This window comes from Desmodus rotundus, chromosome 5, assembly GCF_022682495.2.
Source record: "Desmodus rotundus isolate HL8 chromosome 5, HLdesRot8A.1, whole genome shotgun sequence".
Classification (NCBI taxonomy): Eukaryota; Metazoa; Chordata; class Mammalia; order Chiroptera; family Phyllostomidae; genus Desmodus; species Desmodus rotundus.
In genome coordinates this window covers 42,456,699-42,528,787 of record NC_071391.1, presented here as the reverse complement: position 1 = coordinate 42,528,787, position 72,089 = coordinate 42,456,699, and the positions used below count along the sequence as shown (strand labels likewise).

Here is a 72,089-nt window from a genome sequence, read left to right as displayed (position 1 = left end):
AGGCAGCATATGTGTGGGTCATGTTTTCTTATCCATTCAGCTATTCTATGTCTTTTGTTTGGAGCATTTAATCCATTTACGTTTAAGGTTATTATCGATAGGTAGTTATTCATTGCCATTATTTCCTACCTGTGTTCCTCTGTCTTTCTCTTTTCCTTCCTTTCCTTAAAGCAGTCCCTTTAGCATCTCTTGCAGAGCTGGTTTGGTGGAGCTGTATTCTTTTAGACTTCTTTTGTCTGGGAAACTCTTTATTTGGTCTTCTATCTTGATTGAGAGCCTTGCTGGGTAAAGTAGTCTTGGTTGCAGGCCTCTGGTTCTCATTATTTGGAATATTTTTTGCCATTCTCTTCTGGCTTGGAGCGTTTCCATTGAGAAGTCAGTTGCTAACCTTATTGGGGCTCCCTTGTATGTTACTTCCTTTTTCTCCCTTGCTGCCTTTAAGATCCTCTCTTTGTCTTGGAAATTTGCCATTTTAATTATGATGTGTCTTGCAGTGGGTCTCTTTGGGTTCCTCTTGTTTGGGACTCTCTGTGATTCCTGGATTTGGGTGACTTTTTCTCTCCTCAAATTAGGGAAATTTTCCATCATTACTTTTTCAAACAGGTTTTCTATCCCTTGCTCTTCTTCTTCTCCTTCTGGTATTCCTATTATACGGATATTGTTACGTTTCATGTTGTCCTGCATTTCCCTTATTGCCTCTTCATTCTTTCTGAGCCTCTTTTCCTTTTCTTGCTCCTTCTGGGTGTTTTTTTCTACTTTATCCTCCAGCTCGCTGATCCGATCCTCTGCTTCATCAAGTCTGCTTTTAATTCCTTCTACTGTGTTCTTCAATTCAGAAATTGTATTCTTCATTTCCTCTTGGCTCTTGTTGATATTTTCTATTTCCTTTTTCATGTTTATATAGTTTGCAGTGAGTTCATTGTAGTTTCCTTGTAGTTTCTGGTAGTTCTCTTTGAGCTCAGAGAGCTCAGTGAGCTTCCTGATGACCATTGCTTTGAACTCATTATCTGATAGTTGACTTGCCTCTTTTTCGGTTAGTATTCTTTCTGAGACTTCCTCCTTTCCTTTCATTTGGGAATTGTTTCTTTGTCTTCCCATTGTTTGTGAGGCTCTTCTTGTTGGCCTCTGCTTCTTAAATTGCTTTGTTCTGACTCCCTGGGTTTATGATATGAACTTCTATGGTAGAATGCCAATGGGATTCGGTGGTGCTGTCTCCTTACTCTCCTGTGCTCACTGGTCTTGAGCTGACGTTTATGTGTTTAACACGGTCTAACTCTAGTCTTTTCAGCACTCCAGGTTTTGTTGTCTCACCGTCAGATCTTTCAATGTCCTCTATCTTTGGTCTCTGATCTTCGTATATGCTGGAATACTGTTGGCTGTTCGCTCTGCTCCTCAGATCAGCTGGGTATTTCCCTGGCGTTGAGGGGAAGTGGATTCCGCTCCCACCTATGTTGCCGCCATCTTCCCAGAAATAATCTTAATTATCTAATCTATAAGGCCACACCATAATATATAAGTTAAACCCAATCTATAAATCTAAACCAAGTTCATTATGAAAGCTGAGAAAATTCAGAAATTTAGAAAGAAGTAAAAATTGCCTATAAAGTTTTTCTTTCATTTTTTTGGTTATCCGTATTTGTATTTTACTAAATAGTTATATACATGTTGCTTAAAGTCTTGCTTTTCTGACATTTAAAATTTTTTGAACTTTCTTCCTTGGTTAGAGGGGACATTATTGTTTTGGGGTAGAGAGTGAGTGGCCGGGAGGTAGTGTGAATCTCTGCTCCCCCTTTATCATCTGTGTGTCTTTGGACACTAAATTGAACTGTTTGTTTTTCAGTTTGCTCATCTAAAAAGTCGTGATAATAGTAGGACTCTTGATGATGTCATGATGTTTTTAGAATGAGTGAGTAAGATAACTGAATGTCAAGTGCATAGACCAGAGCCTGGAGAATAGTGCTTAGAACAGGCTGGCTATTATGTGAATAAATAGTAAACAGTCTTTAAAAACTTTAAATTTTTTTAAATTATATTTTAGTGATTATGTTATTACAGTTGTTCTGATTTTTCACCCTTTGCCCCCCTCCACCCAGCACCCCCTACTCCCTTAGACAATCCCTCCACTGTTGTTCATGTCCATACATCATGAATATAATAAGTTCTTTGGCTACTCCATCTCCTATACTGTACTTTACATCCCCATGGCTATTCTGTAACTACCTATTTGTATTTTTTGATCCCCTCACCTCTTCACCCATGCTCACCTCCTGCCCCCCAATCTGGAGACCTCTGGTAACTAACTTCTTTTCCCTTGCTGCTTTTAAGAATCTCTCTTTAACCTTTGTCCTTTTAATAATGTGTCTTGGAGTGGGCCTCTTTGCATCCATCATAATTGGGACTCTCTGTGCTTCCTGGACTTGCATGTCTGTTTCCTTCACCAAATTGGGGAAGTTTTCTTTCACTGTTTTTTCAGGTAGATTTCCAATTTCTTGTTCTTTCTCTTCTCCTTCTGGCACCCCTGTGATGTGAATGCTGGACCTCTTAAAGTTGTCCAAGAGGCTGTTTATACTATCCTCATTTCTTTGGATTCTTTTTTCTTCTTGTTCTGATTGGTTGTTTTTTGGTTCCTTATGTTCCAAATCATTGATTTGATTCTCAGTTTCATCCACTCTACTGTTGTTGCCCTGTAAAATTATTCTTTATTTCAATTAGTGTATCCTTCGTTTCTAACTGGGTCTTTCTTATGTTGCTGAGGTCCTCAGTGAGTTGCTTGAGCATCCTTATAAACAGTGTTTCACTTTTTTTTTTTACTTATTTCGCTTTTTCACTTATTTTTGAAAAATTTATTTCACTTTCTATTTAGCTATCTGATAGGATTTGTTGGCTAGGGAAATGTTACCATATTTATGGAGTTACATATATCCATCTTTCCTGGCCTGGTAACTCACTTGGTTAGAGTGTTGTTCTTATACACTAAAGTTGTGGATTTGATCTCTGGTCAGGGCACAAAGAAACATCAACCAATGAATGCATAAATAAGTGGAACAAGAAAGAGTTTCTCTCTCTCTCTTAAAGTTAAAAAAAAGAGTGCTTTAACATATATCCATCTTTTCCTTTGTATTTTTCAAGTGATTTTACTCTTTTAATTCCCATTCTTAGTTAAAAAAAATCTACATGTATTTATTTTAGATTTGTTTAATAATTTAGCAATAAGTGATATTTAACTTTTAAATAAGTTAACTTTTTAATCTCCCTGCAAATTATTATGGTATAAAGTGTATGTTGAGGCATTGTGTTTCCAAATAGTTGATTTTTCTATTAGCATCCTTAATAATCATTCCATATTATTTGTTATTATTATTTTTGCAATTGTTTGACTATATACTATATTCTTATAAATATAACAGTAGGGAGTATTTCTGGACTAGTTCTCTAGTTCCAGTAGTCTATTAAGGCTCTTCTCTCCCATTTTCCTCACCATTTTTTTCTTAAGTTTTATCATCTACTTATTCTTCCTATTGAACTCTTGAACCATCTGCCAAATACCAAAACAAAACTTATTGTTATATTTATCATGATTGTATTTAACTTACAAACTAATTTGGAAATTTTCACGTTTTTCAGTACTCAGTTGTACCTTATAGGAATATAGTATCCTGTTGCACTACACTAGTACTTCTCTATTACTCTCGAGAAATACTGTTTCACATCTTCACTCTCAGTTTATTTTCCTGCATGATACGTCCTTGAGAAAAGAGAAAGAGTCATATAGGGCTTCCTTTATTCCACTCTGAAATTTACCAGCATGTTTGCACATAGATTTTAATCTTTTAAAAGATCTCATCAGCCCTGGCTGGTGTGGCTCAGTGGGTTGAACGCCAGCCTGTGAACTGGAAGGTTGCCGGTTCAATTCCAGGTCGGGGCACATGCCTGGGTTGGACCAGATCCCCAGTTGGGAGTGTGTGAGAGGCAACCAATGGATGTATCTCTTGTACTTCAATGTTTCTCTCCATCTCTTTCTCCTTTCCTTCACATCTCTCTAAAAATAAATAAATAAAATCTTTTAAAAAATAAAATTAAAGGTCTCATCAGAGGCAAAATCCTCCACTAGTGCTCTTAGTATCTAGTTCTCTTACTGCTCAAAGACATTGGTCTTGGAATTACCTGCTTCTCCCATCTACTGGAACATTTGCTATAGGTTAATACATACTCTAGTATCTCCCATCTTAAAGACCTATTCTCCGAACCACATTTCCTCCTCAGGTATGCCCCATTATTCAGTGCAAATCATCTTGAAAGACATGTCTATACCCATAGTTCCACATCATTTTCTACCATTCATGACACATGCCAATATCATCAGGCTCCCCCCTCCCTCCACCCTCACCTGCATTGCAATTGTGCTTGTCTAAGTCAACAATAATGTCCACATTGCAAATTCAGTATCACTTCTCTACTCAAACTTTCAGTCATGTTTGACACAATAGGCCACTCTCTCCTTGAACCACCTTCTTTTTCTGACTTCCAGGCCACCACAAACACTAGATCTTCACTTAGTCCACTGTTCTTCGACATGACATCTGAATATTGAAGTGCCTCATGGCTTCAGTGCAAGCCTCCTTGTCTTCTGACTCAACACTCTCTGCCTTGGTAAATTCATCATTTCATGGGTTTAAATTGCATCTGTATTCGGCCCCAGCGACATGACTGCTTCTAAAGCCCCAACACATATAGTTAGCTGCTGATACAACCTTTTTGTCTGGATGCCTTAAACATTTCCCATTTAATCCAAAACTGAATGTTTGATCCAGCCCCCTAAATTTGTTCTTCTCACAATTTTTCTTATTATAAAAATACCACATTATCATTTTCACACTTGATCAAATTAAAAATCAATATACACTCCTTGTTTTCTCTTTTTGTCTTAACACTCCCAAACAAAAAGATCCTATAAACTTTGCCTTCACAACCTAGTCCAAATCTTTTTACTTCTCCCTGTCTTAATCAGTACTACTGAGCAAAATTGCTAAGTCTCCCTACCAGATTGAACTTTTGGTGCAAACTTCTGTGCTAGGATTGAAACAAACCCTGGCATATATTCATGGCTTTGGAACCAGACTGCCTGGATTTTATTCCCAGTTCTACCACTTAATGATTGACATGTTGATAAGTTACTTCAACTCTCTCTTACTCAAATTTTCATCTGTAAAATGGGGTTAAAAGTAGTACCTAACTTATTGTTGTGAGGACTAAAGTGCTTAGAAAATTGCCTGGGACATGATGTATTTTGCTGTGTTTAATGCACACTTTTTTGCTCAGATTTTTGAGGGAAAAATAAGGGTACACATTTTATATGCATAGTGCTAATTCTGTATGTATATAAGTGTTTTTAAATCTCTTATTTATGCTTATGCATTTAAAAGTATAACTCCTTTAAAATTCTTTTATTATACAAAAAATTATAAAATTCCTTTTCAATACAAAAACCAAGTATTTAAATATAAATAAATAAATAATTGAATTAAAAAATTAAAACAAAAAAGATTTTTTTCCTGAAAGTTTGGGCCAAAAACCTGGGTGTGTATTATACACAGGAGTGCATTATACATGGCAAAATATGGTAGTAAGTTCTCTAGGTGTTTTCTATCATAATCACCAGTTTTACTGGAACTTTTGAGTGGCACAATCCAGGCCAGTCACTGGGACTTTAAATGTTATATTGAAATATAGTTTGTCACAAGTTGATTCTCCAGAAGCACTGAGGTGGGGTTTGAGGTGTGCATGAGATATTTTATTAGGGATTAATATCTGCCAAAGAAGGGGAAGGAAACAGGATTGGGCATACAGAAAATTAGACATTGCAGTGCAGGCGCCACAAAGCTTGGCCAACTTGGTGGAATCCTCCAGTGGGAGAGTTGCCAGTCAGGGCTGTCCTGCACCAGGCTGAATTTTATACAGTATCATCACCTAGTGTGGTCATGGAATAATGGTGGACCCAGACAGATAAAACCTCAGGGGAGATGCTTTCTACACCTAAGACAGTCCCCATAAGTTGGAAGCTGTCTGTCGATTACTTTCCCAACAATTGGGCATCAAGGAGGCTCTTCTAAAGGAGGAGGAGCTGGGCAAGGCATCATTTTGTCTTCCTCAGTATTTGGCAGGCTCACCCAGGGTTTTGTAATTTTCTAGGAGAATGTACCATTATTTGGCCTTGCTACACACTATTCATTAAAGGTGCAGACTTTTGAAATTACATGTTAGTTTGTAGTCCTGTGTCTTATAGACCAGCAAATGATTTTTCAATAGTAAAAAATATAAACCATTAATCACAAGGGCCGCAATTAATTATGCTCTAGGACCTCAACTGATTTTGTATAGAAACTGATTATCTTATTTTTAACATTCAAAAGTGAGTTTTCTGATGAAATATATAAATCTGTTTCTCAAATGCTTTTTGAATCACCTTTACCATCTTATAAAGTTAATATATCTTTGTATATTTCTACAAATCATATTTACAGCTTTTGAAATTTATACTTTGACATAAGAAATTGAAGAAGAAATAAGATAAAGGTTTATGACTCATCTATCTAAAATGATTTATATATTTTATAAAATAGTAAATGTAAATTTTAATATCATTGCCTATGATGACCAAAGAGCATAAAGTGCTTAGAAATGAAAATATATATTCTAGGTACATTCTAGACCTGACTGGGTGGCTCAGTTGGTTGGAGAGTCATCTCCTGCACCAAAAGGTTGTGGGTTCGATCCCTCGTCTGGGTGCATCAGACGAGGCATCAATGGGTAGGCATCACATCAATGTTTCTCTCTCTCCTCTCTCTCTCCCCCTTCCTCTTTCTCTAAAAATCAATGAAAATATATCCTTGGGTTAGGATTAAAAAATAATAATAAAATAAAAGGTATATTCCATAAGAGATACAACCAATCTTTATAATCCACATATCTCAAAAAAATTTTTAAGCAATTTTGAAGAATACTTTCAACATTGCTAACTAGACAGGATTTAGTTGTCACTAATGTTTTTCATGTCCAACACTGTGTGTAAATTCACTAATGTTTTTCATGTCCAACACTGTGTGTAAATGTGAGACCCTACATGACATTCTGTCTTGAAATGCACCTCCTTTGTTACTTGCATTGATAATCTCCGTCATTTACCAAAACTACTTTTTAAAATTTAAATGCTAATTGGGAGGACTTGAAATTTAAGGCTTCAGGCAACACTTCATTTATTTTGAACCATAATTTAAAGAACTTATTCCTTATATCTTAATAAAATGCAAAATGAGAATAAAATTGGGAATGCAAAATGGTTCAATGACTATGGAAAAGTTTGGCAGTTTCTTATCATCTTAAACATACACTTACCATACAACTGAGCTTGTTCATTTTGAGGAATTTACCCAAGGGAATGGACGATTTATGTTCATTCAAAAACCTATACATGAATGTTTATGATAGCTGTTTTCATAATCAACAAAAACTGGAAACAACACAAATGCCCTTCAACTGGTGAGTGGATAAATAAACTAGGATACATGCATACAATTAGATACTACTCAGCAACAAATGGGAACAGACTACTCAATAGACACCAGAATATGGAAGAAGCTAGACTCAAAATGTATGATACCACTTATATGATATTCTGGAAAAGATCAAAATAAGACTGACATATACAGATCAGACAGTTGGCTAGGGCTTGGGTGAGAACAGGAGGTGATTACAGAAGGGCACCAGAGAATTATCCGGTTTGATGAAATTTCTTTATCTTGACTTTGGTGGTGGTTACATGGCTAGATACATTGTCAAAATTTGCAGAACTGCAATGTAAAATAGGTGAGTTGTACTGTATGTGTATTATACTTATTAAAAATAATAATATAGGACATGATAATTTAAAATAAATGAACATGAGGCTTTTAATATTCTGCTCCTGCAGCCCTCTTTAAGTACCCAGATAAAAATCCCATTCCCCCCTTGTTGTTTTTGTCAAGAATTTTAGTTTTACTCTTCTTTCGCTTTAACTTTATAAATGTTGCTACTATGTTATTCGTTGTCTATCTAGTTGTAGCTCTTTACTTGTTCTCATTAAATATTTATTGTATTACTTTAAATGACAGTTTATTGCCTCCTTTTTTTATATTTTTTTTGTTAAATTTATTGGGGTGATAATTGGTTAATAAGATCATATAGGTTTCAAGTATGCATTTCAATGATACATGATCTGTATATTGCATTGTGTGCCCACCACCCAAAGTCAAATCATCCTTCATTTGCCATATATTTAACTCCCTTTTCCCTACCCCTCCAATGCTCTTTCTCTCTAGTAACCATCATTATAGCCCACATATGAGTGAAATCATATGGTTCTTAGCTGTTTCTGACTTATTTTCCTTAGCGTAATGTTCTCAAGGTCCATGCTGTCACAAATGGCAGTATTTCATCTTTTCTTATGGCTGAGTAGTATTCCATAGTATATGTGCCACATCTTCTATATCTGATCCTCTATTGAAGGACACTTCAGTTGTCTCCATATCTTAGCCACTGTCAATAATGTTGCAGTGAACACAGTGTACATATATCTATGCAAATAAATATTTTTAAATTTTTTAGGTAAATACCCAGAAGAGGGATTGCTAGGTCACATGGTAATTCTATTCTTAGTTTTTTGAGAAATCACCATGCTGTTTCCATAGTGGCCACACCAGTTTAAATTCCCACCAGCAGTGAATGAGAGAACTTCCTTTTTCTCTACAGCATCTCCAAGTAGTTTTACTCTTTTACAATATATTTATTCTTTTTCAATCAAACTTATGAATTTATTCAATGAACCAATTTCTCGATCATTAGTCCCTGTATTATATATCCTCTATAGGCATCACTTTTCTCCTTGCTGAATTTTTTTACTGAGGGTCTTTAGCAATAAATTATTTTAGTTTTTCTTTTTCATTTGTCCCCACTCTCTAATGATGATTACCTGTGCATAGAATTCTAAGTGTGCAGTTATATGCCCTTAGCACTTTTGAAGATTTTCTCTCTTATCTTATTACTACCACTGAAAAGTCCACTATCATCTAATTGTCTTTTTTAGTGGATAATCCATCTTTTATCTCTTGGAGGATTGAAAAGATTTTCTTTTAAAAATATATGTTTTATTGATTATGCTATTACACTTGTTCCATTTTCCCCCCTTTATTCTCCTCTGCCCTGTACCCCCCTCTCACCAGCATTCCCTCCTTGCTTAGTTCATAACCATGGATCACACATATAAGTTCTTTGGCTTCTACATTTCCTATACTATTCTTACCCTCCCTCTATTTTGTACTGACCATTTACGCTTCTTATTCCCTGTACCTTTTCCCTCATTCTTCCCCTTCCCTCTCCCCACAGATAACCTTCCATGTGATTGCCATTTCTGTGATTCTGTTCTTGTTCTAGTTGTTTGCTTAGTTTGTTTTTATTTTGTTTTTGTTTAGGTTCAGTTGTTGATAGTTGTGAGTTTGTTGTCATTTTACTGTTCATATCTTTAATCATCTTCTTTTTCTTAGATAAGTCCTTTTAACATTTCATACAATAAGGGCTGGGTGATGATGAACTTCTTTAACTTGACCTTATCTGGGAAGCACTTTATATGCCCTTCCATTCTAAATAATAGCTTTGCTGGGTAGAGTAATCTTGGAGGTAGGTCCTTGCCTTTCATGACTTTGAAATCTTCTTTCCAGACCCCTCTTGCCTGCAAGGTTTCTTTGAGAAATCAGCTGATAGTCTTATGGGAACTCCTCTGTAGGTAACTGTCTCCTTTTCTCTTGTTGTTTTTAAGATTCTCTCCTTATCTTTAATCTTGGCTAATGTAATTATGATGTGTCTTGGTGTGTGCTTCCTTGGGTCCAATATTTTTGAGACTCTGAGCTTCCTGGACATCCTGGAAGTCTATCTCCTTTGTCAGATTGGGGAAGTTCTCCTTTGTTATTTTTTAAAATAAGTTTTCCATTTCTTGCTCTTTTCTTCTCCTCTATCTGGCACTCCTATGATTTGGATGTTGGAATGTTTAAAATTGTCCTGGAGGTTCCTAAGCCTCTCTTCATTTTTTTGAATTCTTGTTTCTTCATTCTATTCTGGTTGAATGTTTACTTCTTCCTTCTGCTCCAAACCATTGATTTGAGTCCTGGTTTCCTTCCCTTCACTGTTGGTTCTGTGTATATATATTTTTATTTCACTTTGCATAGGCTTCACTTCTTCCTCTATTTTGCAAACATACTCAACAATTTCTGTGAGCATCCTGATCACCAGTGTTTTGAACTGTGCATCTGATAGGTTGGCTATCTCTTCATTGCTTAGTTCCATTTGTAGAGCTTTGATCTGTTTTTTCATTTGGGCCATATATTTTTTTTGTCTCATGTGCCAGGTACATAGTAATGAGTGGAGCCTTAGGTATTCACCAGGGCAAGGCAACTCACTTGGTTGCGTTGTGGTGCTGTATGTAGGGGAGGGGTCCAAGAAGGAATAATGCCACTTGTTCTGTTCTCAGAGGCTTTCAGTCACTTCTGCTGCTACCCATAAGCAAATTGGGTCTTTCCAGTGCTGATTCTCTGGGTGGGTGGTTTTGTGTACATTCTAGGACCCTGTAGGTCTCTCCAAGGAACTCTTCTATGAGGCTGGGAGTTTCTCCTGCCACCATAATTCCTACAGGTTTTTGCAACCAGAGGATTTGAGGCTTTATTTTCCCATCCTGGAACCATGGGTTGTGCCATCTGTCTTGCTCCCCAGTTGTTCCTCCCAGTTTATCTGCATGCAAACATGGGACTGCCCAGTCTGCCAGCTGCTGCCTCACCCACCCAGTCCTATAGCTGCCACCTTGATGCACATCCTCTCCACCCTGGCTGCCCATCCCCACCCCTCCTACCAGTCTGGATGAATGTTTCTTCTTTAACTCCTTGGTTGTCAGACTTCCATACAGTTCAATTTTCCAGCAATTGTGGTTGTTTTTTGTTTTTAAATTTGTCATTGTCTTTCTTTTGGTTGTGTGAGAAGGCAAAGTGTATCTACCTATGCCTCCATCTTGGCCAGATGAAAAGATTTTCTTTAATGTTGAAGAAAATCTTTTCTACAGCTTAGGTACTGTGTGTATTTCTTTTTAGTTAACTTTTTCCTGCTCAATACTTAGAAAATTGTCTACTCTCTCTTCAGGTATCATTGGTGGCAGACAACACATAAGACCATGATACCCATACTCACACACAGGCCACACGAGATTGTCGAAGGTCAATAAAAGGAAGATCTTGTAGTTGCAGATTCCACAGAGCACGGTCACATTGAACTGGAAACAGTTCAGGCTAAGAGGATCATAAAGAAGCCAGTGGAAGGGAGGGTGGAGGAAAGAGTGTTCACAGATGCCATAGAATCCACCTTAAAAGCTAGGGCAGAGGGCAGATCATGAAAGGGGCCTGTTCTTCCTGGTTTGTTGTCAGCAATTTAGAAACTTGCCATCAGTGCCTCCCTTAAGGTGGGATAGAAACCTAGGGCCTCCAAGCTACCTTAATGAGTGGACATTATCTGACTTCATAACTACAGCATTGACAATGCCATTGTTTCTACATGAGTGTCTTCGTCTTAATCCTCTGTCTTTCCATTGTCCTGAATTTTATGTTGATTATTCCTTTGCTTTAAAAGAAATAGTATGAACTCATATGCACATATCCCAAAATACTACATTATTATTTTTTGTTTTTAAGATTTATAAAAATGGTATAGTGTTGAAAAAGTCTTTCATGTCTTGATAGTATCAGTAAAGATGTTTTTCAAGATTCATCCCCTGTGGGCTGTAGTTGTTGTTTATTCATTTTTATTATGGTTTAATGTTCTGTTGCATCTATATATCACAAATGGTTTATGTATTATATTAGTCTGCTAGGGTTGCCATAACAAAATACAACAGACCAGGGTGTTTAAACAACAGAAGTTTATTTTCTCACAGTTCTAAAGGCTGGAAATCCAAGATCGAGGTGCTGCTAACAGGGTTGGTTCCTGGTAAGAACTTTCCTCCTGGTTTGCAGACAACTGTCTTCTTACTCTCTGTCCTCACATGGCTTTGTCTGTTCAAGCACAGGCCTGATAGCTCTTCCTCTTCTTAGAAGGACACAAGTTCCACTGGATCAGAGCCCCACACTTACAACCTTACATAATCTCAATACCCTCCTGAAAGTCCTATCTCCAAATATAGACATATTGAGTGTTAAGGCTTCAATGCACCTATTTTGGGGGGACATGATTCAGTCTATAACATATATTTTCCTGTTGAAAGACACTAGGATTGTTTCTAGGTTTTCCCTTTTATACTCAATGCTTCCATGAATATTCCTATACATATCTCTTGGGACTCATGAGCTGGACTTTCTATAAATCACATAAATAGAAGTGGAACTGCTAATATGTCTGCCTCTATGTCATGCAAATGTTCAGATTCAGAAACTGGCACTGAAGTATTTCCTAACATGGTTGTATCACGTTCTAGTTCCATCAAGTATCTATTCCCAAGGATCTACATCTTTATGGCCAGTAGTTATTAAACACCTTAATTTTTACCATGATGAGCAAAATATTATCTTATCAAGGGCTTTAACATTATTTCATTAATTATAAAGAATTTGTATCATTTTATTCACAATTTGTGTCCTATTTTTTGTAAAATTTTTATTTTATGTTATTCTCTATTTTTCTGTTGTTTTGTATCTTTTAAAATCTAATAGTAGACATTTTATGTGCATTTTAGATGTAAAATCTTTACTGATTATATACATTCTTGCAGCTTATACCTTGTCATTCCACTTTTGGTGGACCAAAGTTTTAAATTTTAATGCAGTCTAATTCATCAATTTTTTAATCTAAGTTTAGTGTTTTTTGTATCTTGTTCAAGATTCTTCCCTGCCACAAGATCATAAAGATATTTTCATTTATTGCTGTACCTCCTAAGCCCTTTATCTCAACCCCACTGTAAAAAAAACAACTTTGTTTTAGACTTTACACAATCCTTCACTAACTTGTATCTTAAATGTTTTATATAAAGCACATAAATTGGCAATTTGGGTAAAAAAAAATTAGTAAGAGGAGAGTGCAGGGATCCTGGTCCAGAAAACAAGCCCAAGAGGATTCATTAACATTCTGTTTCCTGGACCTGCATTTCCAGGGGAGATCATTTCATTTCAGAAGATAAGTCCCTCTGAAGGTTAGGATAGAATAGAGTAGAGGAGGTTGGATCACGGGATAAGGAGACAGAGCAGCTTCTCCCAGGACAGGACTCTAACTCACTGTTGGCTCCAGGGACAAGGAGGACAAGCATAACAGGATCTCCCTTAGGCAGCTCTTTCAATATGTACTTCCTCCAGATCCCTGTTGCTTTCACCTTTGCTCCAAGACCCTTTCAATAGTAAATGAACATCTGAGCATCTAGACCTAAGAACTCAGTCTGACAACTGCTCCAGAGTTAGATGGGCTCTTTACCTGGGACAGAAGCAGTTTCTCCTAATTCTCCATAGGTGAGAGAACAAGAAAGCCATCTTCTTGCTCCATGGATAGTTCCCAAGGACTATATCAGCTTTCTGTCTGTGTCTATTGCATCACAAGAGACCTGTAGAGGAATAGAAAGCACAGAAGGGCCCTGATACCTATCTTGCTCAGACTCCTCAGACACTTACCCAACTTAGCAAGAATTAAACCAACTGGATGCTGCTAAAAAATTGTTATCTTCCTTCCCCTTTTCTACGGGAACATTGCTGACCTTAAAACAATCCCAGGGGAGTCTGCACGGTCAGCCAGCTGGGCCTGTCACTCAGCACCTGAGGTAAGAGCATGGATTTTCTTTCAGGGAAATGAGCAACCTCCAGGAAAGCTGAGTTGAAAAACAAAGCCCAAGAACTAAGCTACTTTGTCTTCCATCTTCTGTAGTGCTTTGGGCTCTACAGCACTTCCCAATCCTCTTCTATTCTTGTTGTTTTCTGAACATGAAGAGGAATCAGTGAGGATGATGAGTCTGTGCTACATGCCAGGCTTGGTTATCTACTTCCTGACAAAGTATCAGTACATGCCATTAGACCCAATAGGCTTTGCTGGCTTCTGATAAGGCGTTTTTGCACCTATCTGATCAAACACATCTCCAAAAGATCCACCTAAAGGCCAATGATATACTTGTAATATGCTCTAATACCTTTTTACCATTAAAATCCTGTGGAATCAAAGAGGCCAATACTCTTCACCATTTTTTCAAACATAAACACTCTTATCTTCCTGGGCAGGACCTAATCTGTTATATTTCTGAGTCCTCCCAGGTCACATTTTATCATAATCTGTTTTTAAAAAGCACCTATATTTTCATTGATCCTAAATTTTTAACTCTAAAAGCAACAGCAACTCAAACGCACCATCTCCTAGTCTCAGACAGTGAATTCTCTCTCAGGCACATGGAAAAGGGGAGCTAGTCAAGAAAAGTGACTAAAGTGGACACATGTTAGCCCTGTCTGGGTGGCCCTGTTGATTGGAGCATCATTCACACGTACACCAAAAAGTTGCAAGATCAATTCCAGGTTAAGGTGCATACCCACTTTCCTGGTTCAAACTCTGGTCAGGGTACATATGGGAGGCAACCTATCAATGCCGCTCTCTCTCTCTCACATCAATGTTTCTCCTCTGTCCCTCTCTCTGTCTCCTTTCCTCTCTCTAAAACCAATAAAAATATATTCTCAGGTGAGGATGTAAAAATAAATAAGTAAGTAAGTAAATAAATAAATAGTGGGCACACATTAGCTCTTCCAGTGAGGATTGTATCCACAGCCTTAATGGTGAGAACAAATGGATACAAATTATATGGAAAAATAAGTGGAAGTGCTATATCGAAACCTATCTGTTTTAGAATTTAACCTGTACCTGTTTTAGAATTTAATTTTCATAGCAGGTCTAGCCATAACAGCAACTAGGTTTTTAAATCATAAGATCAGTCCAAGAATAATCGAAAGCATAGTTGCCAGAATATTGTTTTCTATTAAGAGAAAGATGATTTAATCTTTTTGGAAAGATACATGTTCATGTTTGATGACCGAAAAATATTTTTTATGGTACTCTCTTAATGTGTGGCAATTGCTGTGACACCTGTTCTTTATTTAGGTGGTTCTTTATCATGGTACAATTAAAGAGTCAGAAACTGAGAGATTAAAAGGTAAAGTCAGTTACCAGTGGGAAAGATATCATCTCATTGGACTCATGTTGGATATTACAAAACTAAGGGACCATTTTAGCAAAATTTTACCAAGAATCTATTTGGTTCTAGGCAACTGAAGAAACAGCACAGAATGGAGCACTGGAACTCCACCCTGGGAGATGGCTTCATATTGATGGGGTTTCTGAAGGACTGCGGGTCCCCTGAGCTGCTCTGGGCCACACTTGCAGTTCTCTACATGTTGGCTCTGACCAACAATGGCCTGCTGCTCCTGCTCATCACAGTGGATGCCCGGCTCCATGTGCCCATGTACCTCCTGCTTGGGCAGCTCTCACTCATGGACCTCCTCTTCACGTCTGTTGTCACTCCCAAGGCCCTTGTGGATTTTCTTCGCAGGGAAAGCACCATCTCCTTTGGGGGCTGTGCCCTTCAGATGTTTCTGGCACTGATGCTGGGTGGTGCAGAGGACCTCCTACTGGCCTTCATGGCCTATGACAGGTATGTGGCCATTTGTCATCCTCTGAACTACATGGTTCTCATGAGTCCAAGGGTCTGCTGGCTCATGGTGGCCACGTCCTGGATCCTGGCAACCCTGAGTGCTCTAGGACATACCTTGTATACCATGCACTATCCTTTCTGCAAAGCCCGGAAGATCAGGCACTTGCTTTGTGAGATCCCACCTATGCTGAAGCTGGCATGTGCAGATACCTCCAGATATGAGCTCATGGTGTATGTGATGGGTGTGACCTTCCTGATGCCTGCTCTTGTTGCTATCCTTGCCTCCTACACACTAATCTTATTTACTGTGCTTCACATGCCTTCAAATGAGGGGAGGCAGAAAGCCCTAGTCACCTGTTCTTCGCACCTCACTGTGGTCGGGATGTTCTATGGAGCTGCCACATTCATGTACGTCTTGCCTAGTTCCCTCCACAGTCCCAAGCAGGACAACATCATCTCTGTTTTCTACACGATTGTCACTCCAGCCCTAAACCCCCTCATATACAGCCTGAGGAATAAGGAGGTCATGGGGGCCTTGAGGAGAGTCCTGGGAAAGTACATGCTGTAGATACATTCTACTTTCTAGGGAGGGATCATGGCTTAAATCCAAAATGTATTCTTTCTCAAACAGAAGATTTCTGCTAGAGTCAAATACTCATGATAGAAATGCAATATTGCAGAATATATCATTTAATAGAAAAATGAAGAATGTAACTTGACTTGTCAAATGCTCTTTTATATCTTCCTTCCATGAGCTAAATTATGAGGTATGAGTCACACTCTATTTAAATTTACTATTCTGTTTTCCCAGTTAGCTACTGAGTTAGAAATAGCTAGGGGCTTCTGACAACTTGGGACATGACATCTAACCTTGGGATTCCAAACAGACCAACATTAGAGCGAAAAAAAAAAGGAAGTTCCAAGTGGAGGTAAGCAAGTCCCATACATCAGGGGAGGAAATCTTGAGATTTGCACAAATTTTAGACCAAATGACCTTTTGTTAAAGTTCATGAAGTCACCCTAGTTTAATACCCAAATTAGTAGTAGTTTGCTTATACTTGCCTTATTTTCACTCCTCCTTTTTTCCAAACATCAGCCACTATGGAAACTTACACACCTGGGCACTCCAACAGGTATTTTTTGTTTGTTTGTTTTTTGTTCATTTTAGACATGGGGATTTTTTATACTGCTTTAAATCCAAATATTACAGAAATGAATAAAATAGAAAGTTAAGGTAGCCCATCAGCAAGGTCCATGGTAAACAACTATGCTTATTCCTTGTCAATAAACAAACACAAAACCGGCTATTATCTTATAGTTCTCTTAAAATGTCCCCACAATTGCAAGTGATTCATATGCTTGATATGTGTGGATGTGTGAGTCTGTGCACTTGTGCTAAAAGAGGAGGTTAATACATTTCCTAGTAGCTTAAATATGTTGTGCAAATACCATTTGTTTATAAATCTGGAAATACTTAAACAAAAGCTGTGAGTTGTTTTGAAGCTTCAAAATAACATGGTTCATCTGAGTGGCACTGTTTTTGAGGATATTGCATGTCTTGTGAATTTGCTAACACTCTTTTTTTCAAAAATAAAACATTGTTTTATCTTTGACACTAAAAGGAGTTCTTTTAAAAAATTAATAACATTAAGAATACTAAAATTAGGCAAAACCAGCTAAAATCTTCTTACCTGGAGATAATCTCTACACATATTTAGATACAATTCCTTCCATTTTTAAGACAGGTGTGCCTTTTACTCACTTGATTCTTGTATGTAGAATAGAGATTTTTTTCACTAATTAATATATAGTGATTTCCCCCTACATGATATGGCAGCAATATAGAGCAATGACAAAGAACCTGGCGGTCGGTTGTCAGAGTACCAAAGTTTGAATTTAATACAACCCCACTTACTTATACAGCAGACCCCACACCACCTAGCTGCAGTTTTGCTTTCCATGGTTTGGGTTACCTGGTGTTAAGTTGGTCTGAAACTATTAAGCAGAAAATACAGGAATAATTCCAAAGTTTGAAATTGCACACTGTTCTGAGGTGCATGCTGAAATGTCGCGTTGTCCTCCTCAGGACGTGAACCACGCCTTCGCCCAGGTCTCTGCACTGTAGACACTCCCACCAGTAATTCACAGTGTTTCACGTAGTAGTCACCTCAGTTTTCAGATCAACTGTCTTGATAGCGCGGTGCTTGTGTTCAGGTCACCCTTATTTTACTTCATAATGGCCCCAAAGCACAAGAGCAGTGATGCTGGCAATTTGGATATGCCAAAGAGAGGGCCTAAAGTGCTTCCTGTAAGTGCAAAGGTGAAAGTTCTCATCAAGGGATTTTACTTATCTCACATCATCGCAAGAAGAAGGTGAGTGCAGTACAATTGGATATTTTGAGACAGAGAGCCACATTCACATAACTTTTATTACAATATATTGTTCTATTTTATATTAGTTATTGTTGTTAATCCCTTACTGTGCCTAATTTACAGGGATTGGTACGATCCACAGTTTCAGACATCCGCTGGGGGGTGGTATCTCCCAAGAATAAGGGAGGACTACTGCGTCCAACTTTAAGCCAGTGACTTAACCTGTCTGTACCTCAGTCTGCACCTTTATAAACTATACATTGGCAGGAATGGTAACACCTACTTCATAGCTGTTGTGAGAATTAAGGTAGTAAATATAAATATAAAGCATTTACAAAAGCACCTGGCATATAATGAGTACTTACTGAGTTAAATCTTAACTCCTACATAGATAAACAGCCTTAAAAACACTTTTATGTGGTAATATAACATTACGTCATATGGACCCTTTGTAATAGAATTAGCTATTTCATCACTATTATAAATTGAATGGTGGTGGTGGTGTGTGTGTGTGTGTGTGTATAAAAACAATAATGTTGATCTCTTAGGTGTGTGACTTTTTTCCCTTAGAATAAATTTTTATGAGTGGAATTACTAAAGCCAAGGCCAAAAATCTATTTAATGTTCTTCATATAAAAAGATGGACATTTTTAAAATGTTAAATATTTATATTTTATTTATGTTTTATATTTATATAAATGTTTTATAAATATTTTATATAAAATATATTTATTTAGTTGTATAAATATACATTAATTTATATTGTATTTATTTATAGTTATAGTTTTAAATGTTAAATTTTTTATTTATATGTTATTGATATTTATTCTAAGTAATATTCTATTGCTTAGAATAAATGTTTAGTAATAAATTACTGAATCCTAGGTCGTAAATCTATTTAATATTCTTCATATAAAAAGTTGGACACTTTTTAAATGTTAAATATTTTGTATTTTTACCAGCAATATTCAACTGTTCTTAACCAACCATATCTTTTCCATGTTAAATGTAACAGTTTTTAATATTTTATTAGATTTAATATTGAAATCGATTAATTTTCATAATTTATTTATATCTTCCTTATTCAGTGGTTAGCATTCTTTACAAATTAGGCATACCAATACTTTGATTGTTATGTTTATGCTAATAACTAACTTTTTTCCAAATCTGTTATTTGTTATTTGACTTTTTTGTATCTCTGTGATAAGGATTTTTAGACAGAGAAGCATTAAAAATATTTGTGTTGTGAAATCTATCCATCTTATCCTCATTTTCTTTCAGTAATTTTACTGTTAAGATATAATTTTCTACCCAATCTTCTGATAACAATTTATGTATTTTATTTTTCTTAATCATTTTACAACTTGCATTTAACTTTTATAATAAGTTTCTAATTTACATTGACATGGTGAGGTTTTAACTTTGTTTTCAAAGTTGCCACTTTCCTATTGATATTTTAAAATAATTCTTCCCTTTTCTGTTAATTTTCTCTATTTCTTTCCTCATGTATTATGTTCTCATAGAGTATTAACCTATATTTCTTAGCTATTCAGTTCTAGCTTCTTTCTCTGTACTCTTTCTGAAGATACTTGATTCTATTATCTACTTCATTAAAACTCAGCGGTGATTTGATTGTAAATATCTTCAACAAACAGTTTGTAATTTGGTCATTTTTTGCAATACTGAGCCATGCCTTCCAGAACACACTACTGCACTTCCTGAACCCAGTCTCCTTTCCTTTCTTAAATGACTGTTTCCACTTTGAGTCTCAGCTGACAACCTTACTCTATACTTCACCTGGAAGAGAAGGTAAACTGTGGGATGAGAAAGGGGAGCAAGGGAAGTAAGGAAGGGCAGCCCCTTACCTTCCCCTCTTCAAACCTCCCACTCCCCTCTATATACATGCACATCTATGCCCTGCTTTCTCCATTTACAACTGTCAGTCAAAGTCTGACGACCTTCACTAGTGCTCTGGATCCCAGGCTTACTCTCCTACCAAAGAATCCCTTTAATCTGAAACCATTTTCTTTGTTTCTTCTGGATCATTAATGTAAGGATACAAATATGCTCCTATTATCCCACCATAAAGAACCCTTTTCATGATTCCACATCCCCTTCGGTTACTGACCCATTTTTTCGGCTTCTCTTCAGAGGAAAAAAAAAATCTCAAAAGGCATTTCTATGCTCACTTTCTCCTCTGCTGATTTTCTACTCACATATTAACCTACTCCCAATCGAACTCTGATCTTTTTCCATAAATCTGTTCTTTGTCAGTCATCACTGATGCTCCAAATGAAGTGGCCATTCCTGTATTCTTTTCCTTTAAATTTTTAGCAAAACTGACACAGTTGATGCTTCCTTTCTCTTGAAACTTTTCTTTTGGCTCCCAGACTCCACACACTCCTGATTTTCCCTCTTCCTACCTTAACTCTCTTCACTTTATTGGATCTCCTTTTCTTACAGAATTTGGAAGTTCCCACAGTGCCAATAGGGACCTCTCTTTCTCCTCACTCAGTCTCTTTCTGGGTAATTTCACCTAGTTGTATAGGTTTAAATACCATCGACGTGCTTTTAACTCTCAAAGACCTGCTTACTTCCATAAACCACAGACTCTTATATCTAATGACCTTATTATTATGTCTAATTGGAATTTTAAATTTAATCCAAAACATAACTCTTGATTCATTCTCCTGCTAATCTGTTCTTCTCTCATTCTTTTCCAGCTAAATCAATAATATCACCATCCACACGACTGATCAAACTAAAAATAAATACAAGCATTGCTTTTTCTTTTTGCCTTACTGCCCTAACAAGTAAATTTTGTTGGCTTCATCTACACAATACATTCCAAATCTGTGCACTTCTCTTGATTTTCCCTTCAAGTATTAGCCCAAGTCACCATAATCTATTGCCTGTTGCTCTACAATAGCTTCCTAGTAGGTGTTTCTCTTTTCTCTCTTCCCCGCAATAACAGGTTTTCTCTCTAGTGTTCAGATTGACTTTTATATATATAAATCAGATCATGTCATTTTTCAACAAGCATGCATATAATCTTGCCCCTACCTGCCTTTCAGTTTATACTTGAGACTGTGCTTCTTCACACTCACTCCAATGTAACCCCATTGACCGTCTTGCTGTCCATCACACAGTCCAAAATTGTTCCCACTAGCCTGTGATGTTCTCCTGTCAAATCTGCTTGGCCTACTACTTCTCATCATTCAGATCCCATCTTAAAAATCTTTTCAAAGATGACATACAGATGGCCAATAGACATATGATAAGATGCTCGACGTGACTGATCATCAGAGAAATGCAAATAAAACCACAATGAGATATCATCTCACATCTGTCAGAATGGCTGTCCTCAATAAATCAACAAACAGCAAGTGCTGGCGAGGATGTGGAGAAAGGGGAATCCTTTTTGCACTGTAGGAGGGAATGCAGATTTGTACAGCCACTGTGGAAAGCAGTGTGGAAATACCTCAAAAAATTAAAAATGGATCTGCCTTTTGACCCAGCTATCCCACTTCTGGAAATATACCCAAAGGAACTCAAAACACTAATTCGAAAGAACATAAGCACCCGTATGTTCATTGCAATGTTATTTACAATTGCCAAGATATGGAAGCCAAGTGTCCATCAGTAGATGAGTGGATAAATCAGCTATGGGACATTTACATGATGGAATACTACTTGACTGTAAAACAGATAAAAATTTTACCATTTGCAGCAGTATAGACCTGTAGAACATGAGACATATGGACAGATGATGTGCACCGGCTGTTTCAGGACAAGCACTGCACAGAGATTCAACAGCAAAGTGAGTCTGTTGAGTGGCACTTTTGATTTCCAAAATGACTTTCTGCAGCTCCTTCATGAATGAAGCAGAGGAGAGCAGGCTCAGGTTCCAACTACCATGAAGATATAGGAAGATTCTGAAAAGGCCAAGAAACCTGTAAGATCCACAACTGAGAAACGGGGTGAAAAGCCCAAGGAAAAAGCAAATAATAAAAAAAACAAGGGGAACAAGAAGGAAGGTTTTGATGTCCCTTTGGATACCAGCAAAACAGTCCCTGAGGAGAAGTCAGTGGGGGCTGAGAATGGGGTAGAACTTTCCAAAGATGAGCTGATATGGAGGAAGCAAGAGGAGTTCTTTCAGAAACATGGGAAAGGTATAGACAAGTCTGGCAAGTCCATGAAGTCAGCTGCTCCAAAGGAGAAGGGTAAAAAGGCACCTCGGGTGTGAGCACTGGGTGGCTGTGCGAACGAGGAAGGCCTGGATTACAGCTCTCCTACCGCCAGTGGAGCCATGGAGCCCCAGAGGTTGCCCCACTTGAGGACATCAACTTGATTCAAGGGACTAGGCCTGGTGGGACAGAGGGTAGGGGGGAGGGGGGAGCTTCAGGATCTGGACTGCAACAGCTCAGATGATGAAGGGGCCGCTTAAAACCCTACCAAACCTAGTGCTACCAAGGGGACTCTGGGTGCCATGTTTGGGATGCTGAAGGGCCTTGTGTGCTCTAAGAGCTTGAGTCAGAAGACATGGAATCTGTGCTGCACAAGCCGCATGATCACCTCATTGCTAAGAATGTAGCAGCAGACATTCCTGTCCAGCTCTGTGAATCCATGGCCAGCAAGTTGGAAGGGAAGGTGATGGGGACATTCAGCATGGTGACTCCCACAGTAAAACAGCCTCTACAAGAGTCCCTAGTACAGATTCTGCAGCCACAACATTGTGTAGACATGTCCAGGACATCATGGATGCCCAGCGTCCTTTCAGTGCCCTTATGTTGTCACCTTCTGCGGGGTTAGGGAGTGGGGAAGTCTGCTAACCTTGCCAAGATCTCTTTCTTGCTGTTAGAGAGTGGTTTCAGTGTCCTTATTGCCACCTTGGACCACCTGTGACACACTTGTGACACATTTCATGCTGGGACTGTGGAGCAGCTGCACACACACTCCTGATGTTTGAGTGCCCTACATCGCACTCCCCTCACCACCAGCAATCACAGTGGTTGCACCAAGGTTTGAGAAGGGCTGTGGCAAAGATGTTGCTATTGCCTTTCCCTGTAATCAAGGCTTTGATGCAGTGCTCATGGACACATGTGGACACATGGTCACATGCAACACAGTACCCCTCTGATGACTGCCCTGGTCAAGCTCTTACAGCCAACACACCCAACTTGGTGCAGTTTGTGGGGTAGACCTTAGTAGGCAACAAGGCCATGGATCAGCTGGTTCAACAAAGTTCAACAAAGTCTCGGCTGACCATTCTGTGCTTGGCTCATCAATGGCATTGTCCTTGCCAAATGTGATACGTTTGATGATGGTGGTGACAATGGTGGGAGCTACTATTTCTATGACCTACATCACAATGGGTTTGTGGGCACTGGCCAGACCTATGTGGCCTACATAGTCTTCGAAGCCAAGGCTGTGGTGACTGCCTGACTGCCCCATGAAGGCTTAACATGCTTTTGTCCAATACAAATCACTGCTTCCCTCCAAAGTCCCTGTTCCGTCAAGAATGTGCAAGCAAATTGTCTTCAGCGTAGTAGTACAAAGGCAGAGTGAGGGGGGTTCCTGGGGCATGCAGCTCCTCCTAACCCCACTCCCATTCAGCCTCTGCAAGGAGGGCTTAATTATGTTACAATCACTGTTCATCCACCCCCAACTGTGGTCTTACCCTTCCTATTCAGGTCCTACCCTTCCTACTCAGGCAGACTGCCCAGGCATCCCTGTCAGTCTGCCTCCAGATCAGTCTGCCTCCAGATACAGCCAGATACAGCTTTGATACAACTTTGCTAGCACTAGGGACACCTGAGAATCCTGAGCAAGCATACTGTCTTATTTGTTTATTTTTAAGAGAGAGGGGAAAGGAGGGAGAAGAGTGAAACATCAATGCATGGTTGCCTCTCACACACCCTACTGGGGACCTGGCCCGCAACCCAGGCATGTGCCCTAACTGGGAATAAAACCAGTGACCCTTTGCTTTGCAGGCCAGTGAGGAGCTGCAAATAAGACACCACTCTCGAGGGAAGGTGAATGGCCAGAGGCAAACAGCCAAAGGCAATCTTTATTGTCCAAGCTTCTAATATATAGCCTTTTGTTATATAACTGTTACATAAAGTGTTTTTTCTTGTTTACACACATGACTCCGTTATAGGCTGTAACATAGCAATCACTATGGTAGGTATGTTATGTGTTCTTGGTACTAAGGTTACCTTTATAGTAACTTACTTCTGTATACCCAATGGTATACAGCCTTAGGTGAGCCTTAGGTTACTTCTAATTATGACGTGTCTTGGTGTAGGCCTCTTTGGGTTCATCATGTTTGTGTCTTTGCACTTCCTAGACTTGTATGTCTATGTCCTCCACCAGGTTAGGGAAGTTTTCCATCATTAGTTTTTCAAATAGGTGTTCAATTCATTGCTCACTCTGCCCCTTCTGGCACCCCTATAATGTGAATTTTGTCCCAGAAGTCCCTTAAACTATCCTCAGTTTTTGGATTCTTTTTTCTTCTTTTCTGATTGGGTGTTTTCTGCTACCTTACCTTCCAAATAGCTGATTTGCTTAATCTACTCAATTGTCGATTCCCTGTAATGTAATCATATCAGTTATTGTAGTCTTCATTTTTTTTTAAATTTCATTTTTTGTTTGTTTTCTTCCTTTTTTAAATAGTCTTAATTTCTGACTGGCTTTTTTCTTATGTTTTTCCACCTCCATTTTTATGTTTCCTAGCTCTCGATTGAAGTTCTCACTAAGTTCATCTACTCTTCCCCTAAGTTCATTAACTGTCCTTATAACCAGTGATTTGAACTCTGCCTCTAGGAGATTGCTTGTCTCCAGTTTGTTCAGTTCTTCTTTCTGGAGTTTTGTCCTGTTCTCTCATTTGGGACATATTTGTCTCCTCAGTTTGGAAGCCTCCCTGTATTTGTTTCTATGTATTGGGTAGAGCTGCTATGTCTCCCAGGCTTGGTAGAGTGGCCTAATGTACTAGGTGTCCTGTAGGGCCCAGTGGCACACCCTCTCCAGACACTCAAGTTGAACACTCAAGGTGCACTCCACCCAATGGGGCTGTGTGCATCCTCCTAAGTAGTTGAGAGTTGATTGTTGTTGGCACATCAAAGGCAGGGATTGACCCTCAGGTCAATCAGCTGAGAGGACTGGCCAAGACCACTGTGAAGGATCTACTGTGCAAGGGCTGACCTCACAGAACAGGACTCACTTCAGCATGGCTCTGGTGCACAGCATGTCCACCCCTTGAGTGTGTTGGTTGTGGAGGTGCTTTGGTATTGTCTGAAGCTGTCCATTGGGTGCACTGGCTTTGGTCCCTTCTGGGAGGTGCAGGCCAAGGTCAGCTGCCACCTGTGCCCCTCCCAAGGCCACCAGGTATGAGCTACAGAGCAACTGCTATCAGTGCTGGGCTTAGAGGTGCCCAGGACAAGTCACATCTTAAGCAAAGGTCAGCTGCCACTAGTGCCATTCCTGGGGACACATTGCAAAAGATACAGGGCACACCAAGGCCAGATGCTATTTATCTGAGATATTTTAGGAAAGTCTGAAGCATGAGCCTAGACAGGCCATTTATATGGAAAGCTCTGGAAACATCTTAAGAGGGCTCACAAATTGGATGGGGCAGGGTCTCTCAGTCACCAGGGCGAGGCAAACAGTGTTAGCCAAGTGGATGTAGACTCAGATATGGCACCCACCTGTGCCTACAGGGGTGGTCTCAGCAAAGGAACAATGACTTCTGCCACCACTTCTGTCTGGAAGAAATCTACCCCTCCAACCCTCATCCTGATGCCAGACAATTCAGTGCCTCCATGTATGTTCCTGGCATCGTTCAAGCTGCTGCTCCACCTCTGGAGCTCACAGAGAGTGAGTCTGAGTAAGTCTGTGTGTCAGCTTTAGGAGGAATACCTGGTTCTCCAGTAGCCCTCTGTCTCAGCCACAATCCCTGCTGGTTTTCACAGAGAGAAGTTATGAAGACTTATTTTTCAGGTGCTGGAAGCCTTGGCTAGGGGACCTGGTGTGGGGCTGGGACCCCTTGTTCCTCAGGGGTTATCTCAATCACTGATACACCCCTCCCAATATTTAACCACCACACATGGCTGTTTAACCAGCCTGGTCCGCAGCTCCACCCCTCCTACAAGTCTCCATGTGGCTTCTTCTTTATTCTTTAATTACAACACTTCCTTTCAGCTAGATTTCAGGCAGTTCTCAGTGATGGTTTCTGTAGATTAGTTGTAATTTTGATGTAGTTGTGGGAAGATGTGAGTACCTCAATTACCTATGCCACCATCTTGACTGGACCTTTTTTAACTTATATTTCACAATTTTTCTAATGTTATACATACTTTTACAATAATTCTGCCACTTGTTATTCCTTAAATGTGCTCTTTATATTTCAGAAATTGTTAAATTTAGAATTTAAGACTATGTTAGAATATTAATGTATCATCATGAAGAATTTACTTTTTATGTTTATATCACCAGTTCCTAGAAATATACTTGGCATATATAATAGTGTTCAAATATATTTAATGAGTTCATGTAAGAATGAAGGAAATGACTCTATTTGCCAGAAATGAATGATCATATTTGTGATAGTGTTATTTTTATTCAGTTCTTTCTCTTTTTGATATATAGTTGTATGTCTACTTATTTTAATTTCCTTATTAGCTTACATGGGCTTGGAGAGTAGCAACTGTTTATTTACCTGCCTTTCATTTCTTTCCTTCCTGCCTGCCTTCCTTCCTTCTTTTCTTCCTTCCTCCCTCCATGGCTTCCTTCTTTTTGCATCTTTCTTTGCTTTCTATATTTCTTTCCTCTGTCTATCAAGGTGCCTTTCTTTGAATAAGCAATTTGCTGAACTTATGTGAGAAGAGATACGGGATAATAGGGGAAGGGAGAAAAAAGTGGAGGGATAAGACGAGTGTGAAGAAAGTTTACAAGAAAATCACTTCTCCCCACAGGCCTAAAATTGTCATTATAATCAGAGATCCCCACCTTCAAAAAGACTATTTTATAGTCATTCTCCTGAGAGCCCCTTTGACATCCTTGTTCCTCAGACTATAAATGACGGGATTCAGCATGGGTGTCACCATTGAGTAGAACACAGAGATCATTTTATCCCTTTCATTCATTATCTTGGAGTTTGGCCTCATGTAGGCAAATATCGCTGAGCCATAAAAGAGGACAACGACAATGAGGTGGGAACCACAGGTAGAAAAGACCTTCAGCCGGCCCTCCTTGGACTGCATCTGGATCACAGTGGAGATAATATTCCAGTAGGAGACAAGGATCAGGGAGACAGGAGCTAGGAGGATGACCACACCCATTGCAAAGATGGCCATTTCAGTGCTGTAGGTGTCTGCTGAAGCCAGCTTCAGGAGTGCAGGAGGTTCACAAAAAAAATGGTTAATGATGTTGTTTCCTTGGTAGGGCAGATGCAATGTGAATATGGTGTCCACCAGAGACACAAATGCTCCACTAGCCCAGGACCCTGTAGCCAGCTGGACACATACCCAATGCGTCATGATGGTGGAGTAGTGCAGGGGCTTGCAGACAGCCACATACCGGTCATAGGACATCACTGCCAGTAGTGCACACTCTGTACAGCCAACCAGAAGTAATACAACTATCTGTGTTGAGCATCCAGCAAAGGAAATGGTTTTTTTCTTTACCAGGAAGTGGACTAGCACCTGAGGGACTGTCGTAGTAGAAAAACAGAGATCAGCAAAAGACAAGTTTCTAAGGAAAAAGTACATGGGTGTATGGAGTCTGGAGTCTATGTGAATGAGAATAATGATAAGCAGATTTCCCAGCACAGTCAGCAGGTAGATGATGAGAAAAAGGAAGAAAAGCAGGACTTGTGTCTGTGGATCCTGTGAAAGGCCCAGGAAGATAAATTCAGTCACATAGGTTTGGTTTTCTTCTCCCATGAATATTGATATTACTGTTCATAGGCAGCACCAAGAAAAGAAGTATACATCAGTCAGTTACTTTTAAAAATCTGAGTGACTTGGATATGTTATGAAACAGTATCCAAAACAGCTATTGATTTTCAATCTTCCATATTGAAAGATTAACAGCTTCCATATGTGAGGAAGAAGTGTTTTCTTTTTGCTCAGTAGTTCTGACAATTGAAACACATTTCTGACTTTCTCTCTCCTAGAATCTTTTATTAGCACCAGACAGGCATAAATCATCCTGAATATGCTACATGACCACACCTTGGTGGACTACAGATAGAAGTCCACCTTAGATAGAAGTCCTTAGAAGACTATAGTATTGTTCACAGGACATCTTCCCTTTTATGCAGGTTACAGCCAGTTAGAGTTTTGTGCTGCAAACTGTCTAATAACTATTATAAAGGCTGATTTTTTGCCATATATACAGATAATCTTAAAGAAACACTCTGAGCAAGGAATGGGAATTTAAGGGAAGATGTAGAAGTCTGTGATCTTGGTCCTTAAACAAATTCTTCTGACATTTGTTTTCTGTGGGAAGAGGGTGCTGAAAAGTGTCAATAAAAATAGCTTCTTCATTGGTTGTTGCATTTAGTAGCATCTTTTAAATATGCCCTCATCTGTTTTTCACACTTTATCTCTGTGCACAAGGTCTTGGCAATAATAATAATCATTATCATGTATTGGGCACTCTCATGGTTCCAATCATTATTAATAGTTGTGTAACATGTTTTACTTTTTATTTTAAATACTCTCTAAGAGCATATGAGGAAGTTATTATTATCCCCAGTCTACAGATGGTGAAACAAAGAGTCAAAGAAATTTTCAAACAGGTTCCTCTAAGTCTTCCTCACTTGTTCTCTATCCTGCCATTCTTTTCCTTTCTTAGTCAAAGACTGGTGGGAGATGAGGTTAAACGTTCACCCATTCTCTCTGCCTATTCCCCACACACACTCCTTGAAGACAAGCCCACACCCACACACATTCTCTATTTACAGGGTTTTAGAGCTAATCTGCTATGGCGGAGCTCTCTGTAGGCACAAAAATCACAGTCAGGCATATTTTAACAGGTATTTTAAAACATTTTAGGGGGTCTTGCCCACATGACAAGAGAAGGAATGAAAGGAACAAATATTAAGAAAAGTGATAAAGATTATTTGAAGACAATTTGATTGTATATCTTTTAAAAATTAAAGAGCCAAGTCAAGCCTATGATAATGGTAAGAAAAGTGGTCTGGCACAAGATGAAGTAATTGAACTTTATTTTTTGTCTAGAATTAGCTAAGTTTATTATTAATCAAAGAAATTTTTCATGCATTCAGGTAGTGTACACGTGATTAAAGATCTGTGGTGGATTTTCAGCTCCATTTATCAGGAATTCAAGCTAATTAGTTGTTATACATCATCCTATGATTGGTGAATAGTCTGTAGTTACTTAATTTACATTAAGTTACATTAACTTTACTTTAATGTCCTGTTTTATAATTCTTTATCAATGCTTCCTATACTTGCTCCTGATGGGGTATCTATTGACAGCAAATAGGCTCACTCGCATTATTCAACATTCCTCAGTAAGGTTAGATTACATTCAGGTTCCCACAGACTCTTTTAATGTATCATAGTCCGCCACATTTTTTTAATACTACTGACTTGATTACAGAACATTCTTGTATTACATATACATACCAAAAATAACCAAGTAGAAATTTTAGTAAAAAAATGTTTTACAGAGTTTAAAATATGTACTTAAAGAAGCATTCAAGATCTATTTGAAGAAAATGATGAAATATGATGTCTGAGTGAATGACTAGACAAACTGATCTTATGGATAGAACAATACAGTTTTATAAAGATGTTCATTTTGTGTGAATCAGTCTGTAAGTTCACTGAAATTCCAAGTTCACAGATTTTTTGAAGGGAATTTAATAAGCTTATTCTAAGTTTACCTAGAAGAGCAATTTTATGATAGAAAGTGACCAGGGAGTAAAGGAAATATATCTTATCGGGTAAAAAATATATAGTGAATTGCCCCTCCCTTCTTGCTATAGTGTATACTGAGCAGGCATAAAACAGTTGGCCAATAAATATATTATAGAACTGAAACAGATGCTAGTATGCATGAAACTTTAATATAGGACAATGATGGCATCTTAAATAAGTATATCACTTTACAAAAAGTGTGGGGCAATTACTTACACATTTTAGAACATATGTATACCTCTATATAATTATACACATAGTTATATTACATTTATATTTAAGGATACTTAAACAGACATATAATATAAGTATAAGCAATAATTCTAAATGAATAATGATCTAATTTTTAAAAACATTTAAGTTTTCTATGAAATTAGATAGTCTATCTAAGAGATCTTAAAAATCAATAGTAAAAGATATATAATCCATTCCAAACACTGGGCAAAGGCTTTAGGTATCCAATTCACAAGCAACATTAAGTAAAACTGAACAATAAACATGAAACAAAACATGCGCATTAAATAACAAATGAGATATACAGGGTCCAGCACAAATAATGCCCCCTTTTTTTAATAAAATCTTTTACTAAAAGTCATAAGCATGTAATCCTGTAATATAACAACAAACAATATCACACTCAAGCACACCATGTGACATTTTAGGTGAAATGTTGAAATTGCTGTCCATCTCATGTGAGACATTCCCACACTCTACCAACCACACTCAAGCAAGCCTTACTTCTGCCGGACCCTGTATTTGCCTTCTAGGTAAAAGTTAAAGGCTATTATATCCATATTTAATGACTTAGCAAGATGACTATGACAAGTTATTAAATGAAAAGCAAGCCATCAGACTCTATGGGTGATGTGTCATTTTAATCATTTAAATGGGGTGTGAATGGGTGTGTGTGTTTATGAGTACATGTGTTTGCAGTGTGTGAGAGTATTTCCACAGACATTTCCCCTGCAGTGAGAGTCACTAGATCATGAACTGCTCTCATTTGTAAGGAGAGAGCATAGCTCACTGGTTGGCAGCTGGGACTCTGCAGCTAAACTGAATGACTTGACTCTTAGCTTTTCTAGCTATTGGGTGACCAACACCAAATTACTTAGTTTCTTTGTGCCAAGCTTTCCTCCTCTGTAAAATGGTGACATAAACAATACGTATTTTATAGTGTTTATACAGAAAGTAAATGTAAACCACTTAAAGAATTAAGGACAATAAAGTCTAGCTCATAATATTATATAATATTTCATTATAGTAATGGGATTGTGATCTAGAAGTAACTGCAAGATAAGAAAATTGTTGTTAAGGACAAAACACAGTAAGACATGGCTGCTGTGTTTGATGAAAGAAAATGCTTGTTCTATTTTTGCCCCTCCCTTTCTTTTCCTCTTTGTTCATTCTTTGGTACTAGAACTGTGTTGCTAGCAAAATTCAATGTGAAGGACAAATGTGATAGATATTCCATTGTCTTTTAAATATGTGATTAAATACTTGTCTCCCTGGACTGAGTTGCTTCTTCAAGGCAGCAAAATGTGTCTCACTTATGTCTGTCATCTGTCTATCAGTGTCACCTGGTACATAGTAGGGGTTTTAAAGTGAGTTGAGTAAATAGACTCAGGCTGACACTTCACACCAATACATTCACACTCTCAAGGGAAATGTTAAGTGAGAAGAGGGTACTATGTCAGATGTTGAAATAAGCATTCTGCTCTGGGGTTGGAAGGATCTTGGCTTAGAAAAATCCCAAAGTTGATCACCAGATTAAAGAGAGTGAATGAACTGATTGTCAGCCACAACCAAATGGAAAAGGGTGAGTTCAGTGTGACAGGGGACAAGACACCAGGACCTGTGTATGCCTTCACACAGAGAGTGATGTACTCACACAGCCTTGTCTGGCCATCCAGGGATGTCTGATCAAAAGAAGATCCTGTCTGTGTCCCCTGGGGAAGAAAGGTCAGGTTTTATCCATTTCTGCCAACTTCCAGTGTCCAAACCCAAGTGGCTACGAGGAATGAGGAAGGAATCCCTGAATGGAGAGCATTGACACAGCAAGGGGCAGAAAAGAATCTGGCAGATTAGCTGTAAGTGCAAAAGAAGAAGCACTAGGCTTCACAGCTCTTGCAATCACTCTACTATCCCTGATCAATAGCCTAATCCTCCCCAGAGGAATGCAGAGCAGGATTTATGAGTATATTACTCAGGAGAAAAAAAAAAGTACGACAAAGAAGAGAACCACATATTCTTGTTATAAGTCAACTGGAAAAGAGAGGAGGAAGACAATGAAAGGCAAAGCCCACCCCAGTGAACAGAATCAAGATCTCAGAGTCTCTAAAAGGATTACTTTCCCCTGGCAATCCTACCCACTCTCACCTGGAGGACTGGTGTGAGACAAACCCAGGAGTGGAGTCGGTGATGGAGAGGTAAGGTAGTAGATGAAGAAAAGGTGTGGGTCTGCACTCTGCTATTCGTATCCTGATAGGCAAACTCTACTGCAGTTTACCAAGTATCCTTAGGAAACTGTAGGTCATGATCTGGGCTGAGTCTTATTCTATCCAAGCCAAGGAGCACCATTTTATTAAAATCCCAAATCACCAAGGAACCAGGATGGAGAATTTTCTTGGAAAGAAATCTTTAAGCCTGAGGTCCTAAGAGCCACTGTAGTAAACAGGGCATTCCCTGGAGCAACAATCATTGCTGCTAATGTTTTAAAACCTTTCCACAATGAGCAATACCCTGGGGCTTAAAAAAAAAATAATAATCACAAACTAAAATACCTGAATTTTATCTGATGTCAGATACTAAACTATTGTTTCTCAAACTACTCTAAGGACTTCTAGGGTCTCTAAGTATCCTGTCAGAATTTGTAGTGTTTTCAGTAGTGATAGTAACACAAAAGGGAGGCAACATCACCATATTCTACATTGTTTGGATGATGCCAGGGGATTTCAGAATGCTTGTCTGCAAGTGTATTCAAAATGCTTTCATTGCTAAAGGGGAAAATCAAGCAAACAAACACAGTAACAGGCACATGATGCTGTTCAAGATGCCCTGACTGTTAAATGTGGGCTTCATTGCAGTATTCGAATTCTGAAGTTTCGTTAGAACTAAGTAGACATATAACACAGGGCCACATGAACAAGTCCAAAGGAGACTTCTTGATCCCCACTCCCCCAAACCTCCCCCTTTTTGAGCCTTTCCCATTATCCACAGAATTTCTCAGATGAAAGACTTAGCAGCAATATTTCATTTCTCTCTTTTTTCATCTTGTACATCCTATCTACCCAGACATCTTACCATCTTCTCACTTCTGTGGTTCCATAAACTAGTAAAGACCATCATCACTCCCCTGAGCTACTGCAGTAGAGCTCAGTCTTTGTGATTGCTTTTCTTGCTTCCATGCTTTTCTACCTACATTCCATTCTCCACACAACACTCAAAGTGACCTTTGAAAAGTATAATATCAGGATGGCTTTCAGTTGAACATAAAATACAACCAATAATCTTTTCAGGATTCTCAAGGCTGTTGTGGGTTGAAATTGTATCATCCAAAAAGATGTGTCTCCTTGGAACCTCAGAAAGTGACCTTCTTTGGAATAAAGCTTGGTGAAAATGTAATTAAGGGAAGTCTCAAGGTAATATCATCCTGGATGAGGTGGACCCTAAACCCAATGACAGATGTCCTTTTAGAAAGAGGAGAAGACACAGAGACAGAGGAAAGATGACCTTGTGAAGAAAAAGGCAGAAATTGGTGTCATGCTGCCAGAAGCCAAGGAATTCCCAGAGCACAAAAGCTGAAGATGCAAGGAAGTCTCCTCTCCCAGAGCCTTCTGAGGGAGGGTAGTCTGCAGATACCTAGATTTTAAGCTTTTGACTTCTAGAACTATGAAGTTTTGTTTTCTGAGCCACAAAGTTTGTGATAATTTGTTATGGCAGCTGTAGGCAACTAATGCAAGTTCCTACTATTATGGGAGAACCTCAGTCCTTCTTGCTGACACAGTATGGAATCACAGATCAGCAAGCTTATTAGCAGACAAATTTTTAGTGCTAAATCATAATAGGAGAGCAAAAGCAAGGATGACAAAACCTGGGGTGGGAAGAGAAGGGTGGCCTGAGGCCAGGTGGCCAAAACCAAGAGGTGGCCAGGAGCCCCATGTAGCAAAAGAGCCAATAGCCAAGAGAGTGGCCAGAGGTCGTTTGGCCTTTAGTTATGAGGACTTTTATAGTTGGTAGAATAGAGGTGAAGGAGTTACATTTGATTGATGGGTAAAGGTGGTGGCAGCTTTCCCTTGGGTAGATGTGACTACCCAAATGTAGGCATGTGTGGGGCTCTGTTAGCCCAAGTCCTTATCTTCCTCCAGACTCCTTTTGTTCATTTTCTTTTTTTTTTTAAATATATTTATTGATTATGCTATTACAGTTGTCCCATTTTCCCCCCCTACTCCACTCCATCCTGCCCACCCCCCTCCCTCCCACATTCCCCCCCCATAGTTCATGTCCGTGGGTCATACTTATAAGTTCTTTGGCTTCTACATTTCCTATACTATTTTTACCCTCCCCCTGTCTATTTTCCACCTATCATCTATGCTACTTATTCTCTGTACCTTTACCCCCCTCTCCCCCTCCCACTCCCTTATTGACAACCCTCATGTTCTAGTTGTTTGCCTAGTTTGCTCTCGTTTTTGTTTTATGTGTGGTCATTAATAACTGAGTTTGCTGTCATTTTTACTGTTCCTATTTTTGATCTTTTTCTTAGGTAACTCCCTTTAACATTTCATATAATAAGGGCTTGGTGATGATGAGCCTCTTCAACTTGACCTTATCTGAGAAGCACTTTATCCTCCCTTCCATTCTAAATGATAGCTTTGCTGGATACAGTAATCTTGGACGTAGGTCCTTGCGTTTAATCTTGGGTAATGTAATTATGATGTGTCTTGTTGTGTTCCTCCTTGGGTCCAGCTTCTTTGGGACTCTCTGAGCTTCCTGGACTTCCCGGAAGTCTATTTCCTTTGCCAGATCCGGGAAGTTCTCCATTATTTGTTCAAATAAGTTTTCAATTTTTTGTTCTTCCTCTTCTCCTTCTGGCACCCCTATAATTCGGATGTTGGAACGTTTCAAGGTGTCCTGGAGGTTCCTAAGCCTCTCCTCATTTTTCCAAGTTCTTGTTTCTTCATTCTTTTCTGGTTGAATGTTTGTTTCTTCCTTCTGGTCCATACCATTGATTTGAGTCCCAGTTTCCTTCTCATCACTATTGGTTCCCTGTACATTTTCCTTTGTTTCTCTTAGCATAGGCTTCATTTTTTCATCTGTTTTTCGAATAGATTCAACCAAGTCTGTGAGCATATTGATAACCAGTGCTTTGAACTGTGCATCCGATAGGTTGGCTATCTCTTCCTCGCTTAGTTGTATTTTTTCTGGAGCTTTGAAGTGTTCTGTCATTTGGGCCATTTTTTTTTTTTTTTTTTTTTTTTTGGTCTTGGCGTGTCTGTTACTTTAAGGGGCGGAGCCTTAGGTGTTCACCGGGGCGGGGTAATGCTGGTCGCTGCGCTGTGATGCTGTACGTGGGGGCGGGGCCGAGAGGGAGCAATGGCGCACGCTTCACTCTCCTCCGGATTTCAGTCTTTCACTCCGCTACCCACAATCAAACTGGGCCCCTCTGGTGCTGGTTCCCGAGTAAGTGGGCCTGTGCACACTCTAGGCCCCTGTGGGTCTCTCCAACAACCTCTCCTGTGAGGCTGGGAGTCTCTCCTGCCGCCCCAACCCCCAGGGGCGCTTTCAATCAGAGGTTTGAGGCTTTATTTCCCCGAGCTGGAGCCCTGGGTTGCGCAGCGGTCTGCTTCTCTGCCCGCTGTTCGTCCGGTTTATCTGTGGGCAAGTGTGGTGCCGCAATGTGCTATCCGCCACTCTGCCTGCCCCACTCTCCGCCACTCTGAGTCCGGCCCTCTGGGTTTATCTGTGCAAATGTGGGACCGCAGGGTCTGCTAGTGCTCGGACTGCCTGCGCCATTTGTCCCACACTCCGCCAGTCTCAGTCCCGCCACAGCCACGCGAGTCCTCTCCACCCCAGTGCCGTCTCCGCCCCTCCTACCAGTCTGGATGAATGATTATTTTTTGTTTCCTTGGTGTTGGTCCCCCTTGCTGTTCGATTCTCTGTCAGTTCTGGTTGTGCGAGGAGGCGCAGTGTGTCTACCTACGCCGCCATCTTGGTTCTCCCTGTTCATTTTCTATATATGTGACAGGAGGCAGGCAATTACACCAAGTTGTTTTGAGGGCTTTTCCTTTGGGCACTGTGGACCTCCTCCCCTTCCCTCTTCTGGGCCTTGGAAGAAATACACAGTCTCAAGGTTTTCCCTTTCCTAGCTAGTGGAGATGATGCACACAGACTTTCAAGGGCTCCCCCTCTCCTGCACTGTCATAGTTGTGCTTGTTGTTCAGAATGCCTGGCAGCCTTATCAAACAGGCTCAGGACTACTGGGTCAACGGGTGAGACATGTCTTCCTTTGCTTTTAGCCTCCTGTATTAAGTTCTTTGTTAGATTGCAGTGGTGAGGGCCCTGCCTTTATTTCCCCTGTGGCCCCTCATTCCTAGCTGCTATGTAACATTCCTCCCTCAAATAATAGGAACCCAAATCTTGGGGACTTTGTCCTCAGGACTGCTGGGTCAATGGGGGAGACATGTCTCCCTCCTCCCCCCTGCCTTGGTTTGCTGTCTGTCCTACTTAACACTACCACTTTGGCTTCCGCCTGTCTCTGTGATCTCACTTCTTGCCACTCTCCCTGTCTCTCCTCAGCCTCCAAACACTCTGACCTTGCTCTGTCCTGATCCTCAGAAAACTCATTCCCGTCTCGACCATTTAGATGCTGTTCTCTCTGCCTGGACCCTCTTTCCCCAAATCTCTCCCTGGTTGGTTCTTTCTTTTCAACTTTCTTGTCACAGGATACACATTCATTTCTCCAAGATGTAAGATGTCTTCTTAAACTAAAACGTCACCTTCCTAGAATTGCCTTTCCCGACCACCTGCTTAAAAGTGCAACCTGCCCTCCTTGCTCTTGTTGGCTCATAGCACTTATTACCATCAGACATATTACGTGTCTGTTTGTTTGTTTATTTATATCACCTTCCTCTGAAATATGAGTCTATGGGGATAGGAATTTTGAATTGCATTCATTGCCATGCATATTCACGGTCTGAAGACTTCTCAATAAACATTTTGTTAATAAAGGAATTAAATATTCATTGAATAAATGAACTCAAATTGTGCTATTGAAATCAATGTCATGTGAATAGACCTAATACAAAGTTACGGTCATACAGCTTGTGGCATAAATAAAGCTTATTTTCTTCAAAACCTGGAAAACTATTTGCTTTGGAAAACACGGGTGGCTCCCAGAACATGGTGACTTCATTAGCTTATTAGTTTCTCACTAGATGTTACCTAAATGCTGCACAGTCATTAATATAGCCTGGCATCCAGTCAGAGGCTGGTGTTTTCATTTACAAATATATGTCAGTATCTGTGCTTTCTTAGTCTGTTTAGTAAGAAAAGTTCAGTTGTATTGCTTTGATATAAGTCAAAGTTCATTACGGTTATGTGATATGACTTCCTTGTTACTTAATGGCAAGCAAAGAGGAAATGGAAGGTGAGCTTTTGGGTGGTCATGATGACACAGGATAGGTAGACGTCAGGAGGATTTTTGACAAGTGGGAAAAGGGGAAACTGACACAGATGGTGAGACAAATAGGGCCAAACAATTCAAGCTATTTACACCTAACTAGTGACTCACAAGACCTTGTTTCCCCTAACCAAGGACATTAGAGAGCAAATGGGTTACACCTCTCCTCCCTAACCAGAGAATAAAAAACTTGCATCAGCCTGGTCAGAGAGATAGATAACAGAGACCCAATTAGTGCCATTAGTGTCAGCCAAACCCCAGGATGAATGAAGTCAGGGAAATAAGTAACAAAACACCCAGAACCAAACAGATCCAAGCCACAGTCAAAGCTGACCAAGAAATGACCCTGATCCCCTATGTGCTTGCTCATTTTGGCACGTCAACATATTAAAGGACACACTTGGGAAGCCGATGAACATTCTGCTGAAACCCTCCCCTGAGACATTTTCTGGGGTTCCCACCCACAAAAGAGAGTTTAAAAAGCCTCAAGACAAAGGAACCAGCAGGGGCTTTCAACAGCATGCCCATGTCTTTTCCTTCTGTGGTGTGAACTTTCTCCTGAAATCTAAGGGTCCCTGTGAAACTTGCAACCAGGGCAGAGTTGGAGACAAAGTTGTCACATATACTCTTCTCTCTACTTTTCTATATTTTTAAAAGTATTTAAGAGGGAAATATTTTAAAAATTAAGATAAAGACATATGGAAACAAAACCTGTAACAGTAAAAGGAGAAAGTGTACTCTTATAGAACCAATAAGATAACTCTCTCAGAAATTCAACTGATCAAGTAAAATAGAAGATAGCTGGGGACAGAGCGGATTTGTATAATAACTGAGAGGATTTGTACAGCTAAATAGAAAACTTTAAAAATAAGATGGTTTAGACCAGAAAAGTAATGCCAGGCTATAACATAGATGATAGTTGAATTATAATTATAATGACCCCAAGGCAGCTTAAGTAAAATTACAAAGCATTTTATTATTTTTAAAATTTTTATTGTATTTTTCCCATTCCCATTTATCCCCCCATACCCTCTTCCACCTCCATCCACCCCCCCTCCCTCTTGCAACACCACACTACTTTCTGTGTCCATCTTTTTTTTTTCTTTTTTGCCCTAATTAAAAAGCATTTTAAGACTAAAACTAGTCTTGTAAGATTTCAACATAGCAATAATGGTCCATTAGTGATTAATTAAGGTTTTAGAGCATATATATGTATATATACTGCATAACACTATTTCTTACAAAAAGACTAGAAAATTCTAGCATTGGGATAAGACATTATATGATTTGAAGTAAAGCATATCTATTATTTTTAGTGTCTATGTGAGTCACGATCCATAGCAGCACTTTTGACTAAAGGAAAGTGGTACATATCATCAGGAACATACAGTGTTTAGGCTAAAAGTAGTGAAGGCCAGGAGAATATACAATAAGTTTAGATAAATTGGAAACTACCAGTTTGTAAATTATCTTAATCTATACAAACGGAAATTAAGTCCATCTTATCTGCCTTACATAAAAACGTAATGCAGAGTGAAAAGACATGTAGTTACAAGATAAATCAAAACGAAGAAAATATGGTGTATACATCAATGCTCCTATTAAACCTTATGAAATGTGTTTTCCAAAGTGTTGGGGTAAATTAATATGTCTCTTATCTTTCAACTTTTGGCAGGCCATATTTCTTTAATTGATACATCCAGTATTGTTTCAGAGCTAGACAGAATCCATCGCTTTTCTATCATTTTATAATGCCTACAGGAAAGCATAGTATTTCTTAGGATATTGCATCACCTTTCCAAACTAAAATAAAAACAAATGAGAAGGAGAATCTTCTGGGAAATTTGGGAAAATCCTACTCATTCAAGCTAAGTACCATCTAAGAACAAGTATTTGGTCTCTTACCAAGGCCAATGCTCTCTTTACCTAAAAAGGACCAGGCTTTAATGAATTGCCACTAGCTTTGCTTAGGGTCCAGCCACTGACTACTGTATCCAAGAAAAGAAATTATATATATAGAAATCTCAACAAAGGAAAAGAATGAAAGCATAAAATTTTATATATATTGATATATGTATAAACATACATGATTTCATGCTTTATCTTCCTTCTTTTGTTGGAAATTTTAAATTCTATGTATATATTATATTATATATAACTATATATAGACAAATATATACAAATATGCATAGTTATTTTTCTTTCTACCATGAAAAGTTATACATAAAGAAGACTTCAAAGACGTTTATCTCTCATATTTTCCTGTGTTTCCAAAAAATATTTAAAATGAGATATCAACAAAGTCAGTTGATTATAAAAGGAACCAGTCCTCTAATGCCCATGGAAGCAATACACAGTTCATAGCCATGAAGTCAACTACAGTGGAACCTCTCTGTGTTCTCTAAGACAGAGTGGACATTTAAAACAAAGCAAAATCAAAATGGAAACATCTCACAAATAAAACTCTTAAAAACTAGTTGGATAATAATGATATTTCTTAATACAATCTTCATTAAGGAATAAATTACTTTTCAACTCTTAGTAATATACAAGGGGGGAACCAAATAAAACTGGAATATATTTGCAAAAAATTGTGTATTTATGTTAACATGTTTTAACTTCAGAGACCTTCGAGGTACTCTCCATTTCTTGCAATACACCTATTGAGATGTTTTTCCCACTGCTCAAAACAGTTCTTGAACTCATTGATTTCAGTACCTTTTAGTGTTTCTGACAAATGGTTTCACTGCTTCCACATCCAGGGAAACCAAAAAAAAGTTGCTGAAATAGGATCAGGTGAATAGGGAGGATGAGACACAAGGGTCATGCCATTTTAGTCAAAAACTGAACACTCATCATGGTGTGGGCAGGTGCACTCAGAAATCACCCATCATGAAATGAGCAAATGTGTTGAAAGAGTTTACAAAGAAATTCACGAAGCCAACGGAGCCTCTCACAACAATGCCAGCTGGTACACTGATACAGATTGGTTCCTAGAACACTCACCTAATGGGGGAAGCCTGTATGGCAAGGGGCCCTCCCTCTAGAGATAATTCCTTCTTCTTTTTTGGTCCTCCCTCATGTGTCTCTTAGAGTTCTGATTATTCCACTCACTGTGTTATCAAAAGAAACACAAAATAAGGCCTAACACAAAAGAGGATTTCTTTGGTATCTGGCTACTTTTCCTTAAATTATTGTACTATGTCTGTATTTTTATAACTACACATTTGCACCAAATGAAGGTGTTTTTTGAGGTTCCGTCAAATGATGAAAAGAGAAGGAATGTCTGAGCTTCTTCAGCAAAGAGAATCTCTCAAGAAAAGGGCTCGACCACTTCCCATGGTTTTCCTGATGGCATCTTTGACCTCCTTGTTCCTCAGGCAGTAGATGATAGGGTTGAGCATGGGAGTGAAGACTGCATATATGACCGAGATCAATTTATTATAATCAAATGAAGCAATGGCCCGAGGTCGAACATATATGAAGATCGCAGCTGTGTAGAAGATGACCACCACTGTAAGGTGCGAGGCACAGGTGGAGAAGGCCTTCTGCTGCCCAGTGGATGAGGGAATGTGCAGGATGGTAGATACAATGAAGGCATAAGAAATGACAGTGGCTGAGAGAGGAAACAGAAGGATGACGATGGCTAGTGCAAAGTCTACCACCTCAGCCATAGAAAAGTCCATGCAGGCCAGTTTGAGGATGGGAGACACGTCACAGAAAAAATGGTTCATGATGTTATTGCCACAGAAGGCAACTTGGGAGATGAAGTATACCTTTGCCATGGAAATGGAGAAGCCACTTACCCAAGAACTGATGATCAGCTGAACACAAAATCTGGTGGTCATCATGAGTGGATATCGAAGAGGCCAACATATAGCCACATAGCGGTCATAGGCCATGGCAGCCAACAGCACACATTCAGTACAGGCAAGTGAGAGGAAGAAGTAGAGCTGGGTCATGCATCCCAGGAAGGAGATTGTATTGGGGCAAAGTAGGAATCCAGCCAACATCTTGGGGACTGTGACAGATATGTACCAGGTCTCCAGAAAGGACATGGTGCCCAGAAAATAGTACATGGGCTTGTGCAGGGATGCACTGACCCATACAGTGAGAATGATGACTAAATTCTCCAACAGCACAAACAAGTAAGTGATCAGGAAGAGGAAGAAGAGCAGAACCTGAAGCCAAGGGGAAGCACGGAAACCCACCAGGATGAACTCACCAATATGAGTGATATTTTTCTTCCACATGGTTAGGACATCAAAATACAAAGATTTAATGATAATAGCACCAAACTGAAGAGTAAGATCAACATTAGCTACAAGGAGTCATTAGGCAACAGGAATTTTATCATTAAACTAAACCTTAGTGCCATAATCTAGTCCTATAGTATGACTTTGGAGTCACAAGAGGCCATAAGATCCTCTCTGGAAAATCAAGTGTCTGAACAGGAACTGAAAAACAAAATCCACCACAGACACAAAGTTAGTGAACAACTATGTTTACACCTGAAACTAATGTGCAGAGTGGGACAAAAGTGGTTTACAGTTGTGAGTACACAAAACACAGAGTTTATTCTTGTATTCTTATTTCTTAATTACTATATTAATTTCCATAGCAATGCCTGCAACCCTCCTTTCCCCCAGCCCTGTATTGTATGTCACTGTAATTGATTTTAAAAAGAGTCTTAACACAGCATCACGAGGTTGGATTCAGAGTTCAAGCCTCTGGATCTGGGTCAGAAAGAGGTCTTCAGTATTCCTTGGAGGAAATACTTGCCTTATTGGCACATGCCCAGCTTTCAGGGGCAGCTATATGGCAGGAGGTCATGATGACTGGGATAAGTGCCAAGGATGGTCCAGGAAGCCGGGCAGGGAAGCAGGGAAGTTCAAGATCTGGAGAAAATAAAAGCAGAATATTAACTGGAAAAGGCCCTTCTGGCCAGGAGAATTGCCGACTCTAGCCTACTCCTCAGCTCTGTTGTCTTTTGAAAAATATGGCAAAGGTGCTTAACAATTCTCTGCCTATTTTCAGGATCATGGCTTACAAAATTGATTAAAGGAATGTCTGCTCTCTTAGAATAATTAAATACATTTCAACTTCTTCAATGGCTCCTGATAATAATAATAATAATAATAATAATAATGTTATATATGCATCTATAACTATTCTCTATATTACTAATAATTACATAAATAACTATTATCTTTTGCTCCTCCTGTATACATACTCTCTATGTATATAAAAGTTCACATTTGATCCCAAATTGATTTGTGCATTCATCTGCATCTTCTTCAAAGATATTTCACTGCAAGAAGAAATGTTACTTCATTAATGCCATCTATTCCTTGACTTTGAAACTCTTCCTTATTATGGACATTGCTTAAAGCAAGTTTCATTTAAGGAACTGCCTTGGAGGTGGGGAGTCTGGGGATTCAGCAACTCATAAGGATCCTGCGCTTCCTAGGGCTCAATATGATCTGAGGAGAGAATTGAAATTTTTTTAAAAAGTTTCTTCACAAGTGAGTCTAGAAGAAAGAGGAAAGTAGAGATGAAAGTTAGCTTGTTATTATAAATAAAATTAATCTAAAGAAAGGGAAATACTGTTGAAGGAGTCCAACAGAGATGATCCGGAAAGGGAAATGCACAATTAGGGAATGGGAAGGAAGAATGAGATGTGGAATGTCCTCAATGTTTAGTTATTGTTTCTGATTTACATGTACTTCCTGGCCTAAACACCCAGACATACAATAAAGCAGTTGGTTATATGAATTGGAATAGTGGCCACAGTAAAACAGAATGCAAACTTGACTTCTTCCTCCACTAAACAGAATTATCATTTAATTAATTTTCACACATCTCTTCAGCCAGGTCGTTTTGGACCAACAAGTGTGAGGCAGTATGGAAGCACATAGCCTAAATCTGAACATAGCAAGTGTATGAAGGAATGTTTACATGTGAACATACACTCATTCATGTCTGATTTCTCAGGAATCATAGAAAACAAAAGAGTAACATAGTAAGAGACTCAACATGCAGTAAAGGAGTCCCAATATTGAAAATGTCCTAAAGCATTAAAAAAAAAAAAATACAGACCACTGGAAGAAATGATTGGAAGACCTAAATGCTAGTGCCTGATTCATCTCTTACTGACTTTACAATATGAAGCAAACCTCGACTTATCTAAACTTCAATTCCCTTAGAAGTTAAAAAAGAGAAAATTCAACAAATTATGAATGCAAATTTATAGCACCATTTGTTGTTAAGATAAAGATCTATTGAATATGTTTGTGGGGGGCCTGGTGTCACATTGCACATTGAAAATATAAAGATCAAAAAGTCATATTTCCAGATTCAAAGTCTTGAGGAGATAAAACAAGTAAACAAGTCATCATAGTCCAGTGAGATAGAGCCATAAGAAAGATGCATGTTAGGAAGGTCCTAACGCTTCCTTCAGAGGTGGCGTTTAAAATCTGCACCTAGTTAGCTGGCCTCAGATTTTGCTGGAGAAAAAATCACAAAAGAGACAGGTGATATCGCCATACATTTTAGTTAACTGGGTCACAAACAATGTCTGGCTATCCCACATTAAATCATTTCACTCTCCACTGTTCCCAAAGATTCATGCCTCTGCTCTCCAATTCACCATGCTACTCCTTCCTCCAAATCTCAGCAGACAATTTCACCCCTTATTTTACAAAGACAAATCAGACTATGAGATGTGTATTCATTCAGCTTCCCACAACCAAATCATTATGCTTACCTTCTCACATGTCTTCTCATTTCTTCCTTACTTCTTTTCTAAGACCATTCCCTCTATCTCCTTTACATCTCATTTCTCCTGAAACTCATCTCTCCAAAATCTCATGTCTTTCTGTATATTAATTTCATTCTTTCATAAATATTCACTGAGCATGTACTATGTGCAGGCATTATTCTAGATGCTTGAATAGTTCACTGAACAAAACAGACAAAAACAGCCCAAAAGCCCTAGTCTTAAGAAGTTACATCCCAGTGGAGGGATAGAAGCTGTAAATACAACCTATGTCAAGACTTCAGATAAATACAACAAACATATAAATGTAGAAATTGATAAGTTCAATGGAGAAAATAGAGTCAGTCAAGGAAAATCAGGAGGGCATGGAGTAGTGGCAAGTTCCTATTTTAAATAGCTGATCGAGATAAACCTCATTGAGCAGAGTCATGAAGAAGGCATCAGCCATCCGGATTTTGGATGGAAAAGCTTTCCACACAAAGGGAATAGGTAGTGCAAAGACCCTAAGGTGAGGTACAGTGTGAGGAACAGCAAGGAGTCCAGTGTGGTTGGAGCAGGGTAAATGGAAGGAAGAAATGAAGTGGGAGAAGGAAGGGGTGAGGGAGATGATGATGAGCATATTGCCTTGTCCTTTAAAGCAGCTGTAATCATGTCGACTTTTACTCTAAGTGGATTGGAAGGTGTTGAGGTGTTTGTTGAGAAACCTGATCTTATTAATGTTTTCAGAATGCTTCTAGCAGATTGTTCTTATTCCAGCAGATTCTTCAGAGTCATTTTCTATAACTTTTAAAGATGGTCAATCAATTATCTGTCTTCCTAAAAATGATTTTTCTTTACTGGTCACATTTTTGTATCTGCTTTAGAACACTGTACAGTCAGTCGATCCCTTTCTTTTCTTTCCGTTGACTGCTCACCTTCTACTGCTGCTACCCTGCTGGTAATATACAGATCTTTCTCATCTTTAAAACGCTACTTTTAGTTTCCCACTCCCTCAGCCCTCCCCTCACACCAACCTCCACACCTTTAACCCTAAAAATCGGCAGAATGGTACTATAGCCTAAGACTATCTGTCTCCAAAGTGTATATATACTGACTACTATGCTACAATCCTCCTTGTTTAAGAATTGCTTCCCACCTGTCTGTGCTCACTGCCGCAGTGAATTCGCAGTCTGCCCTTTCCCTATTTCTCTACCATCTTGCCCACTATCCTGATAACATGCTCTGATCCTCACACTGAAATTAATATTCCTTTTACTTCCAGTCTTTTATGTCCAAACTCACTTCTGAATTTAGCCTTTACACCCAACCTGAGCCTTTGTGATTAATCTAACATTCCCAAACCTGATTTGTCTCATAATATGTTTTCAAGTTGTTTTCCGAAGCAACTTACTCCCCATGTCCATACAGGAGTCAAGACCTTCTAATATTTGTGATTTTTTTACCTCAACCCCCATATATGTCTAAAGTCAGAATCTACCTGACACCCCCCCCCCCCCCGCCCCTGACTGTACATTGACCTCTGGTCCAGCCACTGACCTGTATTCCATTCAGTTGCTGCCTACTTCCCTACTCTGAAGGTCTTTATTATGATGAAAGTGTTGATTCAGTCAAAGGAGGGGCTCAGTCAGAGAAGGGACTGAATTGATGTGTGTTATTTGAAAGATACTACAGGAGGGAAATAGGTTTTCTCAAGAAGAAAGAGTTGCTTGCAAGAGAACAAGGAGAGTAGTGCAAACAACGGGAGAGGTGTTTTGTAATTAGAGTGGAATGTAAAATGGAAAAGAAACTCAAAAGTTCAAGTCTCAGTGAAGATAAAGTAGGCATGCACTGCAAGGGGCTGGGAGCCAACAGAGAGTGGCAAAAGGTCTACTATCCATTTACACAGTACGTGTAGATACTAAAAAGTATTCCTGTCTCCAGACCAAGTGATCGTGCTAGAATATAAAGATAAACCTTGACTCCCAGTTCAAATCCTGCAGTGGCTACTGTTCATCTAAACTCTTTACTTACATTGCATAGCCAGTGCCTCATGATCTGAACTCCACATTCCTAATACCCGAATAGTCTTCTCTTGCCAGAATCTCAGCCCAAGCACAAGCCACACTAAAGAATCTGAAGTCCTTCAATACCACATTCTCCTCAAACTCTATCTTTGCAGTCGTACATACTCTGTCTTCTGCCTGAAATTCTTTCTAACTCTTGCAACCTGGCAAATGCCTACTCATACTCATCTTCACTATTAAACCATCCCTAACCACCCCCACTATCACCACTTCCTGCCCATCACCCCAGCTATCTGGTTTTGTAATATTTTGCACATCAGAGCCTCATTTCACCGTAACATGTGTCATTTATTTACCGGTCACCACTCCTAGATTTGTGAATTCCTTAAAAAATACTAATCATATTCTATTTTCAGCTTGTCTGTCTCATCTCTAATAGCTAGCCCAATTCTTGATGAGTGATTGGCACTTATCAAGCAAATTATGTGAGACATTTAACACCAAATGACTCACCATAGTGCTTTCTATTTATTTCTCTTTAGGCACCTGTGTGAAGTAGGCCATCTTGTTTGAATGTTGGCTTAGAGATCTTGTTTGAGTTGTCCAGTGGTCAGATCTATGGAGAGGTGTTCCAGAGAATTTGGCCATGAGTTTCTGTGTCCGCACCTAAAAGAAGTTGCAGAGAAATGATGTGAAACAAAGTAAAAAGAGAAAGAGGAGAGACTTTAAATTGTCTAATCTAAACCTTGGAAAATTTCTTCTCTGTGAAACTCAAGAATTGCACGCTTTTGTGATTCTCGTCACCTAGGAAAGATTCTGGGGTCCAGATGACTTAGAGAGAAATGAAAAATTATTCTGCTATTGATTAAAGGAAAATGCAACATCACCTCAATTCATATTTATGGTTAGACTTCTAAAGTGAGAATTCAAAGTTTACTTTTTGGCTTGTTAGATGCCTTGCTGGATAATATGAGCCCAAAATGGGGGATAAAATTTCTGTCTTATATAGTTTTTTTCCTCTGTACTTATTCAGTGTTATCCTTTCCCACTCCTGTCTCTCTCTCTCTTTCCTGTCATTCCCTATTTCTCTGCACCCACTGAAGGTGGGTTGGTGTTGTATGTTGAGTCCTCCCACAGTCCTCATCCAGGCAGAACCTACAGCTGAAGAGATCCAGGAGGCAATGAGCCCACTGCTCAGCAGGGACAACTACTATTTTTTAAAAGACATATATCCTTGGGGATCCGAGTCACAAATGCTCTAGGATTTTGGAGAGCAACAATGACAAAGAAGATAGAAAACTTTCCCTAGTGATCCCCAAGGCTCAACAGAGATAATACTAGATCATTATCAGATAGAGAAACAGAACAGCAACAGTTCTGTGGCAAATCACTGTGGTTACTGATCCTAATACTAGTCTCAAGTCTTGATTTTCCTTCATCTTTCTGGTTGTCTGGGAAGCAATTATTATTCATAACCTATTACTTTAAAACATTACTGTTATGCAGAAGGGTTGCTAGTGAGAGTATTAAAACACACGAAAGATGAGTTGACAGTGTTGATGGTACATACTAAGCTCTAGGGAGGAACACAACTTTCTCTCCACCCCCTCCACTCAAGAGAACAGTACTCCTAAGCAGCAAAGACAAACAGCTGCCCATAGGGCTAGGAAATCAAACTTTGGTGCATAAAGAAAGTTTAGCAATAGTCAATTTGAGCGATTTTATCTTTATCTTTGTCTTGGCTCTTTCCTGTGGGTTGTTTTGCATTGCTCTTCTCTTTTGCATCTCATGTGAATAGTTATTGAGAATAACTTGAGGAATCAGTTTAGAAGGAGGAATGCCCATTCTCAGCGATCTGAGAAGAAACCAAGTGAGGATTCAAAGCCAAGGTGGGCGGGAGACAAGGCAAAGGACACATGGAGCAGGTGGCTAATGGCATCTCTATGCTAAGCATGAGGTTGAAACCTTCTCTTTCCCCTAATTGAATCTTCCAGGCCTTCTGTCAGAGTTTCATTATCAGAGCTGTGAGACTTTGAAGGCCACGATTAGGGGGAAAGTATAAGGAGATTGCTCAGACTTTGCAAAGCCTAAGAGTTTGGCCAGTGGAACAAGAAATGACCTGTGTCTCAGATTTGGCCCAGGGCTACTCGCCGATTAGGAGACTGAGGACACAGATCTAATGTGTGCTGGAATGTGTCTTTGCCTGTAGCATCCCCTCTGTGTATCTCTCCCTCTGAAAAGAGCAGTGTGGTGACAGCACTGAAGGTTATTGTCCAATAGTAGGAGATTTTCTTAGTTCCCTGTTAAATACCTTTCTTTTAGAGATAAGACAACAAACCTAAGTGTATTTATAGGTAGAGTGCTTTAATACATTTGTGTGAACTTGTTTTCTGGATTAAAATTCATAAGCAAGAAAAAAGATAATTTTTTATTTCTGAATTTATTGTTATTAAAAGCAGAGTTATAAGCAGCATATCAATTTATTCATTTAATCAGTACTTTATAAAAATTAAAATTAGATGAATGAATACTAAATTCAACAGAAAAATAGTTGTTATTGTATTTACCTGGTTATTTTCATCATCCATCCATTGTAAGGGTTTATATGATATTTTCCATGTACCTTCATAATGAACTCTGTTTCTCAGTAGTAATAAAATTTATTGATTTGATTCATTTTATTATCATGGGCTGAAACACTGAAATTCTAGATTAATTCCAGATGCTTTAGGGACTAAACTATCCATTCTATTTCTCATGCCTGAAATCTTTGAATCATTCTAAACTTTAATTTTTTTACCCCAAAACGGTGCTTGCTTCGGCAGCACATATACTAAATTTTTACCCCAAAACACCCCAGTCAATCAAACGACGAAGGTCATCTCTATATTAAAAAATGTGAAGGTTGCCATCAGTAGAGCCATGAAGACATCTGTGAATACATAGGAGCAATTCTTTGCAGAAAATAGAGAATAACATTATCAGTTGTGTTCCTGCTCTATGCAAAAGACTTCACATTACCTAATTTAATGCCTGTAACAATTCTATAAAATGTTGTAAACACTCGCAGTTTCTAAACAACAAAAAAAAAACAAGGTTCAGGGTAAGTAACAATTTTTCCAGAACGATTGTGTCAGTCATTGTTCTGTTACAGATAATAGAATTCACCTTGGTTTAAGCAGAAAGAGAATTTGATTTTGGCAAAATCATAAAGATGGCTGGAGTAGGTACCTGTGTTTAGACAGAACCCCAGGAACAACTTTCAAACCCTCAGCCTCCCTTGTTTCCATCATAATAGAGACAGCAGCTATGGCTGCTGCCTCATCGTCAGGAATGAAGAACTAGAATCTGTTTGCTCCCAGACTTTGTCCGTAGTCCCCATCAGTTAAAGCAATGTACCACAGTCTGCCTTCCTTTGGATGTGATTTATGTGTGAATGAAAATCTCACTTATGTGCATCAAACAAGAATCTAAACATAAATGAAAGCCTAAGAACTGTGGTGTTAACCTCTCCAGCCTCAGCATGTTAGAAACTATTGAAATGTATATGAAGAACTCATCCATGATGTTTGCCTCAGTCTAAAAATTGGAAGAGTTATAGAAAACCAAATATTTAAAATTGGAACTATGCCCCCCAAAATGGGACAGTAGGATGCTGTGTCTCTCAATTGAAAATATGACACATCAGACAGGGATATATTCATTAAATATCTATTGGCCATTGAACACATAGTAAGTCGAAATAGTTTTTAGTAACTATTATAAAGAGATACCTATGATATAAGAAACTTAAAATCTAGTATGAGAAATGCTATGTGTATTTGAATAATTACCAATCTAAGGAAAAGTCTGGAAGAATGTTAAGGCTAAGACATTGTCACACTGAACAGGAGTTAGGCACAACTAGAGATCATTTCTCCCTGACAGGTGTGAGGTAAATCAGCACCAGCTGGAAGCTGGAAAACATGGAAAGCATCATGGAAGACTTGAAACTCCAGCTGACTTTTAAAGATCTTATGATCAATTCTGTTTATCTTGTATTTTGTTGAATAATTTAGAATAGTATGTGTCAAACTCTGTGCCAGATGTGTTCACATATATTCATTTTCATTTGATCTTCATAATAACTTTTGAAGATAGACATTTCACAGATTTGGAAACAAACTAAAAAAATTGAAGTTTTAATAACCTCTTGATGGTAATGCCATGTTCTTAAGCTAAATATTTGTCTCCCAAGACCATCTACTCGCCCATTATTTTCCCACTTACCCAGTTGCCAGTGAAGCCATTTTAAAAGTCTGATTATACTATTTATTAGAAGCCAGTAAGCTGAGGGACTGAATTAGAACTATGTAGGAAAATAAATTGGGGAAATTCCTCTATAGATCTTAAGATATAGTCTGCTTTACACTGATAAGAGAAGTGCAACCTAAAAGGGAAAAAGTAAAAAAATAGTTCTATGCAGTAAATGTACACTGGTTCTGTGAGAAACTAAGAGCTTTCTAGTGGCATACAGAGTCTTATGATAAATTGCAGAAAAGCTGGGTGCAACATGAATATTCAATGCCTGAGTTTAAATTTGCTGAATGTGTTAGCTCAGACACTTCATAATCTATTCAAATTGGCAGTACTATGTGGATGGAAGATAAGTGGAAATTATTTATGGACAAATACTTAAAAATTAAATGTGGAACAAATGGTCTTGTATTTTAATTCAAGTTCTGTCATATATCACACTTAAGTAGAAAATGAGGTTTACTTAGGTTATGTTTCTTATTTCAAAATCTAAACCCATGTCAGTTTTTAAAGTGGTATATTTATTCCAAGCACTTCCACTGAAGTTTATTTCAATTTGACTAATACTTATTAAATGTCATATACAGTCAGAATCCAGTGAGAAACAGAGAACAATTTCTGCTGAAACTTTGGAGTAGAGTTAAGTGTCACAACTATCCACCAAGGTTGGGTGAGGTGAAGACAACTGGCAAGGATATTGAGCCACAGGACTGGCAGTGCAGACACCCAGTGACAGCAGCAGCCTTGAAAGGGGAACCCCTGTTGCAGGAGTTGTAGCCATTGCCAGAGTCACAGAACCCAGGGAAGCAGGGAATCATTCCTCATCATCTCTTTCCTGGCAACCTTCAGTTTCCTGCTGATGCTTCCCATTGACCCAACCTAATTGGAAGCCAGAGGCCAACAGAGCCAGAGTGTTACTGTCCATAGGATCAATTGCTTTCACCCCCTGGGAGATGCGGCACAAGAGTGCAGAGAATAGGTAACTGGAGAGTGAGAAGTAGCAGTTACCTTATAACAGGTACCTACAGTGTTGGGGACTATGGCCAATGTTATTGATTCAAGAGGAATAAGGTTAGTTTCTCATCTAAAAGAACTCACAGTCTAGGAGGAAGTCAAACACATACTGATGTTGGTTATTTAGAAAAAAATGGCTGTAGTCAAGGCTCAATATTCAAAATGAATTCACCTTGTTCTTGCTTCACGCTATCAGTGACTGCCATTCACCTGATAGAAACACTACAAAGTGAAGATTTAGTACTTGCAGAATCTGAAAATGCTTCTGTGGAACTTATTATGTATCCATAAACCTATCTAATAAGAGAAAATTCACAGATTGGTTAGATTTGGATTGGTAAACACGAATCTACTTCCTCGTGTGAACCCTTACTTCTTAGGTGACTTTGTGCTAATCATCTTTTAGGTCTGTGGATGTGTCATTATCTCTCTCTTGATTCTTGGCTTTCCTTATCTCTATAACCCTGACCTTCACTACTGTCCACAATTTAACATCTGTCAAATTCCCTCATGTTCCTAGATGCTCCTCCTGTTGGAACATTTTCTCTGCTTACCCTAGGTCTACCTACCACTTACTTCCATAGTACCCTGTACTCGCATCATTACACTTATAACTCTAAAGGTAATTGTGTCTTTATTTTTGCTACTCATTATAGCTATTTGAGGGAAGAATCTGTATCTGTTTTTGTTGTTGTTGAGAATTATATTCTCACAGGCTATTAGAGTGCTTGACAAGGAATAAGGGCACAAAAAATGTTAAATGAATGAATGACTGAATGAATTAGGCAAGATAAGAATTAGTATAATGTACTTATTGAGTACATTAAGGTGACCAATGACAAAATGAATGTTTCATATTGAGGATCAGTAAAAAGGCAAGTTGAAATGATGTAGATGGGATTCCTGAATGCTAGAATAATTCCAAAATAATAACTAAAAATTCTCTTCAAATTGAGAATTCTTAAATAGTAGAGTATCATTATAAGAGCAATGTATAAGAAAGATTAGCCTGGGAATGTTACATAATGTTGAAGGTAACTTAGGTCAAAAATGGGAGACAAATAATAGGGGACTTCCACTCAAAATAGACAGGATATAAAGTCAAGGTGGCCCTTTTTGATTATTTCTTTAACATTTTAGTCTCAGTTTGGGCAATTTTGTAGAATTCTCCCTAATACACTACATTTCCTTATCTTGGCAGCAGGTCCTCCAATGATATCTAACACTCACACTTGTCTTAGAAAATTTTGGATTTGGTTTTTACCTACTTTGTATGTAGCACATACTGATGTGTTGAGGATTTCAGCTCAGACATATACCGATGTAATAACATTCCATTAGTTTGCTGATAATAGTCACAATATATCATGGAAAGCTACAAGAATTTAAGAGCCCAAAAGAGAGTGTCTCAAAGGACACATATCAACTGCAAAAGTTGCAGTAATACTGATTATTTCATTCTTGTAAAACTATTGAGAAATAGTTTCCCATCCCATCCCTGTAATGAGAAATGAGTTCAAGATTAAAGCAATACATACTATCATGTTTCAACTTTTAATTTTTTTCTCCCTTCCTATGCTGTGACTTTAAGAATCCAGACCTACAGAGCAAGCTAATATGCAGAATTGTGATAAGTGTCATGGGAATGTCATCCTTGCTGTGATACTGTTTCCTCCTCAAGGCAGCAGGTCTCAGCAGGAGGCACTGGCCAAACCCCACATTTTTTTTGATAGCATTCATGATTTCTGGTTCCTAAGATGGTAGAAGAAGGGATTTAGCATATGAATGAGAGCTGCATATACGGCTGAACTTAGGTTGTTGGAATTAAATGATGCAATAGCTCTGGACTGAACATACATGACAACCATGGCTGTGTAATAAAGTATGACTACAGTGAGATGGGATGCACAGGTGGAGAAGGCTTTCTCCCTTCCCTGGGTGGAGGGTATATGAAGAATAGTAGAGACAATGCAAACAGGAGAAGATGGTGATGGTACGACGGAAGACAAGACTGACAACAGCCAAAAGCAAAGCCCACTAGCTCAGCTGTGGACATGTGTTTGCAGGCCACTTTGAGGATTTGTGAGATGTCCCAGTATGAGTGGTTCATGATACTGGAGCCACAGAAGGTGACATGTGAAATGAAACAGACTTTCATCACAGTGATCATGAAACCAGTCATATAGGAGGAAGCCACCAGCTGCACACATTAACCTGTGGTCGTGATGACCGGGTATCAAAGAGGACATGTCAGTGCATTTCATTTATAGCAACAAAAACACAGAAATATGACAAACTTCTACAAATAAAAAGTTGCTTAAATAATTTACACCTTATATATTATATGTGTATCTATATAAATCTTTCTGAATCACGATTTTTTCATTTTTAGTGTTCATGATACAAACTACCAAATTTCCTTCCAGCAAGGCTGAGCCAATTTGTACCTTCCCATACTCTAGTGAAGCATGAAGGGTTTAGTTTCTGCACCTGCTAATCCTATCTGTAGGTGTGATACACGTGCCTTGCCTACATGCCTCCAAATTGTATTCATTTTTTGTGTTTCTTCATAGCCACCATGTGCTAGAACACTGTCCTGGGTCATGGTAATAAGATGATGGATAAGAAAATGTGATCCTTGCCTCCATGGAGTTTGCCATCTAATCAGAGACACAAGATTAAATAAACATCCTCATTCAGCCACTAGTTCAGTGTGTACACTGACCACAGTAAATCAGAAAATGAAGCTAAAACCCCTGCAGCCCAGGAGGTGATATGTTGCCAATACAAACATTATTAGTTTCCTATCTCCTTGCCTTGTAATTCACACCAGAATGATCACCTCCTGATCTCTGTGACCTCATGGGCTGCAGCCAGTGGCCTGTGGCTAGAAGAGAGTCTCCTGATGCTTTTCCATAATGAAGCCTGTGCTTCCCTGAATGGCTTCCTCCTTCCGCTTCTTTTTTTCTACACCTGTTTCAGAACTAACACCAAGAGCAAGCCCAGGAAAAGCCATGTAGAGAGATGCCAGTTTTGCTTTTGTTTGTTTAAATATTAAAGTTTAGTCATGTCTTCTGCTCAGTCAACCTTTTCCACCTGACCAGAATGCATGACGCATAAACCTGCTCTGTGTAAATCCAGTAGAAATCCAGCTGCTAGCTGCTAGCTTTCAATCCCTCTTCCTCCTCTTGGACTAGTTCCTTGATGTTGCCTTTGAAATTCTACTCCCTAATTTAGGCCCTAGAAGCTCCTCTTGACTTCATAGAAGACATAGATCCTAAGCTTAAGAACATTTTCTAAGACTTAAGCACCTCCCTTCTACCCATCTCTGTTAGCTTTCCCAGGCCTAGTATCCTGCCCCTGGTAAAAGTGCAGAGTACGGCGTAGGGCTCTCTTGACCTCTTGGTTGCGCAAGCAGTAAATTATGGGGTTGAGCAATGGTACAATGACAGCAAAAAGTACTGAGACAAGCTTGTTGGTGTCAAAAGCTGAAAGTGCTTTTGGCCTGGCATAGATGAAAATACTGGCTGCGTAGAAGATGATCACCACAGTCAGGTGAGAGGCACAGGTGGAAAAGGCTTTATGGCGCCCAGCAGCTGAAGGAATGCGCATCACAGCACCAGTGATGGCAATGTAGGAGGCCCCAGTGACAGAGAGTGGTCCCAGCAGGATGAAGATGGCCAGGACAAAGTCTGTAAGCTCTGCTGTGGACATGTCAGTGCATGAAAGGTTTAGCAATGGGGAGACATCACAGAAAAAGTGGTTGATGATGTTGGGGCCACAGTAAGAGAGGCGAGAAATGAGAAAAACTTTAACCATGGAGATACCAAAACCTCCAGCCCAGGAGCCAGCTGCCAGCTGTACACACAGCTGGCCACTGACAATGACAGGGTAGTGGAGAGGGTGGCAGATGGCCACATAACGGTCATATGCCATAACAGCCAGAAGGACACACTCAGTGCAACCCAGACCCAGGAAAAAGTAGAGCTGTGTCATGCAGCCTTCAAAGGAGATTAGCTGTCCATGGCCCTGTTTGGACCCAACAAAGCCAGCTAGCATCTTGGGAATAGTGACAGTAACGTACCAGATCTCCAGGAAGGACATATTCGCCAGAAAGAAGTACATGGGTTTGTGGAGGGAAGGGTGGCTCCTAATTGCCATAATGATGAGTGTGTTCTCAGTTAGCACCAACACATAGGCCAACAGAGAGAGGGCAAACAACAATGCTCGCAGTGCCTCAGGAGCTGGAAAGCCTAACAACACAAACTCAGTGACTCTCCCACTCTGGTTCCTCTTTTCCATGGGGTTGTTCTTGCACACTGTCCTTCAGCAGGGAGAATAGGGTGTCTTCAGGAAGCATCGGGGTTTATATTGTTAAAATGCAATGTATGTGTCACACATCATTTATCACTGAGCTGAGGAATCTGTTCTGGCCTTTGGAGAAGCATATATTGATAAGCATCAGGTAAAGATGACACTACTTGGTCCCTGGAGAACACAGATAAAAAATAAAAATAGTAAGAGAATCTGGGATGCCCTAATATGAAAGTTTGTCTGCAAGCTGGATTATAGCCTGTTTTGAGGAAATAAGGTACATATTGGAGGAATAACAATAACATATAACACAATTAGGTAGTTGCTATGTATTGTTAGTACAGTCATCGCTCTAAAAATTTTATAGATATTAATTCATTTAATCTGGAGTTGTAACCCCACTTAACACCTGAGGAAACTAAGGCATAATTAAGTGACATTCCAGGTCACACAGATAGTAAGAGGTGGAACCAGGAACTCAGGACCTCAGAGCTTCCAAAATATTCAGGCAAATGAAGGAGGAACTGTAAGATATATCCAGGATTTACATCCAAGAAAGAGAATCTTTGAGTCTCAGCTAGCGAAGCAGGTCATCTACTACAAGGGAACAAGGTAAAACCCCAAGAGGTCAGCACCTGTAGAGTGCAGTCTTACATAACCTGGTACTTAAAAGGAGTATCTGGGACCCACCTGGAAGTCATATTAAGAAGTGGATTCTGGATGGCAGAATAACTGAGATTCCCAGTGATTCTCAAATTTTATACCCTGTAGCTCAGTTAAACTGGGGCACATTAAAATTTTCAAGAATTTATTTGAACAAACATCAGTTAAAATCAGTTAGTACCAAACTGGAAGTCATTAGGTGCCCTCCCTTGACAGAAGTTTGGGGCAAGTCTTCTATAGAGCAGACGCGGAAGTACAGCAAGGACGTTCTTTGACTGGTCATAGCTTAAGTGATAGCCTTGTTTGGGAAGACCTAGTTGGTTGTTTGTGATTGTTATTTGTTTTCTCAGATATGAGTGCCTTTACAATTGACTCTGGGTTAAGTTTTATTTTGCTTACTCATGCAGGCTACCAAAGTGTTAAAGTCACCTAGTCTAATGGCATCCTTGGTTAATTATTTTGACAGTATCGAGACCAATATAAAAGCATACATGTAGTAGAGTGCTCTCTTTGTTTACCTTGACATCAAAAATAAAATTTGCCCTTTTCAAACAGCAAGCCTCTGGATCTAATGTTGATATTTCCACATGGGAGTTGATATGAAGAAAATGTTATTGCATCCCTATTGCCTCTGCATGGTTGTAGCTTTGGAAGGAAATACAGAGATTAGAAAGAAGGATGGGGGGCAGAACAGCTGAACATCTGGGTGCAATTTCCCATCAGGAGATTCTTTACTTTTTTAGTCTTAGGACTGTTCGCAGGCTTAACCTCTATGAGGTTAGCAGGGGCCAAATGTGCTCACAATCAGACTTCAACCTGAAATTTATTTTTTCCAGCTTTATTGATATATAATTGGCATATAACATTGTATAAATTTAAGTAGTACAATGTGATGATTTGATACAAGTATATATTGTGAAATGTCTACCCCAGAAGTTATTCATCCTATAACTAATATATATATATTATGTATAATGTATAATATTGTAATAATATGCATTATATATACAGATGTATATGTATATATATCACAGTATTATTCATCCATATAAAGGAAGGAAATCTTGTCATTTGTAATGACATAGATGAACCTTAAGGGTATTCTACTAAGTGAAATAAGACAGACAAAGAAAGACAAATACTGTATATCTCATTTATATATGGAAAATAAAACATCAAACGTGCTAATGCTTTATACTTGTATTTTTCTTTTCTTTATGCTCTGTGATTAACACTGAGTATTACTCAATACTTGAACCCTTGGCATATCTCAATGCTAGAGTGTTCAATGCAACTGCAAAATACCCGTATCCCTGGATTATATTTACCATCACTCCCATCCTTTCCATCCACACCCACAATTTATTTATTTCAAAATTTATGGTGAATCAACTATATTCCAGACCACAGGCTAAGAGTTGTGGTACATAAAATGTAAATAAGACATATGCTCAGTCTTCAGGAAACTCATAACCTAGTGGTAAGGACACAGCTTCATCTTCTCATCCCTGAAAAGTTAAGCTGCCATACCTATTCCTACATTATATACTAGCTTCAAAAATGGGAATTTTGAAAGTGCAATCATCATTCATAACCTTAGCCTTAGTTCTTTCTCAATGCCTGCCTCATATTCCACTCATTGTGCACTGAACCCTCTTAGCCCCAGACCTTTCTGCCTATCCTTTGATCTTTTCTACCTTCACATTTGATGCTCTGCACACTTGAACGGAAGATTAGCCTCTCACGCATGGATTGCTAATTGGTCTCACTGCCTATAGTCTCTCCTTTAAAGATTGAATCTGACTATTTTAATCCCCTACTTAAAACCCTTCCGTTGTAACCATCATTTACACAATAATGTTCAAGTTATTTAACAACATGTATAAGTACTTTATGACCTGTCACTGCTATCACCAAAACCTTAACTGTTGCCACAGCCTTCATTGTATTTTATACCCTGTAGCTCTTGCCAGATAGCGTGTGTGTTACCTCTGTAGCTTTACTCACGCTGCACGGCTAACTCCTAGTGAGCCTTCAAGTCTTGGCTCATGTGGCGTCTCCTCACGGAGACATTAGCATCCTTTTTGTCCTTTCCTCTTCATTGTTGGTGGGTTCCTCTCACTACTGTTCCAATTCTATATTTTAACAAATATAATTACCAGTATTTTTGTCTCTCCTTTTGACAATAGTCCCTGTTATAGTGTCTGCTTTAGTAACTGATTATTAAAGGTATTATAATGGTTGTATGGATGCATGCATAGATGGAAAATGGAGAAAGGCATGTAATGGGCAGAATAGATGAATAGATTATGGGAGTGGAATATAAAGAAGGCAGAATGCAAAAAGGAGTTGTATAGAAATGATCCGAAGTAGAGAATTTAAATGCATTACCAAAGTACTTGGCAGAGTTGGAATAATGTGTAAGGAAAACAGGCATCAAATGTAGAAGAGTAAATAGATCCACAAGGACCAGATAAAACGTGAGGAAACTAGATTACATGCAGAGGATCTTCTGTGGATAAGATGAATGATATTTGGTAGACTAAATTTGCTATATAGACAACAGATCCAATGAGAGAAGATTAGGTACAGATAACTATGATATAGAAAGAACAGACTAAGAATGGGCGATCATAAAAGGAGTAGGGAGGACAGACAGAGTATGAATAAATAAAGAGACCAGGTACAAGTAAAAAGATGAAAAGCAATGTTGATCTGCAGATATGAAAATGTTGAGTCCTGGCTGATGTGGCTCAATTAGTTGGAGCATCATCCCATAACTGGAAGGTTGCAGGTTCCATCCCCAGTCAAGGCACATACCTAGGTTGCAGGTTTGTTCCCTGGTCCCAGCACATACAATCCCCTGTCTGGTCAACCAATCAATGTTTCTCTTTTACATCGATGTTTCTCTCTTTCCCTTCCTCTCTCTCTAAAAAAGCAATGACAAAATGTCCTCAGGTTAGGATAAAAAGAAAACTGTTGATAGAGGTTTGGGTCTTATTAGGTGTAGGGAGGAATAAAAATATGAATGTACTGGACAGAAAATAAACATGAGAGAACTGACCACTTTACGAGGCATGTAGCCAGTAACAAAATCCACTCACTTTATTCTGATGTCTTTGACTCAAGGTCCTCCTAAATGATGAGATTGGTTTGAAAAAAGACTTAGGGAGTGTATATAAAAGAAAGTTGAAGCATCAGGACAAAGAAAGGTGCTGCAGAGACTCCACCTCTTCTTCCTGCCATGATCAGAGAATGCTGCCAAGCAGGAAGTTCTTTTATCTTGCCCCTCCCTCCTGTAGTCCCTATTTTTCTCTCCTCCTTTCTGATGCTTTGGGATGGCTCTGAAGCTGGAGCCCAAGAGACCAAAAGAGATACAACGGAAAGGAAAAAAAAAAGACTAGGGCAGACAGAGTCTTTGGGAAAGGGTATGTTTGGCAAACTTAGGGAATAGAAGTTTACTAGGAAAGTTACAGGAAAGAGAGGGTGCCACAAAAATCTCATGATCTCCCTCACCTTCTCCTTCCTTGTTAGTCCACTTTTCTTTCCCTCCTGACACATTCCTGCTCAAAAGAAAACTTTTGGCATTGGACCAGGCTAATCTGTGTTTGTATCCTAGCTCAGTCATTTAATCTTGGGCAATTTATTTAACCTCTTAGAACCTTAAATTCATAATCTATCAAATGGGATTAATATACCTCACAGAGTTGTTGAGAGGAATCTATGTTATAAGATATATGAAGTGTTTGGAACATGATGGCGGTTCAACAATACTAGACTGTTCCTTCCTTTATCTTCTGCATCCGTGTGGGTAACATCCCTCAATGATGTCATAGAAGGAGCACTGAATTGAGAGTTAGGTTTTCTTGGTTTTAGCTTCATGTTTGTAATTTATATTTTGTTTAATCTACGGTTTTGTTACATATAAGTTTATTTTCCATAAAATAACATATATTACAGGCATTTTGAGGATTAAATAAAACACAGTTTGTGAAAGGTTTGGCACAGTACTCAGTCCATAATAAGCAGTTGAAGTAGAGGCTAATTAACATTGTTGGCTTCATAGTCACACTGCTCATGTTTAACTACATGACCTTGAGAAAAGTATTTAAGCTCTGTGTGCCTCCCTTTTCTTATCTGTAAAATGGAAATAACTCTAATACTTCCCTTACGGAGTTGTGAAGAGTAAGTGAATATATGGATGAGAGTTTCTTAGATCAGCATCTGCAACAGAGTATTTCTCAATAAATGTTACTGGTATTCAAGAAATTTTTGTTGAATCTGAATCTTTTGAGACTGGAGAGGAATTATTTGTTGGAATATTTGAAGATGTAAGAGAAGGGTCTTTGATATTCTGAAATGTAAGAGCAATTCTCGTAATTAGGAGGAAATAGTTCTCATTTTAAATCATCAGAACAAAGTAAGTTATGATGGGGCAGTTATCTGGATCGTTGTGCTTGTAAGCCTCACTGATCGCATGATAGGAACTCCGTGCTTCAGGCATGGAAAAAACACTCAGGAAGTCATGGGGAAGTAACCAAGACAGAGGAAATGATGCAGCGGTGAGGAGGGACAGAGCTTAAAAGAGTATCTGCAAAGCCCTTAAAATAAAAACCTACTTTTGGGTAAGATCATGTACCAAAGACATTGTAGTAAGCCTGATATGGAATAAAGTAATAGATGCATAGACATACATATTATTGATATACTATACTGTTAGTTGAAAAACTACCAAAACAAGCTGCTGGTTGAATTAGCATTGATTGGTTGATACAGTAGTACTGTTTAAATAAGGAATGTTTGCAGAAGTTGAGATTTACTGAGGTTGATGTCAGTTTGCTTTTGGTGATTATTACCAGTCAACAGATCACATCAATAGGCTAAATAGAATGAGCCATAATCGTTTCTATATATACTGTCTAATCCATTTGATAAACACCCTTGAGGACAGAGGGAATACATCCTCGAAATAAATAAGTAAGTAAGTAAATAAATAAAATAAAATACAGGTCCAAATTCCTTTATCCAAAACAAATGGGACACTTGGAATGTTTAGATTTTATGAAGGTGATTCACTGCATGCACCATGGTTTCCTAATACCTCCGGAGTGTTTGGAAGCAGAATTCTATAATCTAACATGTGAATGTCTCTATGATTATTTTTATGATGTTGAATAAATAAAAGCAATAAATAATCTCATATCAGTTCATAACAAATTTTGTCATCCAGTGAGTTTAATCCTCAAACTTAGGCAAAAATGATTAATTTCCAAAGTTGGTTGGGTTTTGGAATTGCAGGTAAAGACTTGTGGAACCAATATTTGTTTAAAATCAAATGTATATAAAATGGGGAAATACTATATATTTTCTTATTAACATGGAGGATGGCAAAAATATTCTTTATCCTAATTATTCCATGTTGCATAGGCAGTTTTTGTGAATACATGAAAGAAATGCATAATAAATATTGAAAAGATAGATACAAAAATATTATCTGCATACATGATTGTGCTCATGAAAAAAATATGAGTACTAAACTAAAAGCTGTTAGATAATTGTAAGAAATACTACAGAACAATTCCATGTACCTTTGTGGTTTCCTCCAGTGTCACACAACTATAGTCCATTATCACAAACTGGATACAGGCAGGCCACAGAATCCTCATTGTGCCCTTTTATAGGCAGACCCACCCATTTCTATCCTGCCCTGATTCTTTCATTAAACCATGGTGACTACCACCTGTTCTTTAGTTCTGTAATTGTCATTTCAGAAATGCTATACGAATGGAATCATTTGCAATTGGCTTTCTTCACATAGCATAATTTTCTGGAGATTTATTCAGGGTGTTGTGTGTATCAGTAGTTCATTTTTTATTGCTAGATAGTATGCACACTATGGATGTAATTCAGTTTGTTTAAACGTGCAACAGTTGAATCAGGACATCTGAATTGTTTCCAGTTTAGGCTATTATGAAGAAAGCTGTTACAAACATTCATGTACAGGTTTTCATGTGAACACGAGTTTTCATTTCTCTGGGATAAATACACAGGAGTGCAATTGCTGAGTCATATGTCAACTTCATGGTTATTTTTTAAAAATTTATATTGTTATTCAATTACAGTTGTCTGCATTTTCTCCCCATCCCTCCACCCCACCCCAGCTGAACCCACCTCCCTCCCCCACCTCCACCCTCCCCCTTGATTTTGTCCATGTTCATGCTTAATTTTTAAATGAAACTTCCAAACTCTTTCCAAGAGTGTATATAACATTTTACATTACTAACACAACAAATGTATGGGATATAGTTTCTCATATCCTTGCCATCATTTTGGTGTTGTCACTATTTCTTATTTTAGAATTTTTGGTAGATATGTAGTGGTATCTTATTGTGGCTTAATTTGCATTTAGCTAATGGCTATGAAATTGAATATCTTTTCCTGTAGTATCTATTTGCTTCCTACATATTGCCTCAATGAAATGTCTCTGTTTTTGCCCTTTTTATACTTGGGTTGTTGTTGTTGTTTTAATTATATTTTATTGATTATCCTATTACAGTTGTCCCAATTTTCCCCCTTTACCCCACTCCACCAAACCCCCCTATTCCCTCAGGCGATCCCCCACAATTGTTCATGTCCATGGGTCATGCACATAGGTTCTTTGGCTACTCCCTCGCCTATACTGTATGTTACATCCCCATGGCTGTTCTGTAACTACCTATTTGTACTCCTTAATCTCACCTCTTCACCCATTCCCCCACACCTCTCTCCCATCTGACAGCCATCAAAATTCTCTCCATATCCATGATTCTGTCTCTGTTCTTCTTGTTTGCATAGTGTTTTTTAGATTCAATTCTTGATAGATATGTATTTTTTGCCATTTTATTGTTCATAGTTTTGATCTTCTTCTTCTCCTTGAATAAGTCCCTTTAACATTTCATGTAATAATGGTTTGGTGATGATGAACTCCTTTAATTTTTTCTAGTCTGGGAAGCTCTTTATCTGCCCTTCAATTCCAAATGGTATCTTTGCTGGGTAGAACAGTCTTGACTGTAGGCCCCTGCTTTTCATGACTTCGAATCCCTTCTAGCCTATAAAGTTTCTTTTGAGAAATCAGCCAACAGTCTTATAGGGACTCCTTTGTAGGTAACTAACTTCTTTTCTCTTGCTGCTTTTAAGATTCTCTCTTTATCTTTAACCTTTGACATTTTAATTATGATGTGTCTTAGAGTGGGCCTCTTTGTATCCATCTTGTTTGGGACTCTCTGTGCTTCCTGGACTTGCAAGTCTATTTCCTTCACCAAATTAGGAGAGTTTTCTTTCATTATTTTTTCAAATAGATTTCCAATTTCTTGCTGTTTCTCTTCTCCTCTGGCACCCCTATGATGTGAACGATGGACCTCTTGAAGTTGTCCCAGAGGCTGCTTATTCTATCCTCATTTTTTGGATTCTTTTTTCTTCTTGTTCTGATTGGTTGTTTTTTGGTTCTTTATGTTCCAAATCATTGATTTGATTCTTGTCTTCATCCACTCTACTATTGTTTGCCTATAAATTGTTCTTTATTTCAATTAGCGTATCCTTCATTTCTGACTAGATCCTTTTTATGCTGCTGAGGTCCTCGCTAAGTTCCTTGAGCATCCTTATAACCAGTGTTTTGAACTCTGCATCTGATAGATTGTGTATCTCCATTTCATTTAGTTCTTTTTCCAGAGTTTTGATCTGTTCTTTCATTTGGGCCATGTTTCATTTTCTCCTCATTTTGGCAGCCTCCCTGTGTTTGTTTCTATGTATTAGGTAGAGCTGCTTTGACTCTATGTCTTGGTAGTATGGCCTAATGTAGTAGGGGTCCTGTATAGTCTAGTGGCACAACCTCCCCTATCAACCAAGCTGGGTACTCAAGGTATTCCTTCAGTGTGGGCTGAGTACACCCTCCTCTTGTAGTTGAGCCTTGATGGCTGCTAGATGGTCAATGGGAAGGATTTTTCTAGGCCAGTCAGCTGCATGAACTGGCTGTGACCACTGACCACCAACCTCTGTGCCCCATGGAGGATCATCTGTATAGGGGCAGGGTGGTGGTGATGTGACATAGTCTGCAGCGGCCCATTGGGTGCGCAGGCTCTGGGGTTTCCTGGGCGGTGCAGGGCATGGTCAGCCCCCACCTGTGTTTGCCTGAGGCCACCCTGCCTGAGCTATAAAGCAATGTGAGATGGCTGCTGCTTGTGCTGGGCTTGGAGATTCCCAGGTGAAGCTATGCTATGAATCTAGGCTGGTTGCTGCTAGTGCTGGGCCTGGGGGCTCAGTGAGGCCAGCTGTTGCTTGTTTGAGACGAATAGGAAGTTGTGAAGCAGGAGCCAAGATGGGCCATTCATGTGTAAAAGAAGCTTTAGGTTGGGTGGGGTAGAGTGGAGTCTCTGGGGATCTCCAAGGCAGGGCAAACAGTATTAGCCAGGTTGAGGGAGTCTCAGATATCGCACCAGCTTGCCGGCTTTGTGGGAGGAGGGTTCAGAATAGGGACAACAGCCTCTGCTCACCTTGATGCCAGGCACTTCAGTTTCTCCCTGTATGCCACTGGCGTCTTTCAAGCTGCTACCCCAGTGCTGGAGCTCAAAGGGAGTGAGTCTGCCTAGGTGAGTCCATGTGTGGGTTCCTTAAGAGGAACTGCTTGGGGTTCCAGACGTTTTTTCCACTGACTCAGTCCCCAGTGGTTTTTGCAGCCAGAAGTTGTGGGGGCTTATTGCACTGGAACCCTGGGCTCGGGGACCTGGTGTGGGGCTGGGACTCCTCACTCCCAAGATATCCCTCCCCAATTTTTATCCACCACAAGTGAGTGTGAGACCAGCCTGTTCCGCATCTGTGCCCCTCCTACCAGTTTTGATAGATGTGGTTTCTTTATTTCCATAGTTGTGAGTCTTACATTCAACTCAATTTCTGATGGTTCTGAGTGATGGTTGTATATTTTAGTTGTAATTTTGATGTGTTTGTGTGAAGAGGCAAGCCATGAATGCCTATGCCACCATCTTGACCACAGTCCTCATCATTGTTTTTTTAACTGGTGTTTTGAGAGTTTTTCAATATATTCTAGAGCCTAGCTCTATATGGCTTGCAAATATGTTACTCCAGTCTGTAGTTTCTCCTTTGATCCTTTTGAGTCTTCCACAGAGCAAAAGTTATCAATTTTGATTAAGTTTAATTTATCAATTTTTTCTTTTCTGGATTTTTGGGTGTGAATTCTAAGAACTTTTTTGTCTAGTCAGAGTTCCAAAACAATTTTCTCTTATGTTTTTCTATCAAAATTTTATAGTTTTGCATTTTACATGTAAGACCATGATTCATGTTGAGTTGATTTTTGTATAAGGTGTGAGACTTGGGTCAAGGTTAACTTTTTTTTCATCCATGGATGCTCAAGTCTTCCAGCACTATTTGCTGAAAATGCTTTCTTTCCTCCATTGAATTACTTTTGCACATTTTTTTTTCAAAAATCAGTGACCATAGATGTATGGGTTTTTTTTAGATTCTCTATTCTGTTCAATTGATCTATGTGTCTATGTCTCCATAAATACTACAGTCTTGATTACTGTAGTTTATGTGATGCAATGGAGGTGTTAGCTAACTCCATGGTGGTAATCACATTGTAATATATAAATGTATTAAGTCAACACGTTGTACACTTTAGACTTACAGAATGTTATATGTCAATTATATCTACACTTAAAAAAAGAAAAATGGAAGAAAAAAAGAAAAGTCTTTTATATTTACCCATGCTTTTGTTTTCTGTGTTCTTCCTTCCTTCCTATTGTTACAAATGTCTTTTATCATTTTCTTTCACTTTAGAGGACTTTCTATAGCCATTCTTTAAGTGTATATCCTCTTCTCTTATTCTCTTTACTGCCCTTCACATGAGACCAGCTAGATTTCTTGCTCATTCCTGAAAGATATTTTTACTGGTTGAATATGTTACTTGATTCAGAGTAGACTGTTTTTCTTTAGTGCTTGAAAAGTAGTGTGCTGGCCCTGACCTCTGTGACTCAGTTGGTTGGACATCATCCCACAAGTGAAAAGTCACTGGTTAGGTGCTGGGTCAGGGTACATGTGTGTGTTGCAGGTTTGATCCCCAGTCTAGGCACCTTTGAGAGGCAACCATTGATGTTTCTCTCCCTTTTTCTCCCACCCTTCTCCTCTCTCTAAAATTAAATAAATAAAATCATTTAATTTATATTGTTTTCAGAAATTTGTCTCTGAAATGTCTTGTGCATTTCATTAGGCTTATACTATTTAGGATCTACTCAGCCTCTTGAATCTATAGATCTCATTTTTGCCAAATTTGGGGATTTTCAGCCATTACTCTTCTGAGTACTTTTCAGCCCCATTATCCTGCTCCTCTCCTTACTGGATTCTGATAACTTGAATGTTAAAATCTTTTGTGACAATCTCACTCTATTCTTTCCTCTTTCCCTCCATTCTGATGTTGACCCCATACACTCAACATTTTTATATCCTTATTTTTTTTTTAGGTTCCAAAATTTTCATTTGCATCTTCTTTTAATGATCTATTTCTTTACTGAGACCTTCTTTGTCTTCATTTTAAGTGTGTTTATAATTTTTCCTTATAACGTCTACTTTAAAATCTTTACCTATAATTCTGACACTTCTATAATCTCAGTTTTGGCATCTCTTGGTTGCTTTTTATCATTCAGTTTGAGATATTCCTGTTCATTGGTGTGATGAGTAATTTTCTGTTGGAATCAGCATATATTGGATATTCTGCTATGAGATTAGGATCTTATTTACACCTTCTGCTTTAGCTGGATTTCTTTGACATTTCTCCTATATGAATAGGAAGGGCCCAGCCTTGTTACTTCCAGGTGCAGGAAGAAGGCTAGGTTTATTATTCACCCTCCATTGGCAACCAAATGTGGAGCTTCTCATTACAGCTGTGCAGGGATCAATTACAGCTCCGTTACTCTACTGATACCTTCCTGGGAGGAGTAAGGGTTAGTTACTGCTCATCATGTGGCCTCCTCTGACACCACAATGGGTGGCCTCTTACTGCTGGATGGAGGTGAAAGTCCTGACTCTCCTCCAGGCAGGGGCACCCTGTTACTGCTGGATGGGGGTGGAAATCCAAGCTCTTTACTGACACCTGGTGGCAGTGGGGCAGTGGTGCTCACCACCTTCCAGAGGAAATAAAATTTTTGGCTCTTTAACCAGCCTGGTGAGGGTGGGGGTCTAGACTCCCCACTCATCCTTTGCTATGTGGGTAGGGATAGGACCACAGTTTTACTTTTTTTAAAATTTGGTTTGGCTGAAGTAGAGCAGTTATGGCCCATTCTGTCTTCCTAGGTTGCCCTCCTTCTGGTCATTTGGCAAGAGAGAGCACACTTTGCTTGGAGCTTTTTTGTTTGTGTGTAGTTAACATATTCAGACTTCTGGCTTCTTCAACAGCAGGCCTGAGATATATGAAGCCAAAAGCAAATCCAAGTCATTATCGTCTCACACCTTGGGCCATGAGGATATGAAGATCCTAGTTCCTAGCTAAATTCTTTCTTTCACCTTTTAGTATGTATGTATATATTTATTTTTCAGGGTTTAGTTGTGCTTATGGACAGAGTCAGTAAAAGTGGCCAGTCAATTCTTATAGCAAAAATAATATCGTGTTGTGAAATTTATAGAATATGCATAAATAAAATGTATGCCAACAGTAATACACAGAGTAAATTTTGCAGACATAAAGATCACTATATAATGATTCCCTAAGTACATTATAGTAATTGTTATAAAGTTTTTTCAGTTTAAAAATTAACTTCTGTTAAATTTGTGCCTTTACCACATACATGCTATTTTATAATGTTATAAGTTCAAAAATGAAATACCAAGATATATTTTTTCCAGATGTTAAAAGTAAATTTTACGAAAGTATCAGTGTTTGAAAAAAGAGAAATCTTTACAGGAAAAATAAAGACAAATTGGATTATCAAATATATTTCTGAAAAAATAGCTGGAATCTTTAATAAAAAAGAAAGGTAAGATTTCCTTATTTTTTATGGCTGTGTAGTATTCATCATGTAAACGTACCACAGTTTTAATTCCACTCATCTCCTGATGGATACTTAGGCTGATTCCAAGTCTTGGCTATTGTAAATTGGGCTTCAATGAACATAGGGGTGCATAGGTCCTTTCAAATCAGTGTTTTGGGTTACAACCACATGGATGGACCTCGAGGGTATTATGCTAAGTGAAATTGGCCAGTCAGAGAAAGACAAGTACCATATGATTACACTTATATGTGGAATCTAATGAACAAAATAAACAAACAAAGTGAATAGAGACAGACTCATGGATACGGAGAACACACTGACAGCTGTGGTGGGGGAGGGTTGGAGAACTGGGTGAAACAGATGAAGGGATTGAAGGAAAAACTCATAGACACAGATACCAGTATGGTGATTACCAGAGGGAAGTGGAGTAGGCGCAGGTAGAAGAGGGTAAAGGGGGAATAAATGGCAACAGGAGAGTAGACTATGGGTGGTGAACACACAATACAATGTACTATAGAATTGTACACCTGAAACTTACTCAGTTAACCAATGTAACCCCAATAAATTCAATTTAAAAATTTTGTTAAAAAGGCATCCTAGTATCAACAGAATATAGCATAAATACATCATCAAAGTAACAATATTTCTACCTTTGTGTAAAACCATAACTGATAAGTTTCAATAACAAAAAATATGGCAAGTGAAACAACCTCAAGAATATGTTACAAATGAATATACTTTCTGCCAATCTAGCTATGCAGCTATATTATTTGAATATTAAACAGTAGGATATTTGTTGAAAAATACCTCTTTAAATTAAGAAATTTTAACTTTCCAGATGACAATACAGAGAGCAGGACATATTATGTTACCATTTACCCTTCTTTTTTCTCTAGAGTAATGATATATCCCTGCAATGCTGAGATCCACCTTGACCACAGGACTTTCTGTACCTCTCCTCTGTGCAAGAATTTTATATCTCTTCTCGCTAAATTCAGATTTAGTCACATAACTTTCTTGGTCCATGAAATGTGGGTGGAAGTGTGTGTCCTCTCTGAATTGAAGCTTTAGCAGCTGTCTTGTGGTTCACCATGATAAGGACTAACTGGAATGGCCCTGGCCAGATAGTTCAGTTGGATAAACTATCATCCCCATACACCGAAGTTGTGGGTTGGATCCCCCATCAGGACAGAATCAACCAATGAATGCATAAATAAGTGGAACAACAACAAGAAAAAAAACTTGGGCTCTCTCTCTCTCTCTCTCTCCCCCTCCCTGAAAACTAAAAATTAATTTTAAAAAAGACTAACTGGAATTTTAATAAAACACAATCAGTCTGGAAGGTCTGTGGGAGGAGTTAGGGCTTATGGAAGTCTCCTCTGCAATCACAAGAGTAAACAAGAACTCTACCAGATCTCTAAGCTCATAATAAAGCATTATAGTTCTACCTTCCTCTTCCCTTAACTTCCTCTTCCCTTGGTTAAATGTCTCTTCATCTTGGCTTGCCAGGCAGAGTGTGCACATGGCTTGCCACAATTGCATGTGCTGGGTTACAACGCTTTTATCCTGCCCCCACAATAAATCCTTTTTGGTGACAAAACATTTATTCAATATTAATTTTTAGTCAACACCACCTCTCTATTCTTCCTCAGGCATAAAACATTTGAGATAGCAGCTGCTCCAGTTGCTGATGTCCTCCAGTGAAGAAAACATGGAGCAACATTGCAGTAAAATGTAGCAGAAGTAAAATATGAACCAATGCAGATGAAAGTCACTGAGATTTTGGTGCTGCTTTTTACTGCATTATGATCTATGATATCCTATGCTATCCATCTATCCTGGTTAGATGTGTTAGTGTGGGTAGCTAGATATTGATAAAGCAAGGGAGCAAAGGAAGTCAGACATTATTAAGCGTAATCAACTAGGGAGCATAAGCTTGCTTCACACACTGCAAGGGATAGCAGCATTGATGCACCAAGGGGATTAACACCCCTCCCTTCCCCCACATAGGCAGAAAGAATCTCCCTAGGGAACAGCCTGCCCTTGCTCTGGGGACCAGGTTGTCAGAGGGGAGCAGGGAGAGATAAGCACATGCACAACTAGAGCCAAGATGGTATCCATAGAGGCCTAGGGATCGGATTGGATAAGAGACACAGAACCTTGAACAATCCAGGAAATGGACTGGTTAGAGGGCAGAGCCAGTGCAAATCCGTGAAAGTCTGGGAACTTGCTTGGTTATTTGAGAAAGCTCCTGATCTACCCTGGCCAGATGGCTCAGTTGCTTGGACCTTCATCCAGTAGACAAAAAAAGGTTTCAGGTTCAATCTTCAGTCAGGGCTCACATCAATGTTTCTCTCTCTCTCTCTCTCCCCGCTTTTTCCTCTCTAAAATCAATATATCCTTAGGTGAGGATAAAAAAGAAAAAAGAAAAAGCTCCTGGTCCTTCTCAAGCCTGAGATAATATAATCCCAGCTAACAAAGAGCTCTCTCTCACTGAGTAACACATGCTTGCTCCATTTGTTGGCATGTTCTCTCCATAGCAACCATGTGGCCCTACCAGCAATGTGGTCAGTAGCTGCAAAGACTACAAGCAAGCTCTAAGCCAAGCCTGGGTATTGGATACACCAGCTCTAGTTGGCCAGAGCACAGCCAGGAACTGGACTAAGCTCCAAAGGACTAAGTTTTAATGTGGTACAGAATCTCTGGACACTGACCTTATTTCTGGGCCTGATGAAGACAGGATTAGGCTTTTTCCATGGCAGGACATTCCGAGGTGAGACATTGGAAACCTGGAGAAAGACTTCTGATCCTACCATGCCTCAACCTGCCATGCGTGGGCTCTCAGAATGCTTTCCTTGGGACTCCGTGAAAGAACATGATTTCCACCGGCAAGAGATGAGGGATACTTCTGTAACAAATCTGCAAAATGTCTTTCATTTGGACGAAATGGCTCGGAGAGAAAATAACAAAGATGCTGCTCTTCAATTGATGACCGTAAGCAATACCTCCAACTGAATCTAAAGAGAGAGAAGCATGGATGTTCCAGTTCAAGATGGCAACATGGGAAGATCCTGAACTCACGTTCTCCCACAGACACAACAAATCTATAGGGACATATGAAAAACTTTCCTCTGAAAGAAACCTAAAAACTAGGTAAGCAACTCCTACACATTGGAGAAATGAGGAAAAAACCACACATCAAAGTGGGTGAGAGAGGCTGAGACACAATCTCACCATAAACCCCACTCCTGGCATGACAACCC

The 72,089-nt window shown here is 39.0% G+C and overlaps 4 protein-coding genes and 1 pseudogene across 6 annotated transcripts; 2 read left to right on the top strand and 3 right to left on the bottom strand.

Annotated features, from left to right (window-relative positions):
• The first annotated feature begins 13,322 nt into the window (after positions 1-13,322).
• Positions 13,323-17,402, top strand: LOC128779119 (olfactory receptor 2AG1). The gene is made up of 2 exons (XM_024569363.3): positions 13,323-13,864; positions 15,344-17,402. Exon 2 carries the CDS (start codon positions 15,366-15,368, stop codon positions 16,296-16,298), a length of 933 nt encoding a protein of 310 aa, XP_024425131.2. The 5' UTR covers positions 13,323-13,864; positions 15,344-15,365; the 3' UTR covers positions 16,299-17,402.
• Positions 17,403-17,966: 564 nt separating this feature from the next.
• LOC112312793 (signal recognition particle receptor subunit alpha pseudogene) lies at positions 17,967-23,548 on the top strand (annotated as a pseudogene).
• A 955-nt stretch (positions 23,549-24,503) lies between these two features.
• LOC112312774 (olfactory receptor 2D3) lies at positions 24,504-32,588 on the bottom strand. Its single transcript, XM_053925288.1, has 2 exons — positions 32,428-32,588; positions 24,504-28,058 (listed from the first exon to the last, which is right to left on the bottom strand). Exon 2 carries the CDS (start codon positions 28,042-28,044, stop codon positions 27,121-27,123), a length of 924 nt encoding a protein of 307 aa, XP_053781263.1. The 5' UTR covers positions 28,045-28,058; positions 32,428-32,588; the 3' UTR covers positions 24,504-27,120.
• Positions 32,589-39,404: 6,816 nt separating this feature from the next.
• Positions 39,405-47,701, bottom strand: LOC123479603 (olfactory receptor 6B9). 3 transcript variants are annotated; one of them, XM_053925286.2, is made up of 3 exons: positions 47,667-47,701; positions 47,021-47,173; positions 39,405-42,624 (listed from the first exon to the last, which is right to left on the bottom strand). In XM_053925286.2, exon 3 carries the CDS (start codon positions 41,977-41,979, stop codon positions 41,023-41,025), a length of 957 nt encoding a protein of 318 aa, XP_053781261.1. In that variant the 5' UTR covers positions 41,980-42,624; positions 47,021-47,173; positions 47,667-47,701; the 3' UTR covers positions 39,405-41,022. The 3 variants fall into 3 exon arrangements, with proteins under 3 accessions (XP_053781261.1, XP_053781262.1, XP_053781260.1); XM_053925287.2 differs by having other exon boundaries at positions 47,606-47,682; XM_053925285.2 differs by lacking the exon at positions 47,667-47,701 and adding an exon at positions 47,395-47,657.
• Positions 47,702-53,438: 5,737 nt separating this feature from the next.
• On the bottom strand, positions 53,439-59,679 carry LOC112303575 (olfactory receptor 226). The gene is made up of 2 exons (XM_053925167.1): positions 59,615-59,679; positions 53,439-56,305 (listed from the first exon to the last, which is right to left on the bottom strand). Exon 2 carries the CDS (start codon positions 56,117-56,119, stop codon positions 55,136-55,138), a length of 984 nt encoding a protein of 327 aa, XP_053781142.1. The 5' UTR covers positions 56,120-56,305; positions 59,615-59,679; the 3' UTR covers positions 53,439-55,135.
• Between the last annotated feature and the right edge of the window lie 12,410 nt (positions 59,680-72,089).

Coding starts and splice junctions, on each gene's coding strand:
- LOC128779119 (XM_024569363.3), top strand. CDS start 15,366: ATGGAGCACTGGAACTCCACCCTGGGAGATGGCTTCATATTGATGGGG.
- LOC112312774 (XM_053925288.1), bottom strand. CDS start 28,044: ATGGGAGAAGAAAACCAAACCTATGTGACTGAATTTATCTTCCTGGGC.
- LOC123479603 (XM_053925286.2), bottom strand. CDS start 41,979: ATGTGGAAGAAAAATATCACTCATATTGGTGAGTTCATCCTGGTGGGT.
- LOC112303575 (XM_053925167.1), bottom strand. CDS start 56,119: ATGGAAAAGAGGAACCAGAGTGGGAGAGTCACTGAGTTTGTGTTGTTA.